Below are 72,089 nucleotides of genomic sequence, written 5' to 3'. Positions count from 1 at the left end.
TTTAATAAATAAAGAGAAGCTTTTCTACTTCAAATAGACACCAGTCTATTTTAGTGTTCAAAGTTTTATTCTAAATACAACACAAAGTGGCTAAAAATGACTTTTTCTTTATTTCTTTTCTTTTCTTTTTTGGTGAGGAAGATTGGCCCTGAGCTAACATCTGTCACCAATCTTCCTCTTTTTGCTTGAGGAAGATTGTTGCTTAGCTAACCTCTGTGACAATCTTCCTCTGTTTCGTATGTAGGATGCTGCCATAGTATGGCTTAATGAGTAGGGTGTAGGTTCATCCCTGGGGTCCAAACGTTTGAACCCCATGCTGCCAAAGTGGAGCATGTGAACTTAATGACAATGTCAGCAGGCTGGCACAATGACATTGTTAAATTGACTTAAAAAAATATAAACCACTTGTGATAAATCTGTAGTTCCTTGGTAAGGGAATTTGCAGTCCACAGCATGAAACCTCTGGTTTCAAACCACCACGTTGCCTTCTCTGGTTGAATTTGCATATAAATTACACAAGCTAGAAAAGTTTGTCTCCTAATGAACAGAGAGACAATTGAGGGAGCTAAGAGAAAGTAGAGAAGTTTCTTGCTGATCCACTTCCTCTTTTACTGAAGACACTGTTTTTTTTTCTTCTTCCTGTTCTCTATCATCCTCCCTGCCATCCATTTGTGTTTTCCTCTTTTTCCCTGATTCCTTTGGTCAGCCTGACACACCTAATACCTCCAAACCTTTGTTTGCATTTGGTTACTGGGTATGAGGAGGGTTAACTTACTCCTCTATGGGCTAAATGGATGAATCAAAAGTTAAATTTGTTACAGCATCAAGGATGTTTCTGATTAGCGAAGCAGCAGAAACTTTAGGGAATACTACTCTCTAGGATGCTAATATTTTACATCATTATGACTTAAAATATTCCCTCAGGAATTCAGAAAGAGAATTTTTTCCAGTATTCTGTGAGATTGCTGTTTTCAAAAAGGGATGGGAAGACTTGACATTAATTTAGAGTGTTCTAACAGGTAAGTGACAGATTATTTACATCTTATATTCAGAAAGGCATCCTTTCGGAATGTGGACATAATTTTAAAATGTATTTCTGTATGTTTTGTGACTATATTGCTTCTACTTCCTCTGGGAAAGGAACAGAAAAATGAATGTTTTTTAAAGTTTACTGATAATATAATAAATAAATAGAATGAAACACAAGCTTTAGAATAAAACAATCTTTTGAACTCAACACATTTTATGAGTTCCAGGTATGTGAAAAGCCATCATTGTTGTGTGTGGATACAAGGATGCATTTCATATCTGAAGGTTTATTATAGTTTCTTGAGATGGTAGAATGTAGAAAAGTTCATGAATGCTTTCAACGTAATGGAGCTGAGCAGAAAAGTCCTCACTATGGCTATTAAAAGTTAGAGGAGATTATGACTGGTTAGAAATTAGAGCAAGGGTTAATAGAGGTAGTGACCCTGACATAGCTTCTGGAGAATGACAGCTTTTCCATCACCAAGTGGTAGCTTTAAATAGAATTTTGTATATTACAGTACAGAATTACTACTCTCTGCATGTTCATAAAGTGATAGCATAGGAATATAATTTGCAGTTGATATGCATCTCAGATTCAGTTTGAAAAGTTGAATAACCACTCCTCATGGAAATTTCAGAGGAAAGGTGACAATGTGGAGGCTAAAATCTATGTAATGAAGGTGAAAGGTAAAATGTGCCAACACTGGATGTTACCACGTTCATCTCATCTCACACTGCCAGCTGCTTTCCCCTTCCCTGGGAAAGTATTTTATGACATAGTCTCCATTGTATCTGTTTTGGTAAGAACACCCAAATCCAATCTGACAAGACCATGGAGGTTCATTCGTAAATGCTGCTATTAAAAGATAGTACTGAAACAATCAGATAATTATGATATGTTAAGAGGTAATTGCGAAAATTCAATTTAAAAGCACTTAGCACCTACGTAGTCGCGGTGCATTATTCTGTAAAGGAACACATTAATAATGATACTATTATTCCTTTCTGTGAATATAAACACAATATAAAATAGAAAGTATATGTGATATAGGTGTACAATTATTTTTTAATGGAAGGAATCATAAGAACACATTTACAGGCGTTATCTTTTTAGGAGAGGATGGAGAGAGATGATTAGATATTATTCACGTTGTACATCTCTGAAATGTTTAATTTTCAAAATTTATGCATGTGTTCCTTTATATTTTAATGTAAATGAGTTATCCAGATGGTGACATTATGCAGCTTTTTAAAAATATTTATTCCATTGTATTATAAAAAACAAAACCTATAAACATACATTTAAAACATTGAAATTTCTGTTAAACACGGTAAGCTTGCCCATTTTTAGGACTGTTTAAATTTGGGCAGTTCCAACATGATGAGTTAATGGAGGAGGGCCAGGCTGCACAAAAAGGGAACCCTTGTCCCCTTGGTTTTCTTCTGGGCTATTCCTTAGTCCTAATGTCCAAGAATCTTTTACTAGCTCCCGCATCAAGTACTCTTCCCTATTCCATCCATTGTGTGTATGTTAGCTCTTCATCTTCCATTAGGCTGTCCATCTCCCTTGTCCATTCATCCAGTCTCATTTAGACTCAAGGAAAGGAAAATATGACTATAGACGGGGATCAGGTAATCATACTCCTATAGTTAGGCTGAATTCTTAAAGCCTTCTTTTTCTTTTCATGATCTGAAAGAGGGGGAAAAAAGTATTCAAGTTACCAATGATAGAAAAGAGAAGTAGAGGAATATACATAAAACAAGTAGGTTTTGCTATGTAACCTTTCCACATTAGCTTATATAGAGAACTGTCCTGCAACTCTAGAATTCTAATATTCTCTCACCTACCCTTTGTATATCCTCAAATCTTTCAGTTGCTTGCCATTCTGACAATTTCTTGTCAGATAATGTTTTAGCTTAGTGGTAATTATAACTGGTTGTTTTGTTAAATCACTTGACTTGCTGTTTTAATACCCATGTAACCATCCAACTGTGTCGCTTACATACGTAAGAAACTTATTTGAGGTCCATTGTTACATGTTATATTTTTACCACACATTATATTTGATATACTTGAATTATTTGTGTGTGTGTGTATCTGTGTGTGCCTAGACTACATAGGAAAAACAAATCTGTTTTCTTCTAAAACCCCTCAGCTACTTTAAAGAAAACTATAACAGAATTTCTATCACTTTTAACCTAGTATTCTTTGCTACGTTTAGGCATATTGATAATAAATCTAGAAGCTAAATTTAAATTAAGCTAAACTTAGTTAATAAACTAAACTTCTAAATAACAAATCTAGAAGCTAAGTAGTTATTGTGAATGCTTTAGCATCCTATTGCTGCATTAAAAAAATTACCGCAAAATTAATAGCCTAAAACAATATCCATTTACTATCACATTGATTCTTGTCAGGATTTGAGTGAGCTGGTTTCTGTCATTGATAAAGCCAAAACCAGGATCTACTGGGCTGGGCTCTTATCTGGAACTTCTGAGAAGAATTGCATCCAGGCTCATTCAGGCTGTTGGCAGAATTCAGTTCCTTGTGATTGTAGAACTGAGGCCCCAGTCTTCTCCCTGGCTGTCAGCTAGGGGTCACTCTCACCTCCTAGAGATCCTCGTATGTGGCCGCTCTGACTTCAAAGCCAGTAATGATCCATTTAATTCTTCTTGTACTTTAAATCGCTCTAGCTTACTCTTCAGTTACCAGCCAAGGAAAATTCTCTGTCTTTAAAGGCCTTATTGGATTAGATAGGTTCCAAACATATGACTCAAAGCCAACTGATTAGGAACCTTAATAACATTTATGAAATCCTTTTTGATGTGTAATTAAATATAGGTGTAGTATGTTATCATATTTACAGTCCCAGAGTATAGGGCAGGACATTTTTTTTCTTTTGGTTTGAGGAAGATTCACCCTAAGCCAACATCTGTGCCAATATTCTACAACTTTATATGTGGGTCACCATCTCAGTGTGGCCACTGACGAGTGGAGTAGGTCCACGCCTGGGAACCGAACCTGCACTGCAGGAGAAAAGCACATGGAACTTAACCAGTAGGCCTCGTTGCAGGCCCCAGGGCAGGACATCTTTAGTGGCATTTTGGGAATATATCTACCACAGTGATAAAGAAGTTGTGAAAAATCATAGCTTTAACACAGAATCAGAGAATGTATAACTCAATAGTTCTAAAATGAAGATAGTTCTACTCTTACTATTAAATATGCCACCTTTGCATTCTCTACCAAAACATTATCCGTGAAAAAATTTGACATTCCTTAAGGCAAAGGGGGAGAGTTTTGGAGGAAATCTAAGTGCCGTTTTGTATCAATTTAAACAATCATTGAATCCAACCAAGTATATGATCATCAAATTTCTTACACAATCAATTCAGTTATAACAAATTGTCTACGTGCGTGAACATGTAAATCCCGTGGGTGAGGACCTAAAGTGGGAACTGAAATTTCAATTTCACATAGTTGTGCATCATGAGCTATTGTCTTATTTTCTCCTTATTTATCATTTACTTCTGTCTAATGATTGTGATCTGAATGCTTTGTTTGCAAATATTTCCAAATTCCCTACACTAAATTCTTTGGAAATTTTATGAGAGAGTTTGTGATAATAATATTAACACTACTACTACTACTAATAATAGCAACAATACTAATTATAATGAAAACAGAGAACACCTATTACTTATGTGTGATAGAGCCCATGTTCTTACTGCCTTTGTAGATGAAGAATCTGAATTCCAGGGAGATAAGTATCTTGCCCAAAGTCATATAGCTGGTTACAGTGACATCTACAATTCAAACTCAGACTCTGGCTTCAGCCTCTGATGTGGTAAACCTTAAATCATCCCAGACATCTGGTAAATGCATCATACATAAAATTACCTCTTCTTTTGAACACTTAAGATGTTTATCTAATGAGGTTTTATCATTGTTGCTGTTGCATCTTTCAGCCATTTTCCTGTCACCATTCACAAGCACACACACATACACACACATGCACATACACAGACACTTGCAAATGATCATTCCTCTTTGCAATGTTTCTGACATTAAAAGCACAAAATTTAATTTTTTTAGGCAGTGAAACACAATTATAAGTGAGGTTCAAAAAAATTAAGAATAAATTCTTTGAATTGTGTGTTACTTTGCCATCACCAAATATAATCACAACTACGAAAATTGTCATAGTAACATTTTGTTGATGTTATTCAAGTTCTACTATGAATAAACTGTATAATTTGTACAAAAATGTATAACTTGAATCCTAAGTATACAATTTAAAATTTAAACATGATTTTGAAGTATTCAGCACATTATTTTATCATCTTATTTAAATTGAAAATCCAGAGATATTTATTGTGTTTAGTATGTGTAAAGTGTGGTAGTACTGTTGAAAGTCATTGTAGTGTTAGTAAAGCATCTTAAATAAGGTCAAATTTTAGTATACTAATTACTAACTGTCTAGCCTTGTCAATTTACCTCTTTGTCCTCTGTGGAAATATTAAAAATACCACCTAATAGGGTCACTATGTGCGTTAAATTAAAAAAAATCCTTTTAAAGTCCTTAACACAACTACTAGTACATTGTAGTGACTGTTTTCAATTATTGCCATTACTCTTGTCATCATTAAAATTTGAATTATTAGATACAAGACGAAAAAGTGCAGACCCTAATTTCATTGAGTTAAAAGCCTATCAAGAAAATAAGAGAATACCAGTATTTAAAAAACACACACAAAATACCCAAAAGACAAAACAAAAAAGACCTCACACTATCTATGAAAGAAGAATCAAATGATTTAACAAAATTAGGTATTAGGAGGGGGCCCTGTGATATATTGGTAAAGTTTGTGTGGTCCACTTCAGTGACCCAGGGCTTGCTGGCTCAGATCCCAGGCACGGACCTAGCACCACTCATCAAGCCATGCTGTGGCAGCATCCCACATAAAATATAGGAAGATTAACACAGATGTTAGCTCAGCAACAAGCTTCTTCAGACAAAAAGAGGAAGATTGGCAACTGATGTTAGTTCAGGGCCAATCTGCCTCACACACGCAAAAAAATTAGGTATTAGAAGTGTAATAGGATAACTTTGGATGTGGAATTAGGTTGGTGGAAAGATCATATAATGAGGATAAGCTTTGTGGAAAGTGGGACATTTTTTCGACCTTAATTATATTAAGAAAAATCTGAAGATTTTCAACATTAATAAATAATTAGCCATGTTAATGGAAGCAGAGTAAGGCTCCTATAATGAATGCATGAGAGTTTATTCCCTCTATAGAAAGTAGTAAGGCTACTCTTTAAACTTTTTGGTCATTGACCAGAAAACCTACATTTGATATTAAACATCACATATTTGAAGCAATCTAAAAGAATGTATTTTAAAAATCACGCTTGAAAAGTCAAAGCAATAGCAAATGAAAATCACCAGAGTTCTTTTTACTACCCTTGTCCAGGAATTACCATAGAGATTGCCATTGGGATTGCACCCAGGTCCCTCCAGTGCCTTTAAGTACTCCTCCTGACACTTTCACTGAAGCTTATCCCAAAGTCCCCCAATCCTGTGCATTTAGGGACCTGGACCTTGCTGCTCACTATTGCATCAAAGGGAAAAAAGACAAGTGAGAGGCTAGATGCATTGGACATTTTCCTGGCAGTTTTATGATATAATTCTCAGTCCCATTCTGAGTATACATAAAGTTAGTTTCTAAGATATATTTATTTTAAACGTAATGTATAAACTAGATATAAAGCATGAGACTTTTGTCGTTGCTTTTTTCCTCTAAGAGATCTATGTATTTTTTTCACTTAGAATAGATGTTTTTTCATTTGTTGTCATAAATTCAAGAAGACAAGGATATTCCTGCAAATATTGATTGGAACTGGCTGATACTAAATATGTGAGTTCTTGTTTTTCCCTTTTCTTTTTTCTATGTTTCCTTTCTTCTTTCTTTTTTTAAAAAAATTTTTACATACCTGAGTCTATGTAAAGTCATCTCTTTGAATAGCTATGGAATCCTCTATCCTTATCTGCTTGTGTTCTAAGGAAATTATTTTTTCCATGAAAATGTACTCTAAAAATATATCTTCTTGGTAACTACTTCTTTCATAACATTTATAGGTTTCTAATCCATTTCACAAATAAGCACTTTAATAGTTCACAAAACAACTTTAAGAGTTCTGTTCTAATAGAAAATCAGCAAGGGAATGCTCTCTTGGAATCCTGGTTTCAAACCTGAGACTATTAGATGCTGGGACAGGAGGCTAAGAGAAATTTTGGAGTGTTTTGTACTCTACTTCACATAGAAAAGCAATGATAAAAAATCATGAAAGTTGGGGAAAAAATCAAGTAATTGAATAATATGAGCAACAAACAGAATAAAGATGGTAAGAAAATGATGGAATTGATAATCAATAATTTTCCTAAAGTAATTGATGAATGATTTAGTAAATCACTTGATTAAAAAAATCAGCTCTTTGCAACTGGAAGAATCCGGAAAACTATAATTCCTCATTTTTTTTAGGAGGAAATAGATGACATAGAATTTGAGGGACATTTTCCGTAAATCACATAATCAGAGAGTGGCTGATCAGGACCACAACCTCCATTTCCTGCCTTACTGTATCATTGGTCTGTAAAATTTGCCAATAATCCCGGGCATTTGAAATGGATAGGGGTAGTATAGGAGAAAATTTCAGTGGTCACAGTTGGAGAGGCTTAAATCATATAATTAATGGCTATTTCTTTAACAAAGCAGATCATACATATATTACTAAAATTCAGAAAAAATAAAACTACAGAGAACTACAAAATGACCTATGTAAAATATAGGTATAAAGTAGTTATTTCCTTGAAATGTTTGATTCACGAATTCTTAATTACAAAAAAGAGATTATCTTTTGTAGGGTACTGGAGGTCTTTATAAATTAATTTTTACTTTTATTTCAGTTCTCCCATCTGTCAAGTGGGAAATACTATTACTTTCCGCATATCTTCATAGTTAGTCTGGAATTTTCAGTAGTGGTTAGTTGTCAAATTACTTTATAACTTCAGTAGAAATCTATATTAAAGTGGCATGTTAAACTCATTGAAGAAAATTTATTCCCTGAGCTCTCCTTGTCTTATAAATGGTGAAGTATTTATAGAATATTAGTCTTTTTACAATTAATAATAAAGGAGTTAATATTTTGTTAATTCTTGGAATGTATTAGATGCACATCTATACCTAAGTGTTTTATATGGATCTTTTATTTTGATTCTCACAAGAATTCTATGTGGTAGGTGCTATTATTATCACTGTTTTACAGATGGAAAAAACCAAGGCTCAGAGAGTACGTAACTCACCTACAATTATTCAACAGTTAAGTAGCGGACCACGTCCTGGAACCCATTTAGTCTACCTCAAGCACTCTCATTCACCAATTATAACTTGCCCCTTTTGAGCATACAGTTGCCAACTAGGAATTAAAGGTTGGTCAGTCTCGTTTCCTACGAAACATTTTCTGTAAGACTAAGGACACCAAGATGACCCTGAAAATCAGAGTTGAGTGTTTTTTCCCTTTTTTATTCTTTTTAGAGTTTGTGGTAAGACAGGGTGCACATTAGTGTCCTGATTTTCCCAGTTAGGATGTTGTTCAGCATAGATTTTCTTAATGAACTTATAGCAGCAGAGATGATGATTTCAGGTAACAAGAAGTTTTAAATATGGTTGCATTTCTATTGAGTCCACACGTATCAGAAGATGTCAACCTTTTGAGTAGCAGACCATATTTATTTGGCATCTTCTGTTACAAATTTTTTTTCCTTTCATTAAAACTATAATAAGAGCCAGTGTTAGTTCAACAAAACAAGGAGCCATAAAAAATAGCAAATTATAAACTTGAGTTTTCAATAATAACAGCTGTTAGATTAAACATATCATCTTGGAACTTATTTAAATCCTATCAGGATTATAAAAGTATATCTAGACTTTTTAACGCTGCTGTAAAAACCAAATCCAGATATAGATGCAAAAAGAGATGCAGATATTGATATAAATGTAGATGCAGATATAGATGTGTTTCCTGTTTCCTTATATCAAATATCTCCTCCTGAAGGAGTGTGTAAGGGGGGTAAAATTGTGTCTGTAAGGTTGTGTTTACATTTTTTAATGACAATTCATGGGACATATTGCTTGGAGAGTAGCGCCTATGTCTACATTTACTAAAATAATAGAGGAAACAATGTAGTAAGTTATATGAGTTGACTGAATTCCTGTAAAAGATCATTTTGTTTAATTTCATTCATTGTGTATTGTGTTCTTCGTCAACCATATTACAAAATAATGAGTTTTAAAATTAACTTTAATTGCAGAAATAACACTGAAATATAATCTCTTTAATAAAGAATTCAAAATATTGTTTAACACTAAAATCTCTTTGGCCGTCATCCCCTATGTTTCCTTCCCCACCGTAATTTATAAGCACAGAGGGTCTCATAGAAACTACATGGTATTCTGTGGGTGTTTTTTTTTAACATATAAGTTATCATACTGTGATTACCCTTGTGCACTTTATTACATTTTCTGCTTAAAAATATATCTATATCTATCTTAGTGATTTGTATCATGGTAGATGTGCCATATAGATCCAACATTTAAATTTATGCCTAGTTTTCCATAATAAGAACATACCAAACCTTATTTCTATTCGATTGTCAGTTATTTAGATTATTTCCATTTTCCAAATCTGAACGTGTGCAGTGACTATATTTTTGTCTGCTTTTGGGGGGCCTTCACTGAGTCACCTGTCATAATGTCATATGAACAGGCTTTCTAATTTTATTTTATGAAGTTGATGAGTAGGAGTAGTACCTCATTGTTGATATATCCTATTGGCTAGCAGTAATTTCCTTTCTGTCTATTGTCTTGTCAAATATTTTGCCCTTTTAGAAAATTAGATTACTTATCTTTATATTGTTGATTTGAAGTATTTATATTTCCTCCCATTTTGTCACTTTTTAAAATACTTTAAATATATTTAAAATATAGAATTTTGTCATTCAGAGATTTTAAATGTATCATATATTTTCTTTATGAATTTGCTTTTTATGCTTTGCTTAAAAATATTTCTGTACGCTGTGATGTAAATCCATTCTAATTACTTCTCAAATATTTTTTTCTAGTTTTGTGTGATACATTTGCATCTTTCAGTCATCTGGAATATAATTTTTTTGGCTTGTGAGGTATTATTTTTCTTCCAGAGGGAGATTCAAAGTCCTAACATCAGTTACTGAAAAATACATTATTTCATATCGGTTTGAAATTTCAACTCAAACATAGAATAAATTCCAGTATATTTATGTGTTTATTTATTGGCTGTCTTCATGTCCAGCAGTCTAGCTTTATCAACAACATTTTGTCATAGTTTTATAATATACTTCCATTCTGAAAGATATGTCTATCCTCTTTATTCTTTTAAAAAGTTAGCTTAACTACTGAGATAGTAACTGTTTCTGAAGTTTGGAATTAGATTTTCTAATTTTGTCAGAACTTTTGTTTTAATTATTGAATCTATTGATTAATTTGGGAATAATTGACATCTTTTATACATTGACCCCCTCTAACCATAAACATGGTATATTTCTTTATTTGTTTCAATTTTTTTTTATATCTTCTTACACAATTCTATATTCAAGGAGGGGTAGGAGATTCTATTTTTAAGGGCAAGTAAATCACAGTTAAAAGAATCTTTAACGTTTTATTTTAAATAATTTGCACCATAGTTCAGGACCATTGCAATTGGAATTTTGCTTGTGTGACAGCAATATTTCCAGAGATTTTGCAAGAAATCAGATCAAAGCATGTTAACTTGGGGTTCACAGATGGAATTCAAATCAAAAGTCCATGAACTCCTTAAAGTCTTATTACAATCCTATTTAAAAAATCCTTTGTATTTCTAATGTGCATTTTTCTAAAACAATGTAATAGGAACTTAGATGGAGTAGAGGGCAGTGTTTAATTGCAGTTATAACTCTTCACAAACAGGTTCACAAATTTTATCAATCTGTAGGGTTTATCTCTTTATAAAACTGAGACTTGATTTTAGCAGCTTGTGAAATATTTTAGATCAGGTTGCAGAAAGGAGCTAAGAGGTTTAACATAATATTTTGCACCAAATAAATATTGCTTTTTTTAATGAAAATATTCCAGGATTTCATCCCAGGAGTGTGTAAAGAACCTGGCAAAGAAAGAAATTGGTTCAGTTCAAAGAGATGCAAAGTGGTGAAACAGATCTAGTGAAGAAGAGTGTCTGGATGCAATTTGCCCCTCCCAAGGGGCTGTCATAAAAGGAAGTGCCAGAAAGTGTGATCAAAGGATAAAAATGATGAAAATTCCTGGGTCAGATGGGAAGCGAATTGGGAATTGAGGTCAATTTTAGGAAGCATAAATACACTGAAAGCCCATACAATGGAGCAACACTTTTTGCCAAAGACATACTTGCTCCTCTTTCTCTCCTTCCATCTTTTTTTTTAAATGCTCATGAAGTGGTTCTAAAGGCAAATTCCAAAATTGTCACCCAGAGGTCCGGTATTTAAAATCATGAGCTCATTGAAGTCTAATGGTGTTACTGAAGTTTCAGAATTTAGCACAGATTTAGTGACTGGAAGGATTGAGAATTATAATGACCTTCCTGCCCTTGAAGAACTTATCACCTTGGTGCTGTTTTCTACATACAAGAGATTAAAAAATCACTCTTAAGGTATAACACTAAATTGCATCTCAAAATTGACCTGAAAAAGAACATTTCATTTTTTAGGTATTCAACTGTTATTCATGGTAAGTTTGAGACGTTGCGATTCAGCATACCTACAATTAATTGATGATGTGTGCCATTATTGTTACTGTACGTCTGCTCTACTGAACTGCACTCCACCTGTGGGTAGAGATTGTATGCATTTTGTACACTCCTCTACCCTTATCACCAATTATAGTAGTCGTATCATAATAAAAAATCAATATATATTTTTTGAATAAATGAATGACTTTTAAAATAAATCGATAATTTCAAAAAGTTGAGGGTTTCAGGTATATTAACTCCCCTCTCCACATGATCAAATACACAGAAGCAGTGGGACATGAAAACATCACAAAATTTATCCTCCTGGGACTTTTTAGTGATGAGGATGGAAAGGTTGCCTGCTCTGTCCCGTTCTCACTTTATTACATCACATTTCTCTCAGAAAATCTGCTCATTCTTCTCATATCAGAGCCAGCAACCTCAGCAAGCACCCCATGGACTTTTTCCTCAGCTACCTGTCCTTCATGGAAGTCCACTTTACCACCATGCGGCTCTCAAACTGATCGAAGACTTACCGGCCCAGTGGAAGATCATATTCTATAATGGCAGCATGGCTCAGATAATTTACACCCACTTCTTTGATGCCACTGAGATCTTCATCTTGGTGGTCATGGCCTAGGACTGATATACAGCCATCTGCAGACCCTTTAGTATATGGTCATCGTGAGCAAACAGGTGCTACATCCTTGTGATGGCCTCTATTATCCAAGCATTTATGCATTCAATCAGACATATACTGACTATTATTGAACTCCCCTTCTGCAGCCCCAATCAGATAGACCACTATTTCTGTGATGTATTCCCCTTGCTGAAGCTGGCCTGCATGGACACCTACCTGTTGATCATTGCAATCACTACCATGGCAGAGATGATGTCCGTTTTGACCTTTGTTGCCTTGGTAATTTCTTACGTCATCAATCTGTCCACCCTGAGGACCTGCTCATCCAAAGGTCTCCACAAAGCCCTCTCCACCTGGGGCTTGTACATCACTGTCCTGTTCGTGTTCTTCTTACCCTTCATCCTCACCTATTTTCCCCTGGTTGATTTGGTCAGTAATGACAAAGTTTTTGCCCTATTTTACACCATCATTGCCCCCATGATTATCCCTCTTATTTACATCCTGAGAAAAATAGACATCAAGAATGCCATCAGGAAACTGTGGTGCCAAGATGACTGTTTAAAGGGAAATGAGGTCTCTGGTGTTTGAGCCCTTTGCTGGATCCTGTTCTATTCACAGAATAGCTAATGTTGACAAATACAACAGGTTCAGAATGGTAGTGTGCTGTCACCAAAACTTGCAAGCCTTGAAGAGAGAAGACTCCTCAGCCACTCTCTGTCTGTTACTTTTCTGAGACTATAGATGAGGAGAGTACATCAGATGATCTCCAGATCCCTTCCACTTCTAACATTCTGGAACTTATGTCTGACATTCTGTCCTTCAGGATCCTTGACATAGAGGTCATTATGTGACTTTTATCAGGGAAAACTGTAAAGCCTGTGGGGTTTGGCAATTGTGCCCTGCTTTAGGAAACAGATATCTTGACTGAGATACTTGTCACAGCAAGAGAGAGGTCCTAAGCACTTCCACATGTTTGAGGTTTTCATTACAATAAAAAAACAAAGCAATGTCAATAATTTTATATTTTGTATATTTTAATTCTTTACATTAATGAATGATGCTTCTAAAATAATGCAATGTGATCTAATTATACTTTTCACAGTACATCTATGGAAGTTATTGTAATTAATTCTTAGTACCCTAAAAGAAGATGTATTAAAGTACAGTCAGCCCTCCATATTTTCAGGTTCCTCATCAGTGGATTCAACCAACCATGGATCCAAAGGTCTATGATGGCTGCATCTGTACTGAATATGTACAGACTTTTTCTTATCATTATTCCCTAAACAATACAGTATAACAACTATTTACATAGCTTTTATATTGTACTAAATATTATAAATAATCTAGAGTTGATTTAAAGTATACAGGATGATGTCCATAGGCTATATGCAAATAACTATGCCATTTTACACAAGGGACTTGAGCATCCCCCTATTTTGGAATAAGGGAGGGAGAGGTCCTGGAACCAATCCCCCAAGAATACTGAGAGACAACTGTAACTAGAAGTTTCAAATTGGATGATGAACATCTTTTTTGAATTCTGTAAACGTAATTCTATGACTGTTTTTCTAACCTCATTTTAAAGGTTTTCATGAGTATACAATGTAATGCTCTTTGTAAGTGTTCAGCATAGAAAATTTCCCATCCTGTGAAAGGCCCTGAGCTTAAGAAGGGGTGCGTTTTGGTTAGACCTTACTGCTCCTTATGCTAGTAGCATCTTTTGATGTTTTCTTCCACCATAAAAAATATGCAAATAAGTCTCATTTCCACATAGGCAGGACTTCATACTAGGAAGAAATGAAGATTAGATTAATAAGCAGATAAAACCAACTGAAAATTGGGGCATAGGCCAAGATCATCTTTGGTACATTGAGATTTTGCCTTTATTTTTGCAAGAATCCTGAAACTTTGTGAATTAGAAGAGACTGTGATGTCATCTAGGGTCATCAACTAGCACAACATACATCTGAGGAAGTGAGGTCCACAAGGTGGGTTCACCAAGTATTCAAATATGAGAGAGATTCCTGTTATTTTCTGGTGCTCCATGCTCTTCACCATAGTCCCCAATAAGAAATTACATTGTATATACTTAAAGTATTATTGTCCCTTGTTTAACAGGAATCTAGGTTTTAAGGTGAGGAGTACATTTGCAGAAATTAGCCACATATTGATGATGATTTCAGCAATAGCTTTTTTCTCTTCCAAAAATACCCTGACATGTCTACTACCTGAAACATTAGAGAACTTAGAACATAAGGGGAGGAAGAAAAATAACAAAGTATATTGAAAAGGAGGTAAGAAAGACAATAGCAGATCAAGTCAGGGTTTAGATTTGATCTTGGCCTCCTGGTGGTGATTACCTCCTGGTGGGATTATCCAATTCAGAAAGTTGAGGGAGAACAGAAATGTCTATAGCTGCATGGGCAGGTGTCTAATTCTGGTGCTTATGTTTAATAAGCCTCTTAGTGATGCATATGAAGGCCGCATTTTCAGACTTGCAACTGCTAAGAAAACTAGCTTTGGAGATGCACAGGCCAAAATCAGTGGGTCAGTGGTTAGGGTCTTAAATGAGTGATCTGGACCAGAGAGGTCCCTGGAGGGTCACTTCTGTGGGGGATGATTGGGGAAAAAGGTGAAAACAGATTCTATTCCTTTAGGTAATACACAGAAGAGGAAACAGGCATAAAGAGGTTAAAAACCTGCTCAAAGTCATACCATTAGTAAGTGCCAAAGCTGGGATTCAAACCCAGGTCTCAGCTTATGGTGAGGCTGTAACATGAGATCAGTGGCTCACAAACAAGGCAAAAGTTCAGTCATATCTGATAACACTTTCTCTGCCTCCAGCTTTTCTCACTTTAAAGGTGTGAATACTATGGCTCAGGAAGATGAAGTGAATATCTGCCACAGTTACCATGTGCCAGAGTCAGGACTAGAATGCACAGTTCTTGACTCCCAGTCAGGCACTATTTCCACCAAACTATTCTGCTTAGGAAAGAAAGAATTATGAAACTCAAGCAATTTGACTAAACTTTTTAGAATGATGCAATGAAAAGTGTGTGGTTTTGACATGGGATATAGCTGTGATCAAATTCTGTTTTACCACTTACTAGCCTTGGGATAGTAGGTATGAGAAGAAATTTCACTGATACTTACTTTCCTCATCTATGAAGAGAAAATGAAACCTGCTTTTTAGTCTCATTGTAATGATAAGACAGTATGGTACATAACAAAGTGTTGAGTTATACATTCAAATAGTCCTCTTAGATGGACATAAATTTTTCTCTAACAACTTCAACTACTGTTTTGGCTAAAAACCTCAAGAGTTAGCATCTACGAAGCTGAGACTGGGAAACATTGATTATTCACTAAGTTACTTCTCAGTTCACTCTAAATTACTCTTTATAGCTTTAACAATTTCCAAAAGGGAGAATAGTTTGAAGAGAAAAACATAGGAAGTTTTTCAACATCAGCAGTGGTCAAACAAATGTGAATTAAAAAAGTAAGAAGAAATGTAGCAAAAAAAAATAAAATTCCTGATGATCATTACTGGCTAAGGTGAAAGAAATAAGTAATCTACTACATTTTGGTGATAACTATGTAAATTGGGACTGCCCTTTTGGTGAGAGATAGTAAAAGTCTGTATAACATCTATACTCTTCTGTTCAGTATATACATCTGAGAAATTATCCTATGAACCCAGAAATAACTTAACACATAATGAAATTCTTCAAGGTATTAGAAACTATGACTCATTATCGGATACATCCACTTGATTGAATAATATACAATCATTAAAAACAATGCTTTCAAGAGTTTATAGTGATGGGAAAATGTTTCCCATCCCATATAATGGGAAAATGTTTTAACTATAATATTAATTAGAATAATGTATTAAATAGATATTATAATTTCAAAAGTATAAATGAGAAGTGAACAAAAATCTATATATGGAAGAAAGAATAGAATAAATGCATTAGAATGGTGATAGCTTTTCTCTTTGGATGGTAGTACTAACAATAATTTTTTTTCTCCTCCTTTAAATATTTTTTAAACTCTGTTTAGTCATCATGAATTATCTTTCTAATTACTTTTTCCTCTTTTCCTAAGAAGATTTGCTGATACACAACCTTGGAAAAACCAGAGCTAGCAACTTTATCTTCTTCTGTTCCCTTTGTCCTCTCTGTGGGATGAGTAATCTGGGTTCTTTGAGGACACATTATGGTGTAAGAGGTACAGGCTGGGGAATTGGAAGACATGGGATCTGTATTCAATTACCCACAATTTACCTTCTTTGACTCGGGCTGGCTACTTAATATTTCTAAGTCAGAATGTTAGCATTTTAAAACCAAAGATGTTTGCACCAGATTATTACAAAATCATTGTGCTTAATAACTTTTTAGCAAAGAAAAGGAAAGTGATCGTTCAAGAGGTCCCCTGTAGCCCATAAATGGATGAGATCCCTCATTCAATTTTTTGAAATCAGATTACTTATGATTGTGGGAAATTTCTAAGTCAGAGAGGAAAAGACTGTGAAAGAAGAAAAGATTATGTTTCTCCTTGTATGACCTTTCTTTAATCCTATCTTGGCGTTTAATACACAGATCGTTCAAAGTAGGGGAAGGAAAACCAGATAATGTAGAAGGATGGACCAGATGACCTTATAAGATTCCTATTGCTTCTCTCAGTCTGCCATGTTAGAATGTAATAAAAATTCTGATAAGAAGCTATCAACCTCCTTAGATCCAAGTATTGTAACTTTCCTACATTTTGGGGGTTTAGTTTTTTATGCGTTCATCAAATACTTATTGAGCACAGCTCCAGATCTGGTAATATAGATATTAAACACAAATAATGCCTGCTTTCAAGATACTCCAAGCATGCTGTAGGATGATAGAGGGGGACCAATACGACATAATGTACAAAGAGAGAAGATGCAGATGTAACCTGGGAGCTATAGGAATACAGTGGAAATCCTTACAATCTACCCCCGGGGTGGGTGAAAAGATCATCTTCCTTGTGGAGATCATCCTTGTGGAGATGATATCTAAGCCCAATTTTGAAGGATGTGTAAATGTCAGTCAGTAGAGTTGGGAGTGTGTGTAGGATAAGGGGAATAGAATGTGGAAGGCAATGAGGTATAGTGAGTATGACTTGATCAGGGAATTTAGGTTACTTTAATATGGCTAAAGCACGTGATAGTGGATGGGGCTGGATGCTGAAAAATAACATGGATAGGTCAGTAGGGTCCCGGGACTTGTGATGTTTTCCCTTGAAGGTAAAGAGGAGCCTTTGGAGAATTTTAAACTGGGTAATGACATGACTGAATGATTGGATTTTATAGATATCACTGTGGCCATAGTGTGGATGATTGAGAGGTGTCTGGGTGAGATATGAGGCAGGGGAGACCAGCTATGATGTTATTGATATAACTGTCAGCTTGCCTTGCTAGTTGATCTAAATCCAGTGCAAAGAACAATGGTTGGGGAATGGTAATTGCTCAAGAAAGTTTTTGGAAGAAATAAATGGATGGAGGGATAGAGGGATAGATGGATGGATGGATGAAGGTTAGAGAGGGAGATTTGATAAGATTGTGGTGACTAATTTTGGAACTATGAGATGGACTAGTAGAGAGAAAAGCCAAGGATGACTCCCATGTTTACGGTGGGTGGTGGACGAAATTAGAAAGAATAGCAAGTGAGATGTTGTGAGAAGAGGAATTCAATTTTTGAGGAGATGCCTATGTGCACTGAGAAGAGCAATTGGGAGTTGAAATTGTGGCTCTAAAAAAGCCATTGTAAGAATTATTTAGAGACATTATTTTCCCCTAATCTTATTTTTAACGAACTGAAATTGATACATATATATATATACACAACTATCATTTTTTTTTCAAAAAACTCCTTGAAGATATTTTCAACCTGAAAAAAAGAATTCATTTCTATTGGGTTTAATGCAAGAAAGGCAATATTTTGGGAGCTGCTGATTTTATCTGTTCTTTAATTTTTTACTTTGTTGAAATTACTAATTAGAAATGATTTGCAGTATTAGTAGGCCCTTGCTTTGGGATTCAGGATTTGGATTAATTATATTCCACAAACAATAATTTCCCCCAATTTCTTGAAATGTCTTGAAAGAGGCAGTAAAAAATTTTTCTCAGAAATTCTGTTTTCACCCAAGTCTTTGCTGTAGCTCAGGATTCATGGATAGTCCATGAAACATCATGGGATTTTTCATGCTTGGACTTTCACAAAACTCCAAGGTGCAGAAAGTTTTATCTGTGTTCTTTTGGTGGTCTATCTGGTCTCCGTTGGGGGCAACCTACTTATCATTTTTACCATCATCTTCAGCCTCACTTTCAGCTCTCCTTTGTAATTTTTCTTCTCATATTTGTCCTTATCGATACTTGCTATTCCTTATATATGACCCCCAAACTCATTTCTGATTCCTTATATGAGGTCAAACCCATCTCTTTTGAGGGCTGCCTGGCTCAATTGTTTGTTGCCAATTTTTTGGGAAGAACTGAGATCATCATGATGGCCTATGACCACTATGGGGCCGTCTGCAAATGCCTGTACTACATTACCATCATGACCAGGCATCTCTGTGCCCTGTTGATGGGGGTGCCTTGGTTGAGGGACTTCCTGAATTATTGTTCCATCTCCTCCTGTTGCTTCAGTTGCCATTCTGTAGGCCCAATGTGATCACTTTGTCTGTAACTTGTACCCCTTGCTGGATCTTGTCTATACCAATGCATATGTCATTGGTCTGCTGTTGGTCGCCAACAATGGTGTGATCTTCCTATTGAACTTCTTCGTGCTGGCTGTCTCCTACTTGTTATCCTGCTGTCCTTGAGGTCCCACAGTGCAGAGGGGAGACAAAAGAGCCTCTCAATCTGTGGGGCCCACCTAACTGCTGTTGCCTTGTTATTTGTGCCTTGTATGTTTATTTACATGTGGCCATCAGATGCTTTGTCCATTGACAAAATAGTTGCTATGTTTTGTTGTATTTTGATGCCAATGTTCAACCCTTTAGTTTATACACTGAGAAATGGAGAGGTAAAAAATGACATGAAGAATCTTTGGAAAAAATAAGCCATTGTGGATGGAGGATACAGATTCGATAGAGAAAGAAATATACAGTCACTTTTAGTAAGAATTCATATTATGATGAGAGCTGAGAGATCACCAAAAATTTTCAGAGTAAAATTGATTTGACTCAATTAGGATAGATTAGGTGTAATCTATCCTATGTTCTCTGTTATAGAATAGATAAATAATTATATATCATTTTGATTTCTTCTTAACAGTTTACACTAAATTGTAGAGCCTGGAAACACCACCTCTCTCTCCCTCACCTTTGTCTGAGATGAAGTCTTCATTAACCTGGGATATTGAAAGTCTATGAGGAGCAGAATTCCCTTGTTGAAATGTTACTAACCTAGTCTTCCAACTCTGAACGCCAGAACTTGATCAGAGTAGTTATTGATGGTTTACGTATATCTTATTTATATCCACAATAATATCAGAAAGAATATCTAGCTTGGGACTTTGAGAATAAAGAAATACAATTAGGAAGGACTGAACTCAAATGATGGAAGTGCACAGAATAGGCTTATACTAAAATTAAAATAAGCATGATTATAAATAATAAACTATAATGTGTTGTGAAATTCTGAAACCAATGTCTAAATATTGTGTGCATGTGACCTCAAACACACACACTCACACAAATGATGCATGGTTTACTGAGCATTAACTTGGTGTTACGTACTGTGTTAATCACTTTATAAATGAGATCTCATATTGTCCTCATAAAAAATTGACATGGTTAGCTTTTTAAAAATGAAGAAACTGTTTTCACAGAGGCTGAATTACTTAGCTAATGTTGAGCTAGAATTTAAATCAAGCTATTTCTGCTTTCAAGTTCGGTCTTGCCAAAATGCACAGTGTTTTAATATCTACCATCTTCCTCTGTATGTTGTATTTCATTTGTGCTTTCTCCTTGTAAGCTTCCTGTTATCAATGTCCTTATTGACAACCTCTGATGTGCACTTGCTCAGATTTACATAAAGTCCACAGTCATTATCAAGTATATAATCAAGGAGGCTTTGATTCTGTCTAATCCACTTGGTGAAATGCTTGTTCCTGGTTACTTGTTACCATGAGATGCCTTTGCTTTCCATTTGTATGTCTCATTATAATTTGTACTTTTTGAGTTCTCTGGTCAGCTGTCCCAGGCATTCTGCTTCAGGCCTGCATTTTGTTGAAAGGAAATTTTAAAAATGTTTCTCTGGAAGGATGAATAATGTAGACACAGGTGAAAAAAATTTCATTAGATGTAATAACATTTCCTGTGCAATACTATAGATGTTTTTCCTGGTTTCAATAGCTCATAGTTTTGCTGTTTCACATCTGATGCCAGCAAGTTACATGTTCCCCCCCAATTTTATTTTACACATTACACAGGTTCTGTTCATCTACTTTTAAAAAGACGGAATTTATCTATATTTTTTGTTGCAGAAAGTTTTTACAACATAGTATGGAATTTAAAAATCAGATTATGAAGCCACATGTGGTCCAGCGATGGAAAATTTTCTACCTAGTTTCTGCTTGTTCAGGTACAGATAGGGATAGTGTTTGCCAGGAGCTTTATCAAAATGCCAGCAGTACTTAACATAGTGCTTGGATTTTACTTTACTTTGAAGCTCTATTTATACCTTTAAGTGTTTGTTTTTCATTTAAAATAAGTACACATGATTTTTCCAAAAAGCACATTAAAACAGAATATACTAGAACTCATAAACTCAAACTATTTTCTTGATGAAAAACAACAACTCAGACACTCTTCTAGATTCTGGGGGCACAGCACTGCATGGAATCACACTAAAATCCTGTCCTCAAGGAGTGACCTAGTCCCTGGAAATTCTTCTAGGTGGGAGATGTCCTGACAGGTGATTTGGTCTGAGTACCAAATGTTAATATTTTATTGTGTCCTCTGTTTATATTAAGTAACCCCCAAAGGGTTATTATAAAGTCAATTTTATGAGAATGGTGGGAGAGAGTAGAGAAAAACAAGTAGGCAGTGTGTGTATGTGTGTGTGTGTGTGTACACATGAGAATTTTAAGGTTTGCAGGTTTTAATAGTGTTCTCCTGAATGAGAGACAGGAGGTGCCACCTCAGGTCCCATTATGTTCTGTAGTATTAGGGAGATGACGAGATGTAGCTATGTACCTATTTATTTTCCAGCAGAGGTTCTTTACCATAGTCTTTCGTTCACTGTTCTTTTGGCTCAGCCCCCCAAATTTTGGAATCATCCTTAAGTTTTCTCTCTTTCTTCTAATAGCTAATCTATGAACAAATCTTCTTAGCTTAACTTCAAAATATACTCTATCTTGAAGAGTTCCTGTTCCAGAAAAGATGGAGTAAGAACAATTCACCCTTTCTTTCCTGCCGAGATGAAGCTATAAATCCTACACAGAATGCATGGAAAAGCTATCCAAGGATTTTCAAAAGTAAATGATGACAGGCATATTGGGGAAGGAGATCAGATTTGAAGTTTCTGATTTTTTCCCCTGTCTCACTTGGCCTGAACTCAATGCATTCTAGACCTGGAAGTGTGCACTGGGTACATATAGAAAGAGCTCCAAAAGAACCTCTCTCTTGTTGGTCAGACAAATGGGCCAGATTCAAGGGGTGGCTCTCTTCCTTTTCTTTTTTTTTTCTTTCATCTCCTGTTCTAGATGCCAATCAATCCTGTGGCAGAGAAGCAGTGACAAGGGTAACAATGGTGGCTGAGCAGTTGCCCAAAACTCTTTGGGAGGAGGATCTTTCTACTTGAATGTAGGAGCTGTGATCTCAAGAGCATGGCACAAATCCCTATTTGTTTTATTCTCTCTGCATCCTCCTGAATCTTTGCCATTGATACAGACTCAGTTGTGGAAAGTGTGCAGCACAATGAGAAAACTAAAGCCAAATTTCACGAGGCAAAAGGCATCAGGGAGATCAAAGAGATGAGGGCACATAGGAGAGTCATCTCATGAAGTCGTGTATGAATTCCAGGGCCCACCTCTGAGCTGCAACTGTGTGAATCTGAACTTAATACAATGTACCAGTGTTTGAGAATGACATTAGAGGCTTCACCACCACCCAAGTCCCAGACTGGCCACTGAGTGGTGTACATAACAGGTCTGAATAACACTACAAAAGATTTGATAACTGAACTGGCATTGGAATCACAGCCCACAGAAGGTAGACTGAAAATTGCCACCTGCAACTAACAAGGTTAATTGCTTGGTAAAACTAAAGATTTAACATTCTCCTTAATGTGAAAAGATCCAAAGTATCATAACATAATATTGAAAATATCCAGGATACAATCCAATGTTAGTATAAAAAGAAGCAGGAAACCTCAACTTGCAAAGGAAAAATTAATGAGCAGGTGCCAATCTTGAAATGATAGAGATATTGGAATTTTCAGACAAAGACTTTAAAGCAAACATCATAACCATGATCTGGTGAGTAAGAGAACATATACTTGAAACAAATGAAAGATAGAAAATATCAGCAAAAAAAAAAAATAGAAATTATAAAGAAGAATAAAATCATAAATTAGCATTAAAAGATTCAATAATGAAAATTAAAAACATACTTTCTGAGCTCAATGGCACAATGGAAATATAAAAGAAAGAATCAGTGAATTTGAAGATGGATCAAACCACAGAGATAAAAATAGATTTTTAAAAAAGATACAGTCTCAGAGACATGTGGGGCAATACTGAATGTATAACATTCATACTATCAAAGTCTCAAAAGAAAAAAAAAGAAATAATATGGTTCAGAGAAAAATATATGAAAAACTAATGGCTGAATACTTCCAAATATTGGTAAAAGATATAAACTTCAGATTAAAGAAGCTCTGCAAATCTCAAACTAGATGAACTTAAAGAAATTCACCTCAGACATACCATAATCAAACTATTAAAAACCAAGACAAAGAAAAACAAAATATTTGAATTGTAAAGTGGAACACCTATAGAACCACAAACCTTGTCAAGAAGTAGAAAATTTCTAGCCCTTTTGGGACCCACTATATCTCTTCCCAATCACATCTCTTTTTCTTCCATCAAAGGCCAATGTTAATCTGACTTTTATAATAAAACTTCTTTGCTTTCCTTTATACTTTTACACATTTACCACTTAAGTTCACACCCCCAGATTGGTCTATTTTTAAATTTTAAATAAATGCAATCACGCAGTATGCAATATTTTGTCTCTGGATTCTTTGGCTCCACAGTGTGTTTGTGAGATTCATTCATGTTGTTATATGTTCCTATAGTTCACTTATTTTCATTGGTCTGTTAGTCCACTAAATGAATACACAATAATGATTTGTTCTATTGATGGTGGACATTTAGGTTGTTACTAGTTTTGTGCTATTACAAATAGCTCTATGAACACTCTCAGTAATGTGTCTTCCAGTGCATAGGTACGCACAATTCTCTTGGATTTATATCTAAGAGTGGAGTATCTGAGTCATAGGTTATATGTATATTTGACATTAGCTGATGATCTCCAATAGTTTTCCAATATGTTCTTGGAAAAAAATTATACATTTCCACCAGCAGCATATGAGAGAGATTATTCCTCCATATCGACAATAAACACTAGGTATTGATAGTCCTTTTAATTTTAGCCATGTAGAAGGAACGTTGCATTTTATTGTGGTTCTACATCATAGTTCTCAGATGATTAAAGAAGTGAGTCCCCTTTATATGTTTTCAGCCCATTCAATATTTTCTTTGCTGAAGATCTGTTCAAATCTCATGTGGCTGTCTGTGTTTATCTTATTGGCTTGCAAGAGTTCTTTATAAATTTTATTTCGGTCCTGGTTCTCTGAGCAGCAGAAGCTCAGACAGATTAGATGTGTAAGAGATTCATTGGGGGAAACACTGGTGAGGGAAGGTGGGAAAAGCCTCCAGGAGTGATGCAGGTCTGACTCTTGTGAAGCAGAGAGGGATAAAAAGAAGGAGGGATGGTCACAGACTGATATGTAGTTCTAAGAAGTTTTTTCAGACTTTTTAACTCAGACTGAGATAAAAGTCAAGAATAGAAATGAGGTCGGGAAAGGGAATTTTGAAGAAATTGAAGGTTTTAAATTGTTCTTGAGGAGAATTGGGAAAATGTATTGATTAAAGAAATGTAGTAGGATTGCTGGGCCACGTTGATGGGCCCTTTGAAGCTGATGACATGAATTTATATTGGACTAAATCATCCCTATTTTGTGACTTTTTCTAGAAGTTTTCAGGGAACAGGTTTAGAGAAGGCTTAGGATAGGATTCATTCAGTACTGTGGAATTGTTGTACTGATGTGCTGAACAGGCCAGAGTGTTGGAAATGTTAATGGTTATAAATTGTTTTGGAGGACATTTTGCTGCATATACCAATAAATATTAAACATGTATATCTCTGTCACTGTTTATCAGCATTAAAATACATATAAAATGCATGAATCCAGCAATTTCATATAGTTGATTTTGTAATTGTTCTATTTGTTTATGCCCCTGCTTTGTTTTAGAGGTGGCTACTGCCCCTTTTAGAATATGTGCTTCCTCCTGGTAAGGACCCTGTTTGTCTTATTCACTATGATATTCCTTGCATTTATCAAAGTGCTATATTTTATTAGGTGGTCCCTGAAAAAATGCTTAGTGAATGATTGAAATGGTGGAAGTGTAATTTCAATTCATGTTATTCCAACTCTAGTTTTCTTGATCTTTTAGCACACCACACAGAAATATGGGTAAAGGACAGTGATACTTTTCTCTTAGTTTTATGGGAGGAAATGAAAGAGAGGATATGTGTGAAAGGGCCTAGGATCCATGCCTAGAACACAGAAGATGCTCAATAGATGCTGCTGATTTTTGTGGTTGTTCAGTCAGTAATTTCCCTAAAGATGTTGATCCTCCAATATGAATTCCTGAAATAGCCTAACTCCCTTTTCCTCCAGACAATTTGTGGACTCTGTCTAGACAGTGGAAGGGCACTGGGCACTTCTAAGAAACAGAAGAGAGTCATTTCCCTGAGACGAAAGGTGTATTCAAAGGGACTAATTCAATGATGGCATCAACATTGTTCTAACCTGTGAACAAGGCAAACCTAGTTCTAAAACTGCTTCAGCAAGTGATCTTGTGAGGGGATAATTAGCCTCCCTTAGAGAGGCAGAAAGCGCATAGCACTGATATTCCCGACATTATCATTCCCACCTTATAAATAACTCATTCCAGTGGAAAGATGCAGATTTTCTGAGACTATGTGGACAAGTACTTTGAGCATGAAACAGAGATAACAAGCCAACTACTCTTTCTGTGAGAACTGCTTCCCTAATATTAGCAGCAGCAATTGTTTTGGCTTGTCAAACACAGAGAAAGTAGATACTTGAGAGTGGAGGTTATATTGGAAAGCACACAGGCTGGAGTGACAAGCAACCTGGATTCCAGCCTCACCTCTGCCATGAATCACCCATGTGACTTTGTACCAGCTGCATCTAATCTCTCTGAGTCTTCAATCTACCACCTTTAAAATGAAGACAATTAGAAAATGTGATTTTAAATATCACAGGGTTCTTCAGCAAATAAGAGGGAAATGAATAATGGAAAGAATTCCCAGCTGCTGGTAAATGAACGACTCCCTTTTGAGTTTTCAACTAGTGCTAGTCTAAGAAAATTTCAGCTCAGATGAGTTTCTGTACTCAACAGCAATTGCCCAATCTGTGCTTTGCCTCAATGTAAAAAACAATTTGAATTCCTTCCAGTGAAAGTTGGCTTGCTATGCTTGAAGCTGGCCTAAATGACTCTTTAAGAACTCTTCCAGGTTCACTATTCCATAATGTTAGGATGTTAAAAAACAAAAATAAAAACCCTGGTGACCTGTTGGCATCCTCAGATACACTCAATGTAAGTTTTCTAAAACCTATGTTTTTTTTTTTTAAAGATTTTATTTTTTTCCTTTTTCTCCCCAAAGCCCCCCCCCGGTACATAGTTGCATATTCTTCGTTGTGGGTCCTTCTAGTTGTGGTATGTGGGATGCTGCCTCAGCGTGGTCTGGTGAGCAGTGCCATGTCCGCGCCCAGGATTCGAACCAACGAAACACTGGGCCGCCTGCTGCAGAGTGTGCGAACTTAACCACTCGGCCACGGGGCCAGCCCCACTAAAACCTATTTTTAAAATTAAATAAAAGAAAAATGAAACTCAAATAAAAATGCAGCGGCATCTATGGAAATACCTCACAATATCACAGCATTTTTCATTCTGGGACTTTCACAGAGCCCAGAGGTACAGGGAGTTCAGTTGTTGGTCTTTTCAATCATCTATGAGATCACAGTTTGTAGCAACATGTTCATTCTGGTCACCATCACCTCCAGTTCCTGTGTGGCTTTCCCCATGTATATGTATTTTTTCCTGGCCAAATTGTCTTTTATCGGTGCCTGTTAATCTCCCTTTATGGTCGCTAAACTCATTGCTGACTCCTTGTACAAGGGGAGAGCCATCTCTTATGAGGGCTGCCTGGCTCAACTCTTTGGAGCCCATTTTTTGAAGGTATTGAGATCATTCTGCTCACAGTGATGGCTTATGACCACCACATGGCTATCTGGAGATCTCTGTACTATACTATCATCCTGACCAGGCATCTCTGTGGCCTGCTGGTGAGTGTGCCTTGGCTAGGGAGCTTCTGCATTCATTGATTCAGCTCATCCTGGTCCTTCAGTTGTTTTTTTGTGGGCCCAATATGATCAATCACTTTATCTGTGACTTATAACATTTGCTAGAACTCACCTGCGCCAACATATGTGCCATCAGTCTGCTGGTGGTTCCCAACAGTGGTGTGATCTGTCTGTTGAACTTCCTCATGCTGGGTGCCTCCTACATCATCATCCTTCACTCCTTGAGGTTTCACAGTGCAGAAGGGAGACACAAAGGCCTCTCCACCTGTGGGGTCCACTTCACTGTTGTTACCCTGTTCTTTGTGCCCTGCATATTTACTTATATACTTGCAATCTCTACTTCATCTATAGACAAAAACACGGCAGTATTTTATGATATTCTGACACCTGTCTTGAATCCACTCATTTATACCCTAAGAAATGAAGAGGTAGAAAAATGCCGTGAGAAAGCCCTTCACACAGTTATAAATTGCAGGTGGTAAATAAGTGGAAAGCAGGAAATAAAAATGACTTCATTTCTCTAAGTGGAACAAACCAGTGCTTGCTTTTTATTAACACATATTATCTTATTCACTGATATCTATCCACTCATCTTATAGACTTTTTATGATTTACTTAGTCTTTTCATTTAAATTGCACAATTTGATCATAAAAAAACTACTATATGAAATATATACGGCATGAATGATTATTATCCCAGTTTCAGAAATGAGGAAATCATCTCCTGGTGTGGTTACCAAGGTTATCAAGCTTTAAGTACCTAAACTGAAACTCAAAATCAGTTAGTTTTGATCCATTATCCAGATCTTTAAATGCAATCCATTGATTGCATTTAAGTTAATGTCATTTGAGTCTGTGTGATAATTAATGGAGTAGTAGAAATGTCAAGCAAAATGTAACTTAAGGCAAATAATTTTACACATTTCCAGAGTTCTTAGGCGAAATAAATATTGTCTTCTTTCATTTTGTCACATTTTGATAGTCTCTCCATTCCTTGGTTTCCTAATTTATGAAATGAGAATATCAATATTACTGCACTTATTGGGCTGTAGTGAGAATAAAATAACAGAAAGTATATCCATCCCTTTGTGCTTAGTAAACAAACAAATTTAAAAATCTGTCATAATTATTTATACTGCCATTGTTTTATTGATGCTCACACCATCCTATGGGTAGAGTCACCATTATGTCCAAATTTCAAACTGTGTTAGACAGAAGTAAGTTCCATAGTTTGGGGTTTCAAATAAATTAAAGACAGAAAGAAATTAGGGTCAGAAGTTAGCTGCCTCCAAAGCATATAAAGTGGGTGCTTAGGTCAAGACTTTATTCACAGAAAGTGCTCGATAAATATTAGCTATCATCCTCTACCTCCTCTTCATCATCAGCATCCTTATTTTAACATTATCCTCTTTGGTTCTGTCTTTCATGGGAACTACTAGATCTTTAAGAGATAGCTTTGATTTTTTAAAACATACTGTTGCTTGCATATATTTATAAGATGGTCACACGTAGGAATTTATGGCAAAACATCTATTTTCTAAAGGTCTTTATATATGGTGAGATCTAACCTGATATAAAGTCTTGTAAACATGAGAAATGTCAGCATCACATAATATTCGAATTCCTGGGTGAGAAATTTCTTCCTGAAAACAGGTTTCTGAACTCTTCCCCAGGAATCACAAACTCTGTACAGAGGAAGGTCTTTTAGTCTCAGCACTGGGTTCTCCCTTTTTCTCCTTCTTCCAGAGGACCGGACAAGACAGGATCCATCATTAGTGAGAAATTCTGAAATAAGTTCCACTCGGTATCTCACAGTTGCTCCAACCAGGCCCCCTATTTGTAACTGCAGAGATATTTAACAGCAATTTTATCCCAGAATAGGTAGTTGGTGATGAGTTAGCTTTTAGTGTCCAGACACCTGATTGCTGGCCCCATTAAGTTTCCTTGCTGAAATAATAACTCACCATTATGCTGTCACTAATTATCAATTAATGACATTTGTGGCATTTTTTTAAGTCAATTGAGGCTGCAGCAGACTTTTGGTCCTCCTGTGATCACAGTTAGTGGTTGACTGTAGTGGTGTTCTTGGGTTCCTCTGTCAGGAACTGCATTCCCCAGCATATCTTATGCTCTGATGACATCTCTGAAGGCTGTTCAGAGTTTGAGCAATTTTCACTATTTTTCAGCTGACTCATTTACTCAATTTAAATCATTTAATTATTACAATTTAAAGAAGTATGAATGTTATTTCTCTTTTACAGATTAAAAAAAACAGAGAGGTGAAGCAACTTGCTTACATTTACAAGGCTAATTAATGCTAAAGACCAGATGAAAAATTAAGCCTATTTGATGCAAAGCTCTTTATTTCTGACTTTAAAGCTTCTATTTCCAAATGTCTTAGAATTTCCTTATATTCATGATATGGACTATTTTCTCTAATCCAGATTTGTGAACTCTGTTGTCCAGTTCCATGGCACAAACTTCTTCTCACATTGCTGGTAATTTTCTTTAACAGCTGTTCAGTGTTCAGAGTCTTCTTTTCTTTTGCGTCTAAAATAAGATTTTAATCTATAGGTATTTTCTGCCTTAACTCTACAGACTTAATGATATTTCTTTCACTTCAGCTGCTTCTGATTCTAATTCTTTTTGTAGACAATTGTATACTACAGGGAATGGTGAAGAAGCAATTTTCACAAAATACAAATTTTACAAAGTGCAAATGCTCTCTTCATGAGATTGTAATAAGTAAAATTTTTCATTGCTGTGGTGGGACAACATTATAAACCTCTCAAACTTAGAAAGATGAAAAAAGTGTATTTTTTATTTGCTGGGAAAGATTTGCTTTGAGATAACATCTGTTGCCAATATCCCTTTCTTTTTTCTCCCTAAAGCCCCAGTAGATAGTTGTATATCTTAGTTGTAAGTCCTTCTATGTAAGCTGCCACCACAGCATGGCCACTGACAGACGAGTGATGTGGTTCCACGCCAGGGAACCAAACCAGGGACACTGAAGTAGAGTGTGCTGAACTTTAACTACTAGGCCATCAGGACTGGCTTGAAAAAAAAGTGTATTTTGATAAAAGTATTTCTTGAAGGCTCTCTCCCTAATGTTCTACACTTTAATCATAAATAGTTATTTTTCCTCGTTTAAAGTAAAGTTTCTTCCTATCTGTAGTGTATAGAGCATTTTCAAGAATATTGTTATAGATCTGTTTCATACCTACAATCATGATAACATCGTGATTTTTGTTGGCCTTTGGTACATTTGTCCTCATGGGTCTTTCCTTCATAAAACTATTAAAAACTATATTTTATGTCTGTAAGGGTATAAAGATGATTATAGTCCAAGGTGAGTTTGGGTTATATTCATTTTATCTTCTTATTTTAAAAGAAATTAAAAAATTTCAGGATCTCCTAAAACTATCATGGACTCTGGGCACTGTGACCCCTGTGCCTTGATGAATATGTCAGCCCTTCCCATAGCATGGGGGGCCCTGGAGAAAATGGATCCAGACAGGATAATTTACTGTCCCAAGTTTAACCAACTAAGGAGGGGAATAAATCTCTATAAAAGATCACTAGATTTTTTTGCCCAAATACTTCAATCACGATATTTAATTATCTCCAGTTTTAATTATTTGGCCCCAGAGTTTCATGACATTTTTCACTTCTGAATTTCTGAAGGTGTAAATCAAATTGTTTAACATAGGAGTTACTGTGGTGCAAAACACATCACAGCTTTGTTGCTTGTGAAGGAAGTCTTGGTTCTTAGGTACAGGAATGAACAAGGTACAAAGAATAAGATGACAACAGTGACATGAAAGGCACAAGTAGACATGACTTTGTAATGCCCTTCAGAGCTATGAGTCCTCATTGAGCATGGTATGATGCCATAGAAAAAAAACAGCATAGAAAAAAATGAGTGAACAGAAGGATGCACTGTTGGCAGCAATCAGAGGCCCCAAAGTGTGTGTCGGTGCATGCCAGCTCCGAGATAGGTACCAAATCACACATAAAATGGTCAATGACATTGGGGTCACATAATGCTAACTGGACCATGAGCAAGTCTGGTTCCTTCCCTGAAGAAACCCTACAACCCCACCCATTCCCACCAGGAAACAGCACACAGGTCTGCTCATGATGGTCACACAGTGCATGGGCTTACAGATAGCTACAAAGAGGTCACAGGCCCTGGCAATTAGCAAGATGATCTCATTTCCAGTAAAGAAATGTTCAGCAAAGAGCTGAGTCATGCAGCCACCGAAGAATATGGTGTTCTTTTCAGAGATCAAGTCAAAGATAATTTTGGGTGCTATGGAAGATGAGTAGAAACTATAAGGGACAAACAGGACAGAAAAATGTACATTGGAGAACCCAGGGCTGGGCTGATGAAGACGGTAACCAAGATGAACAAGTTACCTGCCAATGTGATCAAGTAGGTGATTAAAAACACAGCAAATAAGACTTTCTGCGGCTCTGGATTCTGGGTCAGACCCAGCAAGATGAATTACGTTACATAGCTCATCTTTTCCATTGACTCAGCTTGGGTTCTGAGCACATGGTCCATCTTGAAAGATCACTGTAAGTGATGACACTTTTAATTCAATACTGAAATATTCTGTCATCTCTTTAGTCTTTGTATTTGGGATTGATGGAGCTACACTTTCCACTCACTTCTGCTATTTTGAAGATAGTTGTAAAGAAGAAGAGAACGAGGTTAAATTTCTCCTTATTCATATTAATTGAATAGTGACAATACCTTACAAATACCAGAATACAAGCAAGGTGTTATTATGAATGTTGAATATTGGTTGGCTTCCAAACTTTCTGGCCCCATGATCTCACAGAAGGCTATACTTCACTCTTTGGGACAAATTTTATTAATAACAATTGTTCTGAAATTATGCCTTTCTGTTGGCATGAATATTTGCAGGTGTATGAACATAATATTCTTTTTTTTTATTGAGCTATTGATAGGTTACAATCTTGTGAAATTTCAATTGTACATTAATGTTTGTCAGTCATGTTGTAGGTGCACCACTTCACCCTTTGTGCCCACCCCCCACCCCACCTTTCCCCTGGTATCCACTAAACTGTTCTTGGTCCATAGTTTTAAATTCCTCATATGAGTGGAGTCATACACAGATTATCTTTCTCTTGCTGGCTTATTTCACTTAACATAATTCTCTCAAGGTCCATCCATGTTATTGCAAATGGAATGATTTTGTTCTGTTTTGCAGCTGAGTAGTATTCCATTGTATATATGTACCACATCTTCTTTATCCATTCGTCTGTTGATGGGCACTTAGGTTGCTTCCACGTCTTGGCTATTGTAAACAGTGCTGCAATAAACATTGGGGTGCACAGGACTTTTGGGATTGCTGACTTCAGGCTCTTTGGATAAATACCCAGTAGTGGGATGGCTGGATCGTATGGTAGTTCTATTTTTAGTTTTTTGAGGAATCTCCATACTGTTTTCCATAGTGGCTGCACCAGTTTGCATTCCCACCAGCAGTGTATGAGGGTTCCTTTTTCTCCGCAACCTCTCCAACATTTGTTGCTATTAGTTTTAGATATTTTTGTCATTCTAACGGGTGTAAGGTGATATCTTAGTGTTGTTTTGATTTGCCTTTCCCTGATGATCAGCGATGATGAGCATCTTTTCATGTGCCTATTGGCCATCAGTATATCTTCTTTGGAGAAATGTCTGTTCATGTCTCCAGCCCATTTTTTGATTGGGTTGTTTGATGTTTTGTGATTGAGTTATGAGAGTGCTTTATATATTAAGGATATTAAGCCTTTGTCAGATATATGACTTGCAAATATTTTTTCCCAGTTAGTGGGTTGTTTTTTTGTTTCAATCCTGTTTTCATTTGCCTTGAAGAAGCTCTGATGAAGTCCCATTTGTTTATTCTTTCTATTGTTTCCCTTCTCTGAGAAGGCATGGTGTCCGAAAAGATCCTTTTAATACTGATGGCAAAGAGTGTACTGCCTACGTTTTCTTCCAGAAGCCTTATGGTTTCAGGTCTCACCTTTAGGTCTTTAATCCATTTTGAGTTTATTTTGGTGAATGGTGAAAAAGAATGGTCAATTTTCATTCTTTTACATGTGGCTTTCCAGTTTTCCCAGCACCATTTGTTGAAAAGACTTTCTTTTCTCCGTTGTATGTCCTCAGTTCCTTTGTCAAAGATAAGCTGTCCATAGATGTGTGGTTTTATTTCTGGGCTTTCAATTTTGTTCCATTGATCTGTGCACCTGTTTTTGTACCAGTACCATGCTGTTTTGATTACTGTAGCTTTGTAGTATGTTTTGAAGTCAGGGATTGTGATGCTTCCCGTTTTGTTCTTTTTTCTCAGGATTGCTTTAGCAATTCGGGGTCTTTTATTGCCCCATATGAATTTTAGGATTCTTTGTTCTAATTCTGTAAAGAATGTCATTGGGATTCTGATTGGGATGGCGTTGAATCTGTAGATTGCTTTAGGTAGAATAGATATTTTAACTATGTTTATTCTTCCAATCCATGTACATGGAATGTCTTTCCATCTCCTTATGTCGTCATCCAGTTCTCTCAGAAAGGCCTTGTAATTTTCATTATATAAGTCCTTCACTTCCTTAGTTAAATTTACCCCAAGGTATTTTATTCTTTTTGTTGCGATTGTGAATGGTATTGTATTCTTGAGTTCTTTTTCTGTTGGTTCATTACTGGAGTATAGAAATGCTACTGATTTATGCAAATTGATTTTATACCCTGCAACTTTGCTGTAGTTGTTGATTACTTCTAACAGTTTTCCAATGGATTCTTTGGGGTTTTCTATATATAAGATCATGTCGTCTGCAAACAGCAAGAGTTTCACTTCTTCCTTCCCTATTTGGATTCCTTTTATTCCTTTTTCTTGCCTGATTGCTCTGGCCAGGACGTCCGGTACTATGTTAAATAAGAGTGGTGATAGAGGGCATCCTTGTCTTGTTCCTGTTTTCAGGGGGGTGGGGTTCAGTTTTTGCCCATTGAGTATGATGTTGGCTATGGGTTTGTCGTATATGGCCTTTATTATGTTGAGGTAGTTTCCTTCTATGCCCATTTTGTTCAGAGTTTTTATCATAAATGGCTGTTGGATCTTGTCAAATGCCTTCTCTGCATCTATTGAGATGATCATGTGGTTTTTATTTCTCAGTTTGTTGATGTGGTGTATCACGTTGATTGATTTGTGGATGTTGAACCATCCCTGTATCCCTGGTAGGAATCCCACCTGATCCTGATGTATGATTCTTTTGATGAATTGCTGAATTCTGGTTGCCAAAATTTTGTTTAGAATTTTTGTATCTATGTTCATCAGTGATATTGGCCTGTAGTTCTCTTTTTTCGTGGTGTCCTTGTCAGGTTTTGGGATCAGCGTGATGTTGGCCTCATAGAATGTGTTAGGAAGTGTTCCATCTTCCCTAATTTTTTGGAATAGCTTGAAAAGGATAGGTATTAAATCCTCTCTGAAAGTTTGGTAGAATTCCCCCAGGAAAGCCATCTGGTCCTGGGGTTTTATTCTTTGGGATGCTTTTGATTGCTGTTTCAATCTCTTTCCTTGTGATTGGTCTGTTCAAATTGTCTGCCTCTTCTTGAGTGAGCTTTGGGAGATTGTAGGAGTCCAGGAATTTATCCATTTCCTCTAGGTTATCCATTCTGTTGGCATATAGTTTTTTGTAGTATTCTCTTATAATCTGTTGTATTTCTGCAGAGTCTGTTGTTATTTCTCCTCGCTCATTTCTGATTTTGTTTATTTGAGCTTTCTCCCTTTTTTTCTTTGTAAGTCTGGCTAGTGGTTTGTCAATTTTATTTATCTTCTCAAAAAACCAGCTCTTTGTCTCATTGATCCTTTCTACTGCCTTTTTCATTTCAATAGTATTTATTTCTGCTCTGATTTTTATTATTTCTCTCCTTCTGCTGACTTTGGGCTTCATTTGTTCTTTTTTCTCTAGTTCAGTTAGGTGTGCTTTAAGGTTGCTTATTTGGGATTTTTCTTGTTTGTTAAGATATGCCTGTATTGTGATGAATTTTCCTCTTAATACAGCTTTTGCTGTATCCCATATGATTTGGTATGGCATGCTATCATTTTCATTTGTTTCCAGGTATTTTTTTATTTCTTCTTTAATTTCTTCAATGATCCATTGCTTGTTCAGTAGTGTGTTGTTTAGTCTCCACATCTTGGTGCCTTTCTCAGCTTTTTTCTTGTAATTAATTTCTAGCCTTATAGCACTATGATCTGAGAAGATGCTTGTTATTATTTCAATTTTTTTAAATTTGTAGAGGCTTGCCTTGTTTCCCAACATATGGTCTATCCTAGAGAATGTTCCATGTGCACTTGAGAAGAATGTGTATTCAGCTCCTTCAGGGTGGAGTGATCTATATATGTCTATTAAGTCCAATTGTTTTAGTTTTTCATTCAGCTCCACTATTTCCTTGTTGATTTTCTGTCTGGATGATCTGTCCATTGATGTGAGTGGGGTGTTGAGGTCCCCTACTATTATTGTGTTGTTATTAACATCTTCCTTCAGGTCTGTTAATAGTTGCTTTATGAATCTTGGTGCTCCTGTGTTGGGTGCATAGATATTTATAAGCGTTATTTCTTCTTGATGAAGTGTCCCTTTGATCATTATATATTGTCCCTCTGTGTCTCTCTTTACCTGTGTTATTTTGAAATCCACTTGGTCTGATATGAGAATTGCAACACCTGCCTTTTTTTCCTTGCTATTTGCTTGAAGTATTGTCCTCCACCCCTTCACCCTGAGTCTGTGTTTGTCCTTGGGGCTGAGGTGTGTTTCCTGGAGGCAACAAATTGTTGGATCTTGTTCTTTAATCCATTTTGCCACTCTGTGTCTTTTTATTGGAGAGTTCAATCCGTTCACATTGAGAGTGATTATTGATGCACGTGGACTTAATGCTGTCAATCTGTTGCTCATTATCTTGTTTCCCTGTGTTTCTTTTCCTGTGTGCTTTAGACTACCCATTTAATACTGCAATTTCGTATGCTGGGTTTCTTAGATTTTTCCTTATCTATGATTTGTGACTCTGTTCTGTACTCTATTTTAGTGTCTACCTTGAAGTTTGTATTTAGAATCTCGTGTATAATATAGTCTATTCTCTGCTGGTCTCTTACTTACTCGACCAATACTGACTTAGACCCTTTGCTCTTCCCCTCCTAAATAATTATTTTCATTTTTTATTCCAACTCGTCTTATTAATTGGTAGTTAGACTGCTAAGATCGTCCTTGTTTTGGTAGTTTCCTTATTTTTACCCTAATGCTATAGTTGAATATTTGCTATCCTGTTCTGGTTCTATCCATCGGTCTCCCTAGTCTGTGGCTTGTGTCCCCTTTCTCCCTTTTTTCTTTTTTCAAGTATGAGAGCCTTCTTGAGGATTTCTTGTAATGGAGGGCTTTTAGTTACAAATTCCTTTAACTTTTGTTTGTCTGGAAAAGATTTAATTTCTCCCTCATATCTGAAGGAAATTCTTGCTGGATAGAGTATTCTTGGCTGACGGTTTTTATCCTTTAAAGCTTTGAATATATCACTCCATTCTCTCCTAGCTTGTAGGGTTTCTGTAGAGAAATCCGCTGACAGTCTGATAGGGGCTCCTTTATAGGTTATTCTCTTTTTTTTCTTACTTCCCTGAGTATTCTTTCCTTATCATTCCTATTTGCCAACTTTACTATTATGTGCCGTGTGGTGGGTCTTTTTACATTGACAAATCTAAGAGATCTAAAACCCTCCTCTACACACATTTCTCCGTTGATCCCTAGATTTGGGAAATTCTCTTCAATAATTTCATTAAGCACACTTTCTGCTCCATTTTCCTTTTCCATATTTTCAGGAATTCATATGATCCTTGTGTTCTTACTCCTCATTGAATCCATTATCTCTCGGAGATTTTCCTCATTTTTTTTAATTCTTAGTTCTGTTTCTTCCTCTGTCTGGCGCCATTCAGCCTGTCTGTCCTCGATTATGCTGATTTGCTCCTCTAGATTGCCTACACGGGCATTCAGGGAATCCGTATTCTGTTTTCTCTGGTCCATTGTGTTTTTCATCTCAAGTAATTCTGTTTGATTCTTCTTTATGATTTCAATCTCTTGTGTGAAGTAGCTCCAGAACTCGGCTTGTTTCTCTTTCTCTCTACCTCATTGAGTTTTTTGATTATAGCTGCTCTGAATTCATTATCACTTAGTTTACCTAATTCCAAGTCCTCAGGACTTAATTCTGTGTTTTTATTGTTTTCCTTCTGGTCTGGGGCTTTTATAAATTGCTGGATGGTAGAGGAGCAGTTTTTTCTCATGGTGGTAGAATTCAGTTGCAGTTACAGCCTGTCGCCACTAGATGGGGGTCGAGAGCGGCGTGTTAGCTCTCCGCCTTGGGGCAAGATGGCTGCGCCCACTGGCTTTGTTAGGGGGGAGGGGCTGTTACTCACGCTCGCCGGACTGGGTTCAGATCAGTTCTGTTCTCTGGTCTCCCAAGGCCCTTGATTTATAGGGTCCCCGGGGACGGAAGCTTTCCCCCCCGTCAGCAGGTCTCCACTGAATCAGTGGCAGGAGTCTTGGATGATCCCCTGGTCACGCGGCCCCTCCCCCGCTCCTTCCTGACCCGCGCCGCAGAGATCGCAGACTCTAGGGGAGGGAGCGATGTTCTCTCCCACCGTTCCAGCGCCTCCGTAGGGGTAAAGCTAGGTTTATGATCTCTGCCTTCTTGGTATTGTAGGTCTCTAAAGAGCTGGCATTATGTTCATTCTCTGAAATTCAGTTCTTCCAATCTTTTGTTGTATTTTGGAGGGGAGAGAATCCCGGGTCAGCTCACCCCGCCATTTTGCTCCGCCCCTTCTGAACATAATATTCTTTTAAAAGTCAACTGTGCATCAGATATGAAAGTACCAAGACTTACTATATTTATACCAACGGTGTTCCATGAACTGTTATTCCATGCTGTCAAATGAGTGTCCGTGCACACACACACACACAGAACTACAGACGGAGTTTTTTCCCTTCAAAATACCAAGGGACTATCTTTATAACAGTTCATTGAGCAGCTTTCATTCAACAGCCCTGGATGTTGTGTCTGGATTCACATGACACTTTCATGTTCACTCTTTCCACATCTTTGAATGTGGACATGTAAGTACTGTAAATTTCCCTGAAAAGACCTCAATGTTTCTTAAGTAAATTTTCCATGCAGTTGGTCTTTCATCACGTACAGAATGATGCTCTGGATTAGATATATTACTCTAGTCACATTTTACAAATGGAATTAAATTAATCATGAAGTCTGCCTGAGTTTCCGATTGACAAGACAGAAATGTTAGGGTCATCTAAGACAATACAGTGTTCCGTTTCAGCATAAGTTTAATCAATTAAGATGAACTTGAAATTTTCCTTGGTAACTAGTGGAAATATTGATTGTATACAACACTATACTTCTATGTTTTTGGAAGGATCCATACATAGACTTCCAAGAGTGAGTACATGTTGTCACAAAAGATCACAAGATATTTTATTCCTCTCTCCTTATTTTTTCTTTTTTCTCCAATCCCTGCTAAAAAAAATAAGTACATATTTTTCTTTAAAAATTTCTGGACACAGAAATCAGCATCATGATCTCTCAGCTTCAATAAAGGTGAGGAAAGATATTTTTACTTTTCAGAAAAGCTCAGTCTCTTAGTTGTTTTCTCTCTCCATGGCTCTGATAGATGGTGACTATGTGGTTAATCATTTTTAATAGATTCAACTCACAAATTCTAACTTTAATATGGCAACATGAAAGTCATGAAAAGGGGAGAGATTTACAAACCATTACAAATAGAAATCTACAGAATCAATCTACTTAGAGGAATATAAATGTTAACAACAATATTGTAAAAGTGACTTTAGTAGTTCTCAACAGAGTCTTATCTGGCAATATTACAGATAATCTTTTCTGTTGATATTTTCGTGTCATTGTATCCAAATTCATTTTTAGAGACAAGATTAACCTTCAATTCACAGAATATAACTACAAAACTTATTTCAGTGAAAATAAATTGGCTAAATTAAGTTAATCTGATTAAAATCAGGAGAAAGATTTAATTATCACTGACCTAGATCTAGTTGACTATGGATTCCTCAGTTTTCATATTGAGCCTAGTCATTAATTTCTTCCCCTCAGGGCATATGCACCACAGCCACAAATAGACTCTAAGAGATGTCAAGGGAGACACTGACATTTTTATCTTTCTAGATAACTCTCTCAATCTTGAACATTTTACTTTATTTTGGTTTCCATTATCAGTCTGGATTTACTCAAGAAAATGAACTGTTTTACAGAAAAAAGGACAATTCATCCCATTTGCAATAACTTGGAAGGACCTAGATGGAGTTATGCTAAGCGAAATAAGCCAGACTGAGAAAGACAAACACCAGATGATTCCACTCATATGTAGGAGATAAACGAGTACTGGGGCAAAGAAAACACTTCAGTGGTTACCAGGGGAAGGAGGTAGGGGGGCACTGTGGGTGAAGTGGAGCACTTATGTGGTGACAGACAAGAAATAATGTACAACTGAAATCTCACATTGATGTAAACTATTATGAAATCAATTTAAAAAATGAGCTGTTTTAGTTAGGAAACTTCAGTAGCTCTAGTATATAATTTCTACTCTCTTAGCTTTCTATAAAGTTATAAATACATCTTCAATATATATATATATTTTTTCAGATCTCTTAGAACCGTATAAAATCCAAATTAAAAACAACGGGAGCGATGATAAATTCTTTGAATCAGAAAAACCTAGTATATGGAACTATAAAATGTATAAGTGAATCAAATCCACTTGATTGGACATTGTTTTCTTAAATCAATTCTGCCAAATATTTATTTCCAAAAAAGTCCATGATCAATGTAGAGAGACTTCCTTTTATTCCTGATTTAAGCCCTCCTTCTAACCCACCAAGGTTGGGAGCAGTGTCTTCCATACAAATCTTCATCTTGTTAGTACATGGCTCTGTTGCTGTCATTTACTTAAAGGTCCTTCTTTGTGATTTTTCTTCATTGACTCTAGAGAAATGGTTAAATAGACTTTCACAAAGTGCAGGATTTGGTAATGCATTGACCTCAAAAGTCCTCAGGGGATTAGCAATTTTCTCTGTTGGAGTATTTGCTGAAGCATCAGCCAAGGTCTTTCATTTACTCCCACCTGGCACCCACAAACATCATTGGAGGCCAGTTTTAGAAATGCTGTTCAGCTTTGGTTAAACATATGTCTCTGACTATAGTTTGAGGTGAGATTTGGGTAGGTTGAGTTGGAAAGGTTCATTATAAGGCTTTGTCGCTCATTTTGACATTTGTGAGTCTGGCATAAGATATGGGGTGGTTTTAAGCATAGGCCAGAATTCAGAGAATGAATTTATCTCTGAAAACATGACTGTTTTAAACGATATGTTGCCCTGAGAATGGAAACGCCAGTCTCCAAGGTTATGTGGCAGATTAACTTGGGAGATTGTGACATTTTTATTAGTGCCTGACTGAGGAGACTTAGAAGGCAAGATTCTCATCTACCAAAGACTGAGTAATTTAAAAGTCATAGACATAGCAATTTCCTTTGGGATGAATTCCTAGGTGACAGATTCTTGTGATGTATTCAGGGTAATATAGATTTTTTTTCTCTACCCTACAGAGAGATAATCCTAAGGATTTACAGTTAAGCACTACACTTTCACACAGCAGCCATTGAAAAAAATCACATTCAGCGAAGCACTCAGGTATAAAGACCTCCAGAGGTAGAGAATAGAAACACTATAGAAAGGAGGCTCCACTACAATAGCCTCTTCCTCAGCTTCTGAGGTGATGGACAGCTGGCTGGAATCCTGCAGAGAGTCATCTTTCTTTGTTATCAACCTTTGTATTTAAACCAAATTGACACACTTCTGGAGTCCAGAACCTGAGAGGGAAGCCATGCCTTAAGTCTTATCCTCAACAGTTAACAATTTTACTTCTCTATTTGCTGCCAACCTCACTCACAGTCTGTCCTTCTTCCTTGGTATTATTTGTTTTATTTTGGCAAAACATACATAACATAAAATTTACCATTTTAAGCAATTTTAAATGTACAGTTCAGTGGCATTAAGTACATTCACATTGTTGTGCAATTATCACCAATTCTCTCCAGAACTTTTTCATCTTCTCAAACTGAAACTCCATATCCATGAAACAATTACTCTTCATTCTCCTCTCCCTCAGTCCTTGTAAACTTCTGTTTTGCTTTCTGTTTTTATGAGTTTGACTACTAGTTGTGCTGGTCAGGCCGCTCTCTGTTCCTGTGGGCTACACAGGAACTCAGCAGATTGTGCTCATGTGGGCAGTGCATATGTGCTGTGTGAGTGGGTTGATGCCAGATGCTTCACTTGGCAAGTGGATCTGGGTCCAGCTAAGCTGCTGTGCTAGGCAAGAGTGGTGCTTTCATACAAGCTAGTGATGCAGTCATGGGCAGGTTGGCCAAGCTCTTGTGCTTGCTGGATGGGGCACATTCACACAGGCTGAGCGATTGCCACTCAGTGGGAAGCAATTTTGTGGATGGGGCCACCTTAGATTTATTTTTTTAGTTTCCTGTCCTTTTTGTTCATTCTTTTTATTTTTTCTAGTTATAATATGTAATGATGCATATATATAAATATATATATTATCTTCTTTATTCAATTATAGTCACATTACATATGGAATATTTAGAACGTAAACTTCTGTTCTTTAAAGTGAAAAAGTGCAAACGATGATGGATATAAAAACAGAAACCGTGTGAAATTATATGAGTGTAAAATAAATCTATTTTTCATCCCTCACTAGTGTTTCCCAGTGTTCTTCCCCCAACTAGTCACAAGTCTATTTCTTAAGATTCTTCAAGTACTAATCTTTGCAATTGCAAGCATATTTACATATGTATGTATACTTCTTTGTGTAAACATTTATATTTTGCTACTCAATATTGTGAAGATCTTTTCTTACCAATACATATAGGTAAACTGATTCTCAGTATTCTCATAATATGTAACATTCCCTTAAATTTTCGTAGAACTACTGTATCCAGTACTCTTCATGTTATTTTTGATCTTTTTCTATACATGTAAATTATTTATTTTCTGCAATAAATACATATGTTTTTGAATATGTGTTCTTAGAAATGTTAGTTCCTAGAAGTAGAATTTTTGGTCAAATGGTGTTCCAAATACACTTCTGCCCTCAGTCTTGGAAAATATCTGCCTATCCACATTCTCAACAACCAGTACTGGTAAACATTTATGGTATATGACAGTCTGATTAATTAAAGAAATTGATTTTGCTTTGCATATTTAATTGAAATTCTTTCAATGCTGATTTAAGCATCTCTTCACATATTTAAAGATATTTGTATTTACTTATCTATAAATTGCCTGGTAATTTTTTTTTGGCCACGTTGACTTCTTTATATTTACCTAGTCATATTTATGAATATTTTATCTGTTGTTTGCATCTTCCTTAAAAGACTTGCCTGCTTCACTCTAACAATAATACTTTTTAGCATTTAATTTTTTTGCACTTTTGTGATTTTATATTTTATATGAAATTTTTGACCCAATTGCTATTTATTTTGATTGGAGTTAAATAAGGATGAAGTTTATTTGTTTTCTAAGTGAAATCTTTTTAGCTGCATAATTATCTTCTCACCACTGAGTGAAAATCCCAATTTTATTGCTTCTAAAGTGCCATATATATTTGCGTGCAATTCAGGACTGCATTCTGTTCCATTGATCTCTTCAGTCATGTGTTATTTCATACATGATATAATTGCATTTTTCTCTACATTTTGATATTTGAAAAACCTAGTACTCACTAATTACCTTTCTTTTCAGAATTATGCCTGTTCTTCTATGCTGATGTTGCCGAACTAAATTTAAAATAAGCTAGGCTAGTCACAAAAAAGTCCAGCTATTTTCAATGCAATTTGATTTAGGAAGATTAAGTTAGGAAGAGTTTATGTTTTTAGAGATTTGAGAATTCCTAATCAGTAAGAGGATACGTGTTTACATTTAGTCAAGTCTTCTTTATGCTCCTCTGTAGTGCTTTACAATGTCTTTTGTGTTACTTATCCCTTGTAGATGACTGCTGTTCTACCTCCCTGGCCCCTAAAATGCCAATTAACACTCTTGCTGTAAAAAAGCTCATCTCTTTCATGAAGTGCATGATGTAAGATGACTTGAGCATCTCTTGGTGCTGCTGATATCCTTTTGCTGAGAGGTATGACTTATGACTGCTACATGGTCATCTGTACTATGTAATCTTCATGAGTCACTATGAGTTTGGCTATCTCATGAGACTGGTCTGTGCTTAAGGCTACTTGTATTTAAGAATTCATATCATCTTTGCAGTCTGGCTGTCCTTCTGTGGACCCAATGTCATAGATAACTTCATGTGTGACTCGAATTGTTTGTTAAAACTCATCTACATGGATACCCATTCCTTAAGTCTCTTTATTGCTGACTACAAAGGATTCACCTTCTTATTAAGTTTCCTCCTCTTTTGGTCTCCTATGTGACCATCTTACATACTTTGAAATCTCATACCTTGGAGGTAAGGCACAAAAACCTCTCCAACTCTCCTCTCACATCACCATGGTCATTTTATTCTTTGTGTCCTGCATATTTGTATATCTGTGCCCAGTGACCATCTTCTCTTGATGAATCCACAGCTATGTTTTAAACCATGATCACTCCTATATCAAGCCCTTTAATCCATTGCTCAGAAATGAAGGGGTGAAAAATGCTATGAAGATATTCTAAGTGACTTCAATGGAGAAATAATCACAACAATGTAAAATGACTTTATCCTTCCAAAGATTATGAATAAAGAAGATAATAATTTCTAACATTCAGGACCAAGAGAGCACTTTATTTCAAAAGAATTTTGATATCAGCATATAGGTACTCTAAGGAAAGGCCTTGGTAAGAAACTATCATAATAAATATATCCAAGTTAGATTTAATCATTACCCATATGTTTGCCATTCTTTAATGTACTATGAGGATCAGTTAGGGTTCTTGTGAAAATGCAGATTCCAAGGACAAAGGTCTAGAGATTCTAATTGAGTGATGCTCTTGAATGATAGGCATAACTGCCTTTTAAACAATTACCCTCATGTTCCTGAAGTAGGTAATCTTTGCACCAATTTGAACAATAGTTCTATAGATTACATTCACAAGCTGAGTGTGTTAATGGAGTTACATTATTAAGGCATTACCTAGGAAGAATTCCTAACAGCAGAACCTACAAGGACCATGAAACTCTCAAATCTTCATAATTCATATAATACAAGCTCACTACCTGTGCAACGGCAAAATAAAAAACTCTGGGAAAATAGGAAATTTTTTAGTATTTGTTATACAATTTCTCTTTCTGTACTTTTGAATATGGCACACCTTGTCTGATTCTTTCATTTTCTCTTTCTTCTTCCAAAAGGAAAGTTCTACTGTCTATTTTTAGTACACAATTTGGACTAAAACTCATGGCTATTATAATCTTAACTAATCATTCACATCGAGAGCATTATTTTTCTGTTTTTCCCTGTGAAGGAGATTTTATGTATCATGTATTTTATGTACATTTTTGAGGAAAGGGTGATAGGGCTTATTACACTATAACGGGTAAGAGCATAGTGATTGGGTTAGACAATCATAGCTTTGCCATGTGTCATGTTAATTTTGGCAAAATATGACATCTTTTGGTTTCAGTTAGTGAGGAATGATGGAGATATTCCCAAGATCAAATAAAATAATTTATATAAACTCTTAGACAACCAAATTCTCAAATTTTTAGTTATTATGAACACATTTTATTGCTGCAATATTTTAAATTGTTAGGAAACTATTCACCTGGCCTAGAATGTTAAGCTAATTTTTTTTTGGATTTAAAAAGAGGTATACATGATTTCTCTATCCCTGCTGAGAAGAACACTCTGAAAATTGAATGGCCTTGAAAGAGTCTTGGGGCTGGAATGGTCTCCAATCTTCTTAGCATACCTGAATCTCTCTTATTCTCTGATATATATTGGCCCCGTACCTCCAAAGACTTGAGAGTGATGCATTTGTTGGTTTGATTTCCATGAAAACACCTGTGGGAAGGGTCATAGCATTATTTTACTATGAAAATGAGGGCAACATAGCATACAAGCAGAATGTGTAAACACTTAAAATACAGGAAGTTATCTGTTCAGAAGTGTATATAGTGTATGTTTAGTTCAATATCACATGTTCAGCCTAGAAGAAAACTTGGCCCTGAATAAATGTTTTATCAATATTTACTGAAGGAATGACTATTCCTTCTAAACTTTCCTAAGATTAAGTGCTTTTGTAAAAATGACACTTGTCAACTAGCATGCCTCAGAGAATGATGACATTCCATTCTTGGTGATAAATTGAATTGGAGAATTTTAGGTCTGTTTGGTATATGTTAGTGATTTTATCTGAATACAGAATCATGCCTAGGTATCCTAAGTAGAAGATATGTATTAGATGGAATTAAGTAGCTTTAAAAATGTTTGGAAGGGCTGGAGTTACTCATTCTAGGCTGAGCTATAATTAAGAACTTGAGAAGCACTCATAGGCAGGACTGGAATGCTAAAGGCGATGCTGATACTGTTGATGCCAGGATCACTCTGCCCCAGGCAAAACTGGAAATGTACCAGCATTTTCTTGACCTTAGAACCATGCTGATTCTCAGAACCACTTAGCCTCAGGTAGCTAATTTCCACTCAAAAACTTGGACAAATGTTCCTGGTTGGAAGAACCCAAAACATGTCTTCACCCAATTTGCAGGGGTCTAGAGAAATGTAGGTACTTGGATTTAATGTTGGGAAAGTCAATTCCAACTTTGGAAATTAATAGCATGTGCAGGATGTTTTTAAGAGATCTTGGGGAAGCCATACACCCCTGATGTTCACTACAAGTGGGGAGGGGATCTCATAAAATGGGTTTCACTTACCTCTTAGATAGTTGTTTATTCCTAGAAAACTTAAGAATGTCCCTTTGTGTACCTTGCATATAAGAAAAAAGGCAGAAATAAAGGTCCACGAGGAATCCAGAGACCAAGAAATTTATTGATACCATAGAGACTAATTCATATATTCATTTAATTTTACTGAGTACCTGTTGTGTACTAATTGTGGTTAGTGCAGAAATAGAAACTCGACTGAATAGAATAGTCTTTAACCTTCTGGTGATAGTGTAGTATAGCCTATGATTTGGTAACACTTGTCAAGTAACTTTTCTACCTTAATTTGAATGCTATTAGATGAAAGCTTTCCTCAACTGAGAAAAAAAATCCTGTTTTACTTTGATTTCTCTAATTTTAAAGGAACATTAAATGAAACCCAAATTCCTTTTGTAGATGTGTACTGCTCTTCACAGTTTGGTTTTTGGCCATACATTCAACCTCGATTTGTTCTGTTCTCTCTGTTCCCATTTTTCTTCAGGCACAATGACATTTCAGTGTCTGGAACTTGACACACTCTTTTCAATGTTGGGGTTTTCCACATATAACAGTGCTTCCCATGGTAGCTACTTTTCACCTCTTGGATCTCAGCTAAAATATCACCTTTTATAAAGACTTTCTCTGACTACCTTATCTACAATATGATCTCCCTCTTATTTTATATCACAGTATATGGTGTTTTGTCTCATTAGCACCGATCACAGAGTACAATTACTCTATAAAGTTATTCCCTTTTTTATTGCCTGGCTATGAAAAGAATATAAGGTCAGAGAGATCTCATTAAGATGGTGGTGTAGGCAGACTATAAATTCACCCACTCCCATGAACACAACCAGGTTACAACTATTCTTGGAAAAATTACCCCAGAGAAAGAACTGAAAACTGAATAAAGAGAACCCCCACAACAAGGGATAGTACTGTCTCAGGTAGAAAAGGCAGAAATTCCATCTGGAGAGAAAAAAACCACCTTCACAGGTGGTGGAGCTTCACAGCCAGCTGGGCAGGAGCGACCCTAAGGTAAACAGCCTTCCCTGGAGAAGAGCAGACCTGAGTGGAGGCAAATTACTGCTATAAATATCCTTCAGACTAAGCACAACGGAGATGAGTGTCATAGTATCTAGTTTTACTGGCTGCTAACTGCAACTGGGAATACCCCCCAGAAAAGCTATTGATGTAAGTGGAATAAAGCCAGCTCTTAAAGGGAACATGCACAAATTCACCCATCTCAGAGAGCAACCTAAAATCACCAGAAAGAAATGTGCACAGTCCTTTGGTGAAAAGAGACTCACCTGGTAGGCTCTAGGTGCATCTTGGTGGGAGGTGATACCTCTCTGGAGACTGGGACATTGATGGTAGCCATTGTTGTGACCCAGGACAGGTGTGCTGACACAGACCCTGCAGACACCATTGGAGCTCTTCCCCTGGTCTGTTAGCCCAGGGGTCTGTCACACCCACTAGAGCACAGATTTAATCCATCCCAAAACTGAAGGCAAAAATACAGCAAAGGTAGCAGATCAACCACCTATGAATATATTATGAAGGTTAAAAGACAAAAATACTAAAATTACCTATATCAATGAAAAGATGGTAATGGATAGACACACGCAAAATAAGAGATTGGAAATGATTTAAAAGTATAAAATATGGGTGGAGGGAAGTAAAAGAGTAGAGCTTTTAGAAAGAGGTCTAACTAAAGAGACTATCAATTCAATACAGATTGCTAATATGTAGAAATATTATATATGAACCTTACGGTAATCACAAACCAGAAACCTATAATAAATAAACAAATAAGTAAGAGGACAGAAATCAAACACATTACTAAAGAAAGCCATCAAACCACAAAGGAAGAGAGCAAGAGAAGAAGAAAGGAACAGAGAAGAGCTAATAAAACACCCAGAAAAAAGTAACAAAATGGCAATAAATATATCAATAGTTCCTTTAAATGTCAGTGGACTAAATGCTCCAGTCAAAAGAACAAGACCCATATATATACTGCATACGATAGGCACACTTAAGAGCTAAAGAAAATCACAAACTGAAAGTGAAAGGATGGAAAAAGATACTCCATGCAAATGGCAAAGAAAAGAAAGCTGTGGTAGTAATACTTATGTCAGACAAAATAGACTTTAAAACAAAAACTCTAGGGGCCAGTCCAATGGTGCAGCGGTTAAGTTCACACATTCTGCTTCTCAGTAGCCTGGGGTTCACCGGTTTGGATCCTGGGTGTGGACATGGCACAGCTTGGCAAAAGCTATTCTGTGGTAGGCATCCCATGTATAAAGTAGATGAAGATGGGCATGGATGTTAGCTCAGGTCCAGTCTTCCTCAGCAAAAAGAAGAGGATTGGCATTAGTTAGCTCAGGGCTAATCTTCCTCAAAAATAAACAAAACTCTAACAAGAAATAAAGAAGGGTACTATGAAATGATAGAGGGAAAAGTCCAACAAGAGGATATAATACTTGTAAATATCTATTCACCCAACATAGGAGCACCTAAATATAGAGAGCAATTATTAACAGACATAAAATTAGAAATAGACAGTAACATAATAATAGTAGGGGACTTTAACACTCCACTTACACCAATGGAGAGATCATCGAAACAGAAGATCAATAAGGAAACATTGGTCTTAAATGAGACATTAGATCAGATAGACTTAGTACATATACATATGGAACATTCCATCCCAAAACTGAAGAATACACATCCTTTTCAAATGCACATGGAACATTCTCCAAGATTGATCACATATTAGGCCACAAAACAAGTCTCAATAAATTTAAGAAAACCAAAATAATACCAAATACTTTTCTGACCACAAAGGTATGAAACTAGAAGTCAACTACAGGAAGAAAATCATAAAAGCCACAATATGTGAAGATTAAATAAAACTGCTACTTAACAATGATTGGGTCAATGAAGAAATCAAAGGAGAAACCAAAAAAATACCTGAAGACAAATTAAAATGAAAATACGACATGCCAAAATGTATGGGATACAGCAAAAGCTGTTCTAAGAGGGAAGTTTATAGTAATTCAGGCCTACCTCAAAAAAGCAAGAAAAATCTCAAATAAACAATTTAACAGTGCAGATAAATGATCTGGAAAAAGAAGAACAAACAAAGCCCAAATCATCAGAAGGAAGGAAATAATAAAAATCTGAGCAGAAATAAATGAAATAGAGACTTAAAAAACAATGGAAAAAATCAATGAAGCCGAGAGCTTTGTTCTTTGAAAAGATAGATAAAATAGACAAACCTTTAGAGAGACTCACCACGAAAAAAAAAAAAAGACAAGGCTCAAATAAATAAAATGAGAAGTGAAAGAGGAGAAATTACAACAGACACCTCAGAAATACAAAAGATAATGAGAGAATACTATGAAAAGCTATATGCCAACAAATTGGATAATCTAGAAGAAATGGATAAATTCTTGGAATCACACAATCCTCCAAACTGAGTCAAGAAGAAGTACAGTATTTGAATAGACCAATCACTAGTTAGGAGATTGAAACAGTACTCAAAAACCTCATCAAAAATAAAAGTCCAGGACCAGATGGCTTCCGTGGTGAATTCTGCCAAACATTCAAAGAAGACGTAATAACTATCCTTCTCAAACTCTTCTAAAAAATTGAAGAGGGGGGAGGAGGTTTCTAACTCATTCTATGAAGCCAACATTATCCTGATATCAAAACTGGATGAGGACAACACACAAAAAAGGAAAACACAGACCAATATCACTGATGAATATCAATGCAAACATCCTCAAGAAAATGCTAGCAAATCAAATAGGACAGTACATTAAAAAGATCATACAACATGATCAAGTGGGATTTAGTCCAGGGATGCAGTGATGGTTCAACATACACAAATCAATCTATATAATACACCACATTAACAAAATGAAGAATGGAAATCACATGATCATCTTGTCAAAGCCTTTGACAAGATACAGCATCCATTTATGATGAAAACTCTAAATAAAATGGGTCTAGAAGGAAAAGAACCTCAAAATAATAAAGGCCATATATGACAAATCCACTGCTAATATCATTCTCAATGGAGAAAAACTGAAAGTTATCCATCTAAGAATGGGAACCAGACAAGGATGCCCCTTTCACTGCTCTTATTTAACATAGTATTGGAAGTGCTAGCCAGAGCAATCAGGCAAGAACAGGAAATAAAAGGGATCCAAATAGGAAAAGAAGAAGTGAAAGTGTCACTATTTGCTGATGACATGATTTTAAATATATAAAACCCTGCAGAATCCACTAAAAAACTTTTAAAAATAATAAATGAATATGGTAAAGTTGCAGGATAGAAAATCAACGTGTGAAAATCTTGTGTTTATATACACTAACAACAAAGAAGGAGAAAGAGAAATTAAGAATACAATCCCATTTACAATTGAAACAAAAAGGATAAAATACCTGGGAATAAACTTAACCAAAGAGGTGAAAGATCTGTACACCAAAAACTGTAGAACGTTGTTTAAAGAAATTGGAGAAGACACAAAGAAATGGAAAGATATTCTGTGTTCTTGGATTGGAAGAATTAACATAGTTAAAATGTCCCTACTTCCTAAAGCAATTTACAGATTCAATGCAATCCCTACCAAAGTTCCAATAACATTTTTCACAGAAATACAACAAAAAACCCTAAGTTTATATGGAACAATAAAAGGCCCCACATAACAAAGGGATCCTGAGGAAAAAGAACAAAGCTGGAGGTATCATACTCCCTGATTTCAAAGTATACTACAAAGGTATAGTAACCAAATCAGCATGGTACTGGCACAAAAACATAAAACAGACACACAGATCAAAGGAACAGAATTGAGAGCCCAGAAATAAACCCACATATATATTGACACCTAATTTTCGACAAGGGAGCCAAGAGCATACAATGGAGAAAGCAGAGTCTCTTCACTAAATGGTGTTGGGAAAACTGGACAGCCACATGCAAAAGAATGAAAGTAATCCGTTATCTTACTCCACGCACAAAAATCAACTCAAAATGGATTAAAGACTTGAATGTAAGACCGAAACCATGAAACTTCTAGAAGACACATAGGCAGTACGCTCTTTCACATCGGTCTTTGCGGCATCTTTTTAAATACCATACCTGAGGGGGCAAGGGAAACAATAGAAAAAATAAATAAATAGGACTACATCAAACTAAAAATCTGCACAGCCAATGAAACCATCAACGAAATGAAAAGACACCCTAAGAATTGGGAGAATTTAGTTGCAAACCATATATCAGATAAGGGGTTAATATCCAAAATATACGAAGAACTCATACATCTCAACAACAAATAAATCAACAACCCAATTGAAAAATGGGCAAAAGATCTGAATAGACATTTCTCCAAAGAAAATAAATGGATGGCCAACAGGCACATGGAAACATGTTCAACATGATTAACTATCAGCAAAATTCAAATCAAGCCTACAATGAGATATCATCTCACTCCCATCAGAATGACTATAATTAAGAAAACAAGAATAGATAAGTGTTAGAGAGGATGTGGAGAGAAGGGAACCCTTGTACACTGCTGGTGGGAGTGCAAACTGGTGCAGCCACTACAGAAAATGTTATGGAGTTTCCTCAGAAAATTAATGATGGATCTACCATGTGATCCAGCTATTCCACTCCTGGGTACTTATTCAAAGAACTTGAAAACACAAATGCATAAAGATACATGCACCCCTATGCTCAGCAGAGCGTTATTTACAATAGCCAAGACTGGGAAGCAACCTAGGGGCCCATCAAGTGACGACTGGATAAGCAAGATGTGATGCATATGCATAATGGAATACTACTCAACCATGAGAAATGATGAAATCTGGCCCTTTGTGATAACGTGGATGGACCTTTAGGGTATTATGCTGAGTGAAATAAGCGAGAGGGAGAAAGTCAATTACCGTATGATCTCACGGATAAGTAGAAGATGAAAACAACATCAAACAAGCACATAGCAACAGACTTTGGATTCATCATTACCAGAGGGGAAGGGGGGAGGGAGGAGGGCGAAAGGAGTGATTAGGAACATGTGTGTGGTGATGGATTGTAATTAGTCTTTGGGTTGTGAACATGATGTAATCTACACAGAATTCAAAATACATTATGATGTACACCCAAAAGTTATATAAGGTTATAATCCAATGTTAGCAATAAAAGAAAAAGAAAAAGAAAAAAAGAATATAAGGTCAGTGAAGACAGGACTTTTCTCTTGACTTTTTCTTCTGTTTTAGTTGCTAGTATTTTCCCTAGCTCATAGCATACAGCCTGACAAAAAGAAGCTGGTAAATAAAAATTTTAAAAAATAATATTTGGATCAGTGTTTGGTTATTGCATTAAATTGGAGATTAAATTTTATCATAGAACCCCACACTAACAGGTAGAAAAAGTGAGTATTGGATAAAAAGAAAGAAAATCTTGCTATGACAAAGTGGGGAAATAAGTGATAAATTCATTTTCCTTGGAACAAAATGACAGGAGTGATACTTTATTTCCTACTGGCAAAAGTTCTGCAATGGTTTTGAAGCTATGTTTTTCTCTTTGTTACATCTTCCTGACCCTAATTATGTGATTGTCTAACAGTATCTTTACATATAGATATTCTTTTCAAATTTGGTGCAAAATTACAGTGAATATAATGAAGTATGAATTGGTCTTGGACACATTCCAATTGCATAACTCAAGCATATTCTGGTTAGAAGGTATAAAATGTCCCCTGATCTTTACCCCTATCAGGAAGAAGATATTCTCCTCTTCAGAACAGACATAACTCTTTCAGGAGGAGCAATAACTATTTCAAGAATGCCCTCTCAAAATCTCAGTACAATTAGTTTCACCATACTGACATAATATAATGAGATGGCAACACAATCTGAATTTTATTTTTTCTTTTATGAAGTTACAAGAAAAGAAGTTAGTTACCAGAGAACAATTGCCTTGGTGAAATAGCTAATTGCCAACTTCTTATGTTACATAGGATTTATTTGCCTGTTAAATAAATTATCCTAACGTGGAAAATTTTTGTTTTTCCATTTGCATTGTGGAATTCCTTTTAAGTAGATCCACAGTGAAAATAATAGTATTCTAAAGTATTTAAAATGCTATGTGAATAAAATGGACAGAAACAGTCAAGTGAAATTAAATAGATCCTTAAGGACTAATGAAGCTTTTTGTTCTTTGTGGTCTATCAGATGGAAGAGGCACTTCCAGGTCCCTATGATTTACTTGGAAAAGTCCTCATGCTTATTGTGAAGAAGGCTCCAAAAGGTAATCCTATCACAATTAATAGTGGAAGCCAGACTTTTCAATTGTGTGCATTACTTTATTAAATTGGAAGTTATTATAAATTTTAGTTTATAAAAATTGAAATGTTGAAAACTTCTGGAAGTCAAAGTTTATAATTCATTTCTGTCGCTGAAAAATGTATGACTGAGAAAATCAACTAAACAGTCTGTTTCTTCAACTATAAAATGAGGATAATACTAATTACTCTAAAGATTGTGTTACATTAAATGTGTTTTATATATATGTATGCATATAGATGTACACATATTTGTAAGTATATATGTTTCTGTATAAATAAAAGATCAGTGTAAACATGAGCATAGCATCTGATATATAGTTCCTCATAACAAAGATAGGTGTTCTTGCAATGTTAACATTTTGTTTCATTAAAATACTTTGCACCACGTAATGAGATGAAGAACATCTGGTAAGGAATAGATTTATTGTGAAAAATTAAAACAAATTTATAAAATACTAAATTGATATCCATTGGAGATATTGATTAGGTAGTTATATACACAGATCCATTCATAAATTGTTCTCCTCACTTTGAAAATGTAAATTATCTTAAGTGACTCTTCACTTAAGGATCAAACTTTTGTGACTTTATACATGGTGCATCTTCTCATGGAATTCCCTTTCCATCCTCTTTTCTCTCGCTTTCCCTTTAAAACTCAGCTGAATGAATGCTTCCTCTGGGAAGCCTTTGCAGATTCCATGTTGATTTAGATCTTGTGCTGTGAACTCTCAGCCCACATGAAGACATTTATCGTGACACATGAAGATATTTATAGTGACACATGAAATTGGCCTGCAATAGCCTGACCCCTCATCATGTATCAAGTCACTGAAATAGCAAGCCATGTCTTATTCAACTTGGTGATCCCAATGTTTATGACAGATTTGACACAAATAGATTCTCCGTGCTCATTTTTTGATTGAGTAAATAAAAAAGATAAAGCTTACAATACATTTAAAGTTTTTTTTTCCCTTTTGTTCTATAGGTAAACTATTTCTAATATCTGAAGTCAAAACCTATAAGGAATAGATGGAACCAAGGTAATGGAACCAAGGAACAATGTGACTTACTTTGTCCTCTTGGGTCTCACGCAGAATCCAAAGGAGCAGACAGTTCTTTTTTTATGTTCTTGCTCTTCTATATTTTGACCATGATAGGCAACATGCTCATTGTTGTGACTGTAACTTTCAGTAAGAGCCTGGGCTCACCAATGTACTTTTTTCTTGGTAGCTTGTCATTTATGGATGTCATTTATTCCTCATCTATATCCCCCAAACTGATTTCAAACTTGTTCTTTGGGGAAAATACCATATCCTTCCAATCTTGTATGGCTCAGCTCTTCACAGAGCACTTTTTTGGTGGATCAGAGGTCTTTCTTCTGCTGGCGATGGCCTATGACCTCTATGTGACCATCTGTAAGACTTTGCATTATTTGGTTATCATGAGGCAATGGGCGTGCAGTGCACTGCTGGTAGTCTCCTGGATTGGAGGTTTTCTGCACTCAGTAATTCAACTTAGCACTATTTATGGGCTCCCATTCTGTGGCCCCAATGTCATTGATCATTTTTTCTGTGACATGTACCCCTCATTGAAACTCATCTGTACTGACACCTATGTCATTGGATTCTTAGTTGCGGCCAATGGTGGATTGATCTGCACTATTGTATTTCTCCTCTTACTCATCTCTTATGGTGTCATCTTGCACTCTTTGAAGAATTTAAGTCAGGAAAGGAAGTGGAAAGCCCTCCAGACCTGTGGTTCCCATATCACTATGGTTGTCTTCTTCTTTGTTCCCTGTATTTTCATGTATATGAGACCTGCTAAGACCTTTCCCATTGACAAATTACTGAGTGTGTTTTACACAGTCATAACCCCCATGCTGAACCCATTAATCTACACTCTGAGAAATTCAGAAATGACTAATGCTATGAAGAAGCTCTTGAGAAGAAATGTCATATCCTGTGGTAAATAAGTGCATCTTCCACCACAAGAGAGTTATTTGACATTAGAGTCCATTTCCTTGGAATGCCTATGTCTTTTTAAATCCAATGCTGGCTTTCCTTCTTTCAAATAACATATGATAATTATAACTTTAAAATGAATGCTGTGATCGTGCTATTAATAACAGTTTCTCTCCCTGCTAGCATGTAAGGTCTATAAAGTCTTGTTTATCAATTCACCTAGAAAGCTGTAATGACTATGTAGCAAGGAGTCAATAATATGTAATGAATTAGTGAGAAAAAATTTATATAGTTACACTAATCTTAATCAATTATTTCATTGATGTTTTTCACTTTTTTCTGAGAATATTATTTTTATTTAGGTTCTTCTCATTTAGTTAATTCTTTTCATTTTAGTAATTAAGATATCTTACGCTGTATAGATTTTCTTCTCTAATAAATACAGTTGCATTGTATACAAAATTTTTAGTGTAATAATTCTACTTTTTTAAAGAAACATTGAAGTGTGACAGATAAATAGTAAAAATAAAACCCATGCAAAATGTGATAAAGTGTAGAATAAATTTCTCATTTATCACTCATTATAGTCTCCAGTCCTCTTCCCCAGAGGCAGTAACTTAATTTGTTTCTTAAGTTTCATCAGGTAATGGTCTTTGCAAATGCAAATATATTTAACTATAATAATTTTTTTCTTTGTGTGTAAATGTTTACTTTCACTATGGAACATCTTGAAGACATTTCCATACAAGTCCATATAGATCTGTTAGTTTTTCTCATACTGTATGATACTGTCTTATAAATATATACTACAATTAATATATCCATTCGTCTTCATGGTGTTCCTCAACTTTTGCTATGACAAATAATTTTGCAGTAAATATGCATTTTTGAATATGTGCATGGAAGAATTCATAGAAGTGAAACTGTCAAAGTATGTATTTGAATCAATGGTCAGATAGTATAGGTTTATAAAGTGTTGGTATTCATAGTTAGTGCCAAACTGCCACCCTTGAGTTTGTGCTAACTGTTGCACTCCTGCTCACAGTCTGGCAGAATATTTTCCTCCACATTCTCAACAACCAGTACCTGACAAATATTTATGGCACATAACAATCTGACTATAGGTATTTTATTTTAACACTTTAATCAGAATCTTTTTTACATTATTGAGTTAGAGCATCTTTTCACCTATATTATGACTTTCATTTCTTTTTCTGTAAATTATCTATTCATATGTTTTTTTCTGTTTCATTCCATTGTTGGTCTTCTCCACACTGATTTCTATGAGCTAACATTAATTATATAATTAAAAATGACCCCTTTTACTATTGTATATGCAATTATTGCTTTTCTGGCTTATGCTCAATTTTTACATTTTTTACGCTATGTAAAATGCTCTTTTATGTAAAATTTTTTTCCTTACACTTTGCATGTTTTTGGTTTTTGAATCTTGCTTAAAAAGATCTTTATTTCACTCTTACCAAAATATTCTACAAGAATATTTTAGCATTTAATTTTTTAGGATTTTTGTGGTCTTATATTAAAACTTTTGATTCATCTGGAATTTATCCTTATATAGGAGTTAAATAGGGATTTAATTTTAGCTGTTTTTATAAATTTTAGTTGTTTTTTATAGTTGCATAATTATCTTTTTGATATTGATTTGAAATCCTGACTATTGTATTCTAAAGTCTCTTGTGTATGTGGATCCAGTTCAGGACTCTATTCTGTTTTATTGATTTCTTTATTCATGTTCCAATTGACACAATATAATAGCTTTGATATATAACATTTTCATATATGATAAGACTAGCAGTCCCTCATTAGAATTACTTTTTAGAATTATGCCTAGTCTTACATGGTCTATGTTTCAAAATTGTTTAACATAAAATAATAAATTTAAATTTAAACAAGATAAATAATATGATTGAAATAAGTTTACAGGAAAGTTAAAATAAGTTAAAGATAGTTTAGTCACAAAACAAAGTGCAGTTATTATTTTCAATAAGATTCAATTTAAGAAAGTTAACTTAGGAAGAGTTATATATCTTTAGATTATTGAAAACTGTTATCCAAGAACAGAATAGATCCGTTTAACAAGTGATGTCTTATATCCTTGACAGTGCTTCTTCTGCCTGTGCTACTTATTCCTTATATATTGCTGCTATTCTTCACTCCTGACCACTAAAATGTTAGCTGACACTTTTGCTGTAAGAAAAACCATTTCTTTCAGGAAGTGCATGAATCAGGTCTTTACTGAGCAACTTTTTGTGCTGCTGACATCATTTTGATTATGGCGGTTGCCAGTGACGACTATGCGGCCATCTGCAAACCCCTGTACTATGAAATCATCATGAGTGACAGGAATGTGGCTTCCTCTTTTGAATGGCATGAGCCAGAGGCTTTGCCTTACAACTATTCATATCATCTTCACAGTCTGGCTGCCTGTCTGTGGCTCCAATATCATAGACCTTCCATGTGTGACTTAAACCCTTTGTTGAAACTCATCTGCATGGACACTTGTACCCTGGGTCTCCTTTTGCTGCCAACAGTGGGCTCATCTGCCTGTTATTTTTTCGTTCCTCTTGAAGGTCTTCTATGTGGTCATCTTGTGCTCCCTAAGGATCTATAGCTTGGAGGGGAGATGCGACACCCTCTACATCTGTGTCTCTCATATTACTCTGGTCAACTTAGTCTTTGTGCCCTGCATGTTTATATGTTTGCACCCAATTGCCACCTTCTCCATTGATAAAGCTGTGGCTGTGTTTTTTACCATGATAACTCCCTTGTTAAATTTCTTAAACCTACACACTCAAAACTTAGAGGTGAAAAATGCTATGAGGGAGTTCTTGAGTAAAAGAGTGACTTTGAGACATGATCACGACAATATAAAATGACTTTATCCTTTAAATGGAGAAGAGGAAAGAAGATAATGTCTATGGTTCAGGGCAAAATGAATACTGTTTGTCAAAAGTATGTTGATGTTGACCTATAAGCACTCTGAGAAAAGGTCCAGGCAGGAAATTATTTGTCATTATAAACATATCCTTTGTAGATTTATGTATTGCCCAGTTGGTTTTCAGACCTTGATTCACTGTTAGAATTAGTTAGGGTTCTTGTAAAATGCAGATTCTTGGAACACAGCAATAGAGATTTTAATTTTATAGTTTTGATGTTAGATTGGCATATCTACCTTTTAAACCTATTATTCAGGTGTATCTGAAGCCAATGATCTTTGCATATGCCTTGAGCTGTTGTGTTCACATCATGAACCTATTAATAGTCACCTTAGTTTTTAAATCTTCTTAAATTGCATTAAAATATATATAACCAAATTTACAATTTTAACCATGTTAAGTCTCCATTCAGTGATATTATGTTAATTAATATTGTTATGTAAACATCACCACCATTAATCTCCACAACTGTTTCATCTTCCTAAATTGAAACTCACCTCTCATTAAACAATAATTCTCCATTCTCTCTCTCTGAGCACCAGGCAATCAACATTCTACTTTCTATTTATGAATTTGACTACTTTAAGTAACTCATGTAAGTGAAATCATACAATATCTGTCCTTCTGTGACTGCCTTATTTTACTTAGGATAATATAGGTTAATCTATGTTTAGCATGTGTCAGTATTTCCTTCCTTTTCAAGGCTGAATAATATTCCATTGTATGTGTATACCTCATTTTGTTTATGCACTTATCTAACAGAAGACACTTCAGTTGGTTCTACTTTCTGGCTATTGTAAATAGTACTCCCAGGAAAATGGTAGGGTAGAAATAGCAGGGGTTTGAGTCCCTGCTTCTGATTATTTCGAATATATATCCAAATGTAGAAATGCTGAATCATATGACTATTCTTTGTTTAATTATTTGAGGAACTACCATAATGTTTTCCATAGCAGCTAAATCATTTTATGTTCCCACCAGCAACACACAATTGTTCCAGTTTCTCCACATGCTCTCTTACATGTTTTACTTTCTGGGTTTTAAAAAAAATATATGTAATAGCTATCCTAATGGATATGAACTGGTATTTTATTATAGTTTTGATTTGTATTTCCATAATGATTATTGATGTTAATCATCTTTTCATGTGCTTAATGGCCATTTTATATCCTTTTTAGAGAATGCCTGTTCAAATCCTTTGCTTATTTTAAATTGGTTTTTGGCTTTTTATGTTGTTATTGAGATGTAGAAGTTATTTATATATTATGCACATTACTACCCTATCATATGTATTGTTTGCAAATCATTTCCTCCAACCTGTGGATTGCCTTTTTACTCTATTATAGTGTCATTTGATGTACAAAAGTTCTTAATTTTGATACAGTACAATTCAACTATTTTTTCTTTGCTTGCCTGTGCTTTTAGTGACATACCCTGAAATCATTGTCAAATTCCACATTATGAAGCTTTTCTTCTACATATTCTTCTAAACGTTTTCTAGTTTTAACTAGTACTTTAGGTCTTTAATCCGTTTTGAGTTAATTTCTGTATATGCTGTAAGTTAAGTGTTCAGTTTCATTCCCTTGCTTGTGGATATCTAGTTTCATGACACCATATGTTGAACAGGTTGTTCTTCCCCCAGTGAATGCTCTTGGCATCCATGTCAAAAATAATTTGAAAGCATAAGCAAAGGTTTATTTCTAGACTCTCTATTTTATTCCATTAGTCTATATGTCTGCCTTTATGCAAATACCACACTGTTTTGATTACCACAGCCTTGTAGTAAGTTTTAGGATCAGAAAGTGTGAGACCTCTTACAATATTTTTCTTTTTCAAGATTGCTTTGGCTATTTGGACTCTTGAAATTCCGTGTGAATTTTAGGATAGATTGTTCTATTTCTGCAAAACACACTTGGGATTTAATAGGGATTGCACTGAATCCATAGATCACTTTAGGTAGTTTGACATTTAGCAATATTAAATCTTTCAATACATGAATGTCTTTCCATTTATTTGTGTCTTTTATAATATCTCTCATCAACATTTTCTAGTTTTCAGTTTACAATCCTTTTGCTTCCTTGGTTAAGTTTATTCTTAAGTATTTTATTGTTTTTAATACTTTTGCAAATGAAATTATTTTCTTAATTTCCTCTTCAGGTTGCTCATAGATAGTATGGAAATTCAACATCGTTTTATGATAGAAAACTCCCAAGAATTGGGTATAGATGGAATGTACCTCAATATAATAAATGCCAATTAAGACAAATTCACAGGTAACATCATATTCAACAGTGAAAGTTTAAAAACTTTCCCACTAAAATCAGGAACAAGATAAGAGTGTCCACCCTCACCATTTTCTTTTCAACATGGTACTGCAACATGAATTCCTGTGCAATTTTTAGTTTTCTATATGTCATGTCATATCTCAGGTGAAGTAATTTTCCTTAATTAATTTTTACTTAGCCTTACTACATGAAACAATGCTTCCAATGGTAGCAGGTTCCAATCCTCTGTATCTCACTTAAACATCACCTTCCAAGAAAGACCTTCTTTGATAACTTCATCCATAGTAGAATTCTCCTTCTTATTTTCTAACTCTTACCCTCTTTGTTGTCTTATAAGCACTGAATAAAACTATAATTACTTTATTACATCATGCTGTTATTGATTGTCTGATTCTATCATAAGAATATAAGGTCCGTGTAGGAAGGACTTTTTACCTGTTTTTTTTCCCCCAGCTTTATTATTTGTTGTGTTCTCACTTATAGCACAGTTCCTGATAATGTGGAAATTAATCAAAGAAAGCTTAACTAAACCGGAATTGAGAAGGCCTGTAGTGGGAGCTTTCACTTACTATTTATACATCCTGAGTTGCGTCAAAGAAGAAAAAGCCTATGCTCCCATATGCAACAGGAAGTAAAACTACTTTACTACTGAAGGAAGATTTCTCTTCCCACCAGGCAACAGCCCTTCCATTGGGAAATGATGCAGCTCAGCCTATGATAAGTATTGCCTCTCTGAACTGTCACTTTCCCCCACTGGTGCTTCTTTTAGAACAGCCCCTGTCTACTCCTACTTTCTATGTGTAAAAGGAGCTCCCTTCCTTTGTTTTATCAATTTGTCTATGGCTCACTGTAGCATGCACAGATTGCATCCTAGATTGTAGTTCTTTTGGCTATTCCCAAATAAACTGATTTTAAGGGTAAAATAACAGGTGAATTTGCTTTTTAAGTTGGCAATGGCATAAATTAGATGCTCTTAATTGAAAAATAATTAATAATTGGATAAATGATCAGTTATTACATCTAAATTGGTAACAATTTTTTTAAACATGTTATCACACCTCAAGGCAGAATAAATTGAGTATTAAAAATAAGAAAAGAAAGATTTCCTATGGCAAGTGGGAAAATACTTGATAAACTAATCTTCACTGGAACAAAACAACTTGGCTGAAATTTTATTCTTGACTGGTGGCAGTCTCACAATGGTTCTAAAGCTATTTTTTCCCCATGTTAGATCTTTCTGATATTAACTATGTGATTTGGCCTAGTAGCGCACAAGAACATCTCTCAAAAATCTCAAGTCAAATAGTCCGGCTATCCCATCATGATAGAATGAGAAGAGCTAAACAATTGTATCGCATTTTTCTATTTTGAAGTTAATAGGAAAGATGTTACTCCAGAAAAAATTTCTGGGAAATGGCCAGTCGCTATCTTCTAATATAAACTTAGGATTTGCTTGTCTTTTTTGTAAATTATCCTAAATGATAAACTTTTGTTTTTCCCTGTACACAGTGGAAATTGTTTTTAAAAACGTGTGGTGCACATAAAAATTATCTCTAGAATAGCCAGAAGACTCCATGGAGAAAATGGACAGACAACCGAATGAAGCAAAATATATCCTCAAGTAATAATGCAGCTTTTTGTCCTCTGTTCTCATGCTGAGTGAAAGAAGAATAACAGGTCCCTATGAGTGAGTTAGCTACTCTTCCTCCAGACTGTGAACAAGCCTCCACGAGGTAAGAATAACTGTAGTGGAACCAAGCTTCAAAATTTTGTGAATTTCTTCATTGTGTAAGAAACTAAATCATTTTGAAATAAATCAACCTTGCATTCCAGGCTTAGTTTTCTCACTTAAAAATATGTGACCATGGGGAAATTAATTATATACTCTGAGCCTCAGTATCTTCAACTGTGAAATGGGGATTAAAGTTCTTGTTACTGTAAATATTAAATGTGATACATTAAATTGTGAGCATGTGATTGGAATCCACTGCAGGTGTTGCGAGCATTGGAGTGATATGTTCACAATAAGACTTTATATGGATCCTTTGTGGTACTTCAGGGGAAGAAATTGTTGGAGGACGGAAAGAGCCTGGAGACTCTTGGCAGGGGGCTATTTCAGTGGGCCAGGAAGAAAATCTGGGAAATGATCAAATATGTGATATATTAGAAACCAGAGTCAACAGGGCTTGTTAAATGTATCACTAAGTAATATGAGAGCAACAAAGGACTGAAAGAGCTGTGAAATTTATTGTCTGAACAATTACATGAAAGGTGGTATTATTTAATGAGATGAGGAATATTTATGTTTATTGGTGTTCCTCATCTCTAATTTTGTGAAACATTTAGTTTTATAAGTACTATATTGATATCCAATTGGATATGTCCAAATTTGGAGATGTTGCATATACACGCTTGAAAATTTGTGGGGAGATAGGGGCTGGAGACACAAAACTGAAGAGCTTCAGCATTGATTGGTTTCAAAAAGGTGGACTATCCATCCAAATGTTCTAAGAAGAGGTCTCGAAGAGATCTGAGACAATCCAGGGCAGTGACTTTCCATTCATTATTTGATCTATGCATTTTGAGAATGTAAATTACCTTCAAATTGTCTCAAGTATTACAATTTTGTGACTCTACGAATGGTGCACATTTTCATCGAATTTCCTTCCCATCTTCTCTTTCTTCATGTTCATTTAAAACTCTGCTAAAGCAATGCTTCCTCTGGGAAGCCTTCTCTGATTCCAGTGTGACTGGCATCTTCCTACACTGTGACCCTTAGCATTGTGTGAATATTTTTATAATGGCACTTATTACATTGATCTGGAATTGACTGATCCTTCATTATGCATCATATCACGGAGGGTAGGCAGCTATGTTTTATTCAACTTGGTGACCACAATGTCTAAGAGATATTTGACACAAATAGATACTCCATACAGAGTTTTTTAATTGAATGACTTAATATAAGATTAAACTTATAGCACATTTAAAAGTTTTCACTCTTTTTCTATAGGTAAAGTGCTTCTAATAACTGAAGTCAGCACCTATAAGGATTAGATGGAACCAAGGAACAATGTGACTTACTTTGTCCTCTTGGGCTTCACACAGAATCCAAAAGAGCAGAAAGTCATTTGTATCACATTTTTGCTCTTCTATATTTTGGCCATGGTGGGCAACATGCTCATTATTGTGACTGTAATTGTCAGCAAGATACTGAACTCTCTGATGGGGTTTTTCTTCTACCATATCATTTCTAGAGGCCATTTTTTCTTCAGTCATTACCACCAGATTGACTTCAGACTTGTTCTTTGGGACAAACAGATTTTTTCAATCTTGTATGGCCCAGCTCTTTACAGGACACTTACTTCCATTGGTGATGACCTACGACCCCTATGTGACCATGCTTAAGACTTTGCGTTTGTTCATTATCATGAGGCATTGGGTGTGAGTTGTGCTGCCGGCAGTGTGTTTGGTTGGAGGTTTTCTGCACTCAGTAATTCAACTTTGCACTATTTATGGGCTTCCATTTTGTGACTCCAATGTCGTTGATCACTTTGCCTGTGACATGTACCCCTTATTGAAACTCATCTGTACTGACACCTATGTCATTTAGTGTCTTAGTGGTGGCCAATGGAGGATTAATCTGCACCCTTCTTTTTGTTCTTACTCATCTCTTATGGTGTCATCTTTCACTCTTTAAAGAACTTTAGGAAGGGAGGTGGAAAGCCCTATAGACCTGTGGTTCCCACATGGTTGTGGTGTCTTCTTCTTTGCTCCCTGTATTTTCAGATTTGCAAGAACTGTAGAGACCTTCCCCATTGAAAAATTACTTAGCGTGTTTTATACAATCATAACTTCCATGCTTAATCCACCAATCTACTCTCTGAGAAATTCAGAGATGACAAATACTATGAAGAAGCTCTGGAGAAGAAAAGTAATATCTGGTAATAATTAAGTTTGCCATTCACCATGAAGTCCTTTGACGTTAAGGTGAATCCCCTTAGTATGCAGAAATTTTCTTAAAAGTGATGCAAACTTTTCTCCACAGGATCTATGATAATTATAATTAAAGAATGAACTATAATTATCTAGTAAATATATATAACTAATATGTACATAAAATGAACTTTAATTATAATTAAAGAATTATACATTCTGTTAATAACAGTTTCCCTGTTAGAATGTAAGCGCTATGTCTTAACTCTGTAGCTAGAAATGTGAAATGCATGTACAGCAGGGAATCAGTAAATAATATGTAATTAATTAGTCAATGAAATATCTATAGAGTCATGCTATTATTTAATTTCTGCATTTACTATTGTAACTTTCTTTATAGTTCTTAATTTTGTATTTAGTCAGATTCTTGTCCTTTATCTTCATTCTATTTATTGTACTAGTCAAAGAATTTAATGCTATGTAAACCATTCTATTTTTCCATTTCATTTGCATTATATATGAACTTTTTAGTGTCATATTTTTACTTTTTAAATAAAAATTGAAAGTGCAATAGATAAATATTACATCAATCAATAAATTTTATTTTTATTAATTTAATTTATTTAATAATATTGGATTTAAGGTAATAAAATTTAATAATGAATTAAATTAATACTTTTATATTTATTTATTTTAAATATTACTAATTAATTAATATAAATTAAAAATTAAGACAGAATCCATACAAAAATGTATTAGAATCAACTTCCTACTCATCCCTTATCAGAGTCTTCCACTTCTTTAGATGCAGTCATATATTCTGTAAGATTCTTCAAGTAATAAACTTTGCCATAAGCCATGCTATAATATCCCATCATTTGAATGTGGCTTTTTATTGACTGGATATTTGGTTGCTGTATATGTGTGACTAGTTTCTCAAGCTCCTATAATGTTATTTTAGTCAGTTGAATGGTTTTCCTCATATTTCTGTGGGGAATCTAGGACCTGGAACATCCTAATCTGTCATCTTTTGCTAGAGGCACATTATCAAGGCATTTCTTGGGAAGTACCCTTCACAGATAAAGTTTTGAGAATCACGAAATGCTCAAATTTTCATAAATCATTCAAAGCAAGCTCATTGTCTTTGCAATTACAAAACAAAAAATCTGAGTGCATAGAAATGGTGTAGGTCTGTATTCTCCATATATTTTTCTTCTACTTCCCAATCTTCTGCCACACTTGGGCTGACTCCTTTTTTCTCTTTCTGCCCCCAAAGGGAAGTTTTACCATTATTCTTGCCATATTAATTGGACTAAAAGTCATTGTTATAGTTGTCTTAACTAGTCATTCTCATTGAGAGCCTTTTTCTCATGATTTTGCTGTGTGAACAAGATTTTCCGTATAATTTTTGTAGGAACATTTAGGAGAAGTAGATGATAGGAGTAAGTATATTAGAATGATTCATGATTATGAGCATTCTCATCATTATATAATATGATATGATTAGAAATACTAGAGCACATTGTTTGAGTGAAACAGCCCTGAGACTTAATTTTCCATTTATAGTGTGAATTTTTGCAAACCACAACATACTGGGGATTCAATTAAAGAGTAATGATCTAGATCTTACCTGGATCAAATAAATAATCCTTGTAAAGCTCTTAGTACCACTGAATGCTTAATAATTGTCAGTTATTATGAACATTCTTTATTACTGGAGTCTTCAAAAGTACAACAGAAATATCCATTAATCTAAACTTTTGTGAGATTTAGAAGAAATGGTACTCTGCATTCTCCTGTTGTGAAGAATGTTTTGAAAGCTGACTGTCATTTAAGAGGCTCTTGAGGACTAGAATGATTTCCAACCTCCTTGGCTATTACTGAACCTCTGTCTCCCGGTTTTCTAATATACATTTGTCCAGGGCCTCCATGTTCTTGGGGCTGAGCCAATTGTGGGTCTGATTTTCTCCTGACAGGTTCTTTGTGCGTGGTCAAAGGGTCATTTTGCTGTGAATCTGAAGCCAAGCGAGAAGGCAACCAGTATACAAACTGACAAAATAAAGTGAGATAATTTTTAGAGAACATAGTATGGCGCGGTGGTTAAGAGGTTATGGAATCAGATTTCCTGGGTTTGAACATGACCTGGGAAATTTTTTAAAACTCCCTATGCCATATTTTCTTCGTCTATAAAAACAGTAATGATAGTACTTATCTCACAAAGTCATTGAGCCATATAAACAATTTAATATTTGGTAAGTACTTATAAATGTGCCTGACACATAGAAAACATTATAAAAGTGTTTGTAAAAACAAAAAGTACTGACTTGTACTGACCTAATTTCCAGTTGGGATTGGATCTTGCCCTCTCTTTATCTTTCTAAGTGAAAAAAGTACCCTCTTGTATGATCAAACTAACCCAAATTATGACCAAAATATGTTTTACTTAAAGTTCAAATACTTGTGTATGGAGTCTTAGGGTCATTATTCAGCCTCTGGAAGTCCTGTAAGCAGGAGAGTTTCAGATAACGTGGAAGCATTTGGTAGTCTGGAGTCAACTGAATCAAGATTGTGTTCCATCTCACTAGTTAATGCAACACTACATGTGTGTCCCAAACTCAGAGCCCCATTTTAATTTCAGTTATTAAATATAATAAAATAGTAATACTTTATTCAGAGGGTTATTTTATGCATTAGATGAGATAATGTATGCAAAGCCGGTAGGTGCTTAATTAATGCCACTGTTTTTGTTGCCTCCCTCACTTCTACATCAGTGTCCAATTTGTCTGGCTTTTTTGAACTCTGTGATTTATTTTCTAATATAAGATAGATGAGATTAACTCTGAATAATTTACTTTAATAATGTCAATGCCCTCCAAATTAAAATCAGGTTAAAGAAAACCTCATAACTGAATGAAATTTTTAATGTCAAATAAGAAAGATGTGGCATAATTATAATTGTATTAAAGCCTATTATTTACGTACTATAATGTGGCACATGCTATGAAAGAATTGCTTTGTATAATCCTCATCAGAGACTTATGAAGTACCTACAATTCTCCCTGTTCTCCAGAAATAATTAACTGAGGTTTGGAAAACTTAAATAACCTACCAAGATCACAGAGCTGGCAAATACCTGAGGTAGGCTTTGAACCGATGAAGTTTCACTTTAGAGCTTGCACTATTAAACACTATGGTAAATATTACATTAATGACACATACCTGAATAAAGAAACAGTTTCTAGTGGGGAGAGATAAGCAATGAATAAGTAAACATCCACAAAAAAGATGAAGAGTGTGAAAAGTTCTTACAAAAGAACGCAGCGATGTGATACAGAGTGACGCAGAAGGCAAGGGTCCACTTTAGATTGGGTGTTGAAAGAAGACCCAAGACCAAGAATTTACAGCATTTATCAGCCATGTCAAGGAATGAGAGATAATGAGCTGAAGTTCATGAGTAAAAGCACTAATAGTAATTTCTGTTTGTGGAATGGGAATTTTATCTGATTTGGGTGAATATCATGAACTACTCTTGTCTCTTCTGACTCAAAGATCACTGAGCAACCTTAAGTTTATTATAATGAATTCAGCACTAACTAAAATCAGGATGCAGCTAAATAAAACATTACAACATACACACACGCACATAAACATATATTATATATATTCCAGAAAATATTATTTCGACATGCTGAGTTAAGCAGATTTGTGGAAAGAAAGTTATCTGTTTAATCAAATATACACTAAAATATAAATGGCCTTTTCATAGATTATAAGACTGTGCTCAATTGCTCCTCACTCGAATACATGTCTCCTTGAACTTGTCCAGTATCACTCTCTCCCACGTTGCCTATGTTTCTGTCCCAAGGCTTCATTCTTAGCTAGGGCTATTGCGCTGGTTCTTCTTTATTCCCAAAATGCTTGTCATCTAGAGGCCCATATGACTGGCTCATTATCATCACTCAGTCTTAGTCCAACTGCCACGTTCTAAGAGAGGTCTTTCTTAACCAATGATGTAAAGCCATCCTCTTTCTCCTTGAGTTACTATCAAACAACTCTGTTAATTTTCTCTACAGCATTTTCATTATCTGATTTATCTGTTTATTGTTTATTCCAACTAGAATATAAACTCTGTAAAAGTAGAGGCATTGCTTATTCTGTTCACTACCACATCTCCAAGCACCTAAAACAGAGATTTGCACAGACTAAATACTTAATAAATATTTACTCAATAAATTGCCATCATCTCCATGTAAAATATTTTCTGATAAATGAATTTATAAAAAAAAGTCTTGTTAACAGGAATGCTTCTGAAATTGATGACTTTCTACCTTGGTGATAAATTGAAATGGAGAATTTTAGATTAGTTTTGTGTATGTCATAGTTCTTATCTGAATAGATAGAATTGTATCTAGAAAGTTTAACTGGAAGGGATTTAGTATATGAAATTAAGGCATAAAGAATCTTAGGAAGGGCTACAGCGCAGAATCTAGTGAGAGCGACAAGGAACAATTTGTGGAAGTACATCTGACAGGACTGGCATCCTAAAGGAGATGCTGCCTCTGCTGACACCATGACCATGCTGACACTGGCTAACTGTGAAGGTGCTGCCACTGTGCTGACTTAGGAACCACTCTGACTCTGACATCATACAAGAACCCAGGCTCACATAACTAATTTCCGATTTGAAGACTTGCGCAGATGATCTTGATTGGCAGAACCCAAGTCACATGTCTGCACTCAATTGTCAAGGAGATCTGGAAAAAGTAGTCTTTTGGATTTTGTGTCAGAAAAGTGGATACTACATCATCTTGGGTACTAACAAAATGTCTGAGTGAATTCAAAGATTTTGGGTAGTCACACAAACCTTCCATTTTCACTACATTTGGGGATGGAGCCTTATGTAAAGTGTTTTATTTTATCTGATAGATAGTTGTCCTTGTTGTTCTTTGCCCCACACATAAGAAAGCAGGGAGACATAAAGAATCACAAGTAGGTGAGTGAACAGAAAAATTATTGATACTAAAGAGAGCTATTGATATATTCAATTAATATTTACTGAACACCTACTCTGTAAGCATTGTGCTTAGTGCTCAAAGAGAAACACAAATAACTGAGATATTTCTTAACCTTTTCAGTATGGTATAGCATGTGATTTGGTAGCAATTTTAGAAAAGCATTTTTTTAAAGCTATCTTCTATCTTACTTTCTTAATGTTTTAGATGGAACATTTCCCAAACTAAAGACAAAGAAAATGACTCTATTTACTCTCAATTTAGGAGACTTAAACTTTAAATTCTTTACTAAGCTCTGTACTGCGCTGGAGTATGCTTCCTAATCATCCCTTCAATTTCAGTTTTTCTTCTCTGCCTTTCCTATCACCTCCTTGTATACTCACCTTTTAGTGTCTTGAACTTGATAACCTCTTTTCAAAGTTGAAAGTCTATGTGTAACAGTGTTTCCAATGGAAGTAATTTCCTATCATTTGGATCTCAGCTTAAACATCACCTTTTAAGAAAGGTCTTCTCTGATTATATTATTCATAGTTGAATTCTCCCTCATATTTCATCATTTTTGATCCATCTGGAATTTATTTTGGTACAGGAGTTAAATAGGAATTGAATTTTAGTTGTTCTAAATTTTAGGGTTTTCTTTTATAGTTGTGTAATTATTTTTCGTCATGTATTTGAAATCTTGAGTACTGTATTCTAAAGTCTCATATGTATTAGGATCCAATCGAGGACTCTATTTCATTGATCTGTTTATTCAGGTACCAGTTGACATACAATATAATTGCTTTGATATACAGTGCATTTTGGTATGTGATAGGACTCATTACTTTCTTTTTCAGTATTATGCCTAATCTTGCATATGTATGTTTCAAAATTAAGTTGAAAATAAAATAAGGTTTCAATTTAAATAAGATAAATAATAGAAACAAAATTAAAGGTAAGTTTACAATTAAGTTAAAATAAGTTTAATGTAGTTTAGTGACAAAACAAAGTTCAGTTATTATTTTCAGCAAGATTCAATTTAAGAAGATTAATTTTGGAAGAGTTTATATCTTTAGAGTTCAGAGAACTATGATCCATGAAGAGACTATATTTTTTCATTTAACAAGTCAGCTTTTATACACTTGGGTAGTGCTTCCATTTCCTGCCTGTGTTACTTATCCCTTAGAGACGACTGTATTCTTCTTCCATGACCCTTACAAAGCTAGCTCGCACTTTTGCTTTAAGGAAAACCATATTTTTCAGAGAGTGCACAATTGAAGTCTTTGCTGGGCAACTTTTGGTGCTGCTGAGATCATTCTTCCTATGGTGGTTCCTAATGAGCACTATGTGGCCATCTGAAAACCCCTGTGCTATGAAATCATATGATTTCCTGTGTGCTATGAACCCCTGTACTATGAGTGACAGGGACGTGCCTTCCTTTCTCTAGAGGCATGAGCCAGAGGCTTCATCTTTACAGCCATTCAGATCCTCTGCACTGTCTGCCTGTCTGTCCGTGGCTCCAGTGTCATAGACCATCCATGTGTGACTTAAACCCTTTGTTGAAACTCCTTTGCATGGACACTCATACCCTCAGTCTCTTCATTGCTGCCATCAGTGGATTCATCTGCTTGTTAAATTTTTTCTTCCTGATAGTCTCCTATGTAATCATCTTGTAATCCCTAAGGACTTATAGCTTGGAGGGGAGATGAAGAGCCCTTTCTGTCTCTCTCACATCACTGTGGTCATCTTAGTCTTTGTGCCCTGCATGTTTATATATTTGCACCCAATCAACACGTTCTCCATTGATAAAGCTGTGGCTGTGTTTTGTCGGAATTAGTTAGGGTTCTTGTAAAAGGCAGATTCTCAAGGACACAGCTATAAAGATTTTAATTTTGTGGATTTGTTGCTGGATTGATATATCTAGCTTTTAAGCAAATTACCCAGGTGTATCTGAAGTCAATGATCTTTACATGTACTTTGAGCTATTATGTTCACATCAGGAGCTTATTAATGAAATCACTTTAGTCTTTAAATTTATTTTTAATATGAGGTAAAACATACATAACAAAATTTATGATTTTAATCATTTTAAGTATCCTGTCCAGTGGCATTATGTTAATTCACATTGCTATATAAACTGCACCACCATCCATCTCCGGAACTTTTTCTTCTTCCCAAACTGAATCTCCACACCCATTAAACAGTAATTCCACAATTCTCCTCTCTGAGCCCCGTGCAACCAACATTCCACTTTCTGTCTATGAATTTGACTACTTTAAGTACCTCCTGTAAGTGAAATCACATAATCTTTGTTTTTTTGTGACTGCCTTATTTCACTTAGGATAATGTATTGTAGATTAATCTATGTTTTAGCATGTGTCA

General features: G+C 35.5%; 2 pseudogenes; both read left to right on the top strand.

Annotated features, from left to right (window-relative positions):
* Positions 1-26,779: 26,779 nt before the first annotated feature.
* Positions 26,780-27,696, top strand: LOC106821851 (olfactory receptor 4C3-like; annotated as a pseudogene).
* A 26,924-nt stretch (positions 27,697-54,620) lies between these two features.
* On the top strand, positions 54,621-55,549 carry LOC139040928 (olfactory receptor 4A47-like; annotated as a pseudogene).
* The last annotated feature ends 16,540 nt before the right edge of the window (positions 55,550-72,089 follow it).

Source organism: Equus asinus, chromosome 17, assembly GCF_041296235.1.
Source record: "Equus asinus isolate D_3611 breed Donkey chromosome 17, EquAss-T2T_v2, whole genome shotgun sequence".
NCBI lineage: Eukaryota > Metazoa > Chordata > Mammalia > Perissodactyla > Equidae > Equus > Equus asinus.
Note: the sequence above shows the minus strand (reverse complement) of the source record. Positions and strands in the feature narration are given on the sequence as shown.